General features: G+C 37.8%; 1 protein-coding gene across 1 annotated transcript; it reads right to left on the bottom strand.

Annotated features, from left to right (window-relative positions):
• Positions 1-15,541: 15,541 nt before the first annotated feature.
• On the bottom strand, positions 15,542-49,142 carry psmd8 (proteasome 26S subunit, non-ATPase 8). Its single transcript, XM_039770777.1, has 7 exons — positions 48,975-49,142; positions 48,615-48,687; positions 43,673-43,775; positions 43,407-43,572; positions 36,168-36,268; positions 17,718-17,826; positions 15,542-16,847 (listed from the first exon to the last, which is right to left on the bottom strand). Exons 1-7 carry the CDS (start codon positions 49,119-49,121, stop codon positions 16,710-16,712), a joined length of 837 nt encoding a protein of 278 aa, XP_039626711.1. The 5' UTR covers positions 49,122-49,142; the 3' UTR covers positions 15,542-16,709.
• Positions 49,143-72,089: the final 22,947 nt, after the last annotated feature.

Raw genomic sequence — 72,089 nt, 5'->3', positions numbered from 1 at the left:
GTGTAAAACTGTTTGCAAAGGGGTATCCCATGGGATCATTAAAACATTCCTTTACAACTGAGGTTAAAACACAATGAAGTGAGCAGTCTTTAAAAAATGAGTTTTCGGTTACGACGCACGACCGCGTGCAGCATAGCAAAGTGTTGTACACGCTATATACAGCAATTAGCATCCGCAACAAACATGCGTCTTCTTAGATGCTCCTGCACTTTGTACACACCCCCCTCCCACCTCGCTACGCCGCACAGCTGATTGTGTGTTGGTTCGTTCCGTGCATTGTTACAATGTTGCTTTTCTTGCTGATTTATTACATTACCGCTTTTGCAAATGTTAAATTTTCTCCCTGTGCTTAAAAATTATTAAAAAACCGGCCTGATTATGCGGCGTATGGTACGCCGCAGGTTGGCTAGTACTACATAATTGCAGAATTCTGTCCATGGTAAAGATGAACCTCTTAACAACATTTAGCCAAACCAAGAACACTCTCTATTAGGCAGACCTATCATTAACCAAAGTCTACAATCAAGAGAAGACTTCATGAAAGTAAAGACAGAGAGCAAACCACTGATAATCTCAAGCATAAAAAGGACATATTAGACATTGCCAGAAAACATTCTTTTAAACCCTGTCCAGTTCTGTAATGATTTTCTTTGGACAGAGGAAACTAAGATCAATATTTACCAGAATGTTGGAAAGGGAAGAGTATGGAAAAGATAAAAAATGGTTCATGATCTGATGAATAGCACAACATCTGTGAAACATGGTGGAGGCAGTTTTATTGCATAATCATGCATGGCTGCCTGTGGAAGTCATTCGCTGGTGTTTATTGATGATATGACTGCTGGCAGAAGTAGCAGGATGATTTCTTAAGTGTACAGGGTGATAATGTCTGCTCAGATTCAGCCCAATGCTGCAAAACTGATAGGACGATGCTTCACAGTACAGATGGACAATGAGCCAAAACAAACTGAGAAAGCAAACCAAGTGCTTTTCAACACAAAGAAGGGAATATTCTTCAATGGCCAAGTCAACCAACTGACCTTAACCCATTTAGACATGCATTTCACTTGCTGAGGACAAAACTGAAGGAGGAAAGTCCAACAAATATCCAGCAACTGAAGACAGTGTTCCTTTTCGCGGGCAAAAGCTCCCTAGTTGGGATAAGTTCTTTTGTAATTGTGTCGTTTTAAGTAACCGAAAAATATATAGATATGATATTAACTCTTTCCGGGTTGAGGTCGACTTTTGTCAAAAGAAGGAGTTGACGATGGTAATCAACTGTAAACTGTGACAAAGCCAACCATTACGTTGGACTATCGTTGCTTGAAGGAAAGTTAGATTCATTGGTTTGACCGAGATTCCCTGCACTCACGTGAGCAAAACTGGCACTGACATCTGGGGAGATCAAATCGAACGCGAAAAGCAAAATACTCCATGGACGACATCTTGCCTATTATTTCTGCACTGGACTATGACTTGTCGGACTCTGATTTTGATACAAGTGATCGAAAACGAATGTGAGGTTCCAGCTTCATCTGATCGCTCCCCAGCTAGTCGTGGTACTGACAGTGTTCGCCAGGTAGGTAGTAGCCACTTAACAATGACAAGAGTTGGAATCCAGATTGTAATGCACTGCAACCGTGACAGCCGCTGCTATTGTCCCAGCCATGTGAAGACAGCCTGGCAGCAAGCCTACCGCTCCTTCTTGGCAAACTGGCTGCCACAGCATTCAGCAACAGACGTTTTATGTTGATTTCTGTGTGAAAGCATAATTTTTTGGAAAAAATATTCAGCCCTCAAAGCGTTAAAAGGCGATATCCTTCCTAGTGATACGGCGGTAAAAATCACGTAAGAGAAAATAACTTAGCTTTCTTTACTGACGATTTACACGGCATTACAGACGGGAAGCCTATAGCAAGACAATACCAAGGTGGGATCGTGATCTATACAGTCTGCCATTTTTTGTCACTGCACTGGAAGGCTTTTCAGGACAGATGACATTATCACCCATCCGTCGGTCGGCTTCAAATTGTTTGGCTGATGCCCAAGTCTTTTATACTGGTTCCTCCACGTGCAGGACCCCATGTCAGCAAATAGTCCATTTCCAAACAAGGAATGAAGATTTTGTGCTGACTATACATTCCTCCAGCTGTCCTTGTCTATCTTGTCCTATACTTGGCCCAGCACTTCTAAATGCTGAGAGCCCCTTTGTGCTAACTTTGGCCTGGCCTGTACATGTGAGTGGATTTATAAAATAATTTTTGTACACAGCACAGTGACATTAAACTTATATTCTTATTATAGACAGCTGCAGTAAAAGGCCTAGCAAAGCGTCACTAGGGTGGAAACCCAGCACTTGGAGATGGCCATGGTTTCCATTGATTGTGAAGGATTTTCAACCAAGGATTGAAAATGGTCATTATATCTATGGTTATGTTAGTGTGTCCAAATACTTCTTGAGCCCCTAAAAATAGTGGACCATGTATAAAAATGTCTGTCTTTTCTAAACAGGTCATACAACATTTTTGTTTTGAATTAAAGTTGAAAGTCTATACTTCAATCTTGATTGTTTTGTTTCAAATCCATTGTGATGGTGTACAGAGACAAAATTATGAAAACTGTTTCACTGTCCAAATACTTATGGAACTAACTGCACTGTATGTTTGGGTGAGCACTCATTGTCACCTGGACCTGACAATTTATGACATGGTGGGTGAGTCACAAACTTGTTTCACTGGGTATTTCAGACTACATGACTAACTTCAACTGCCCTTGACTCGCTAACATCATGCAAAAGGAGTCGAATTATGTAAAAGGAAAATTGTATAATGTGACAGGGTTTTTAGTCAAATGGGGGGAGAGTCATTTGCAGGCAAGCTGTTGGTACTCTAGGTTACTTCTGCTGTAAGGTAACCATAAAAGTAAAAGAAAAAAAATAACTGATCTAGAAATTAATGTAAGAGGAAAGGAATTATGTAGGAATTATGTAATAGTCTCTCATTTAGCACAGAGTGAACAAATATGGTACTTATTACATATGTTTAAACATACAAAATGTCACTGCTACCTTCTCCTCACATTATACAGTTTCAATTTTGCTGTAACACATCATCTCTCTGCAAAGCTCCAGACCTCCTCTCCATCATATCCAAAGTTACCAACAATTTCACCTTTAAACTTCAACAGAGAGTTTTACTCTCTTTAAAAATGTACTGTTTAAAAAACTTGATCTAAACTTATTCATAGGCCCATCATTTAAAAACAGGACATAAATCCATGCCATTTTTACATAACCTGATTTGGAATCTGCTGGCTAAGAAAGCCATTGACCTGCAGGCTTATTCAGGCTGTTTTTAACTGTTGTGCATGATATTGTAAATTTCTGTTAAAAGGCTTGTACGACACAACCTATGTTGCACTGTAAGGCAACGATGTGCTTGAAACTGCCTGCTTCTTAGGACACCCTGACTTTATTTGTACCAGCACATTTAATTTAGAGATAAAAATATATAGTATTTTAACTTTTTATTTTGTTCTCATTTCAGAAGACTAATTCTAGAAACCAGAAATTTACCCAAAACTTTTAATGATTAACTATTTTGGCACCTTTGGATTTTACTTAACAACATGGGAATGTTTAAAGAATGTGCCATGTATCTGCATGCTGATTGGTGTAACTGAAATGCTTTCTGTCTATTACGTAAATTAACCAAATTGATAAGGGAAGCTATTCTGTTAATCCCTTCAGTCTTGCCATGGAGAACCCAGCTACTCACGTGGAGAGGTTCCACCACCTCTTGAAAACAAATGATGTCCATATTGAATTTCTTTTGTAATTATGACTCAAGTGAAAGGAAAGGTCTACAGTATGCTAATGAGACCAGCTATGTTATATGGGTTGGAGATGGTGGCACATACCAAAAAATAGGAGACAGAGCTGGATGTGGCACAGTTAAAGATGTTAAGATTTGTATTGGGTGTGACAAGGATGGACAGGATTAGGAACATCAGAGGGTCTGCTCACGTTGGACAGTTGGGAGACAAAGTCAGAGAGGCGAGATTGTATTGGTTTGGACATGTGCAGAGGAGAGATGCTGAGTATGTTGGGAGAAGGATGCTAAGCATAGAGCTGCCAGGGAAGAGGAAAAGAGGAAGGCCGAAGAGGAGGTTTATGGATGTGATGAGAGAGGACATGCAGGTGATGGGTGAAACAGAACAAGATGTAGAGGACAGGAAGATATGGAAGAAGATGATCCGCTGTGGCAACCCCTAAACAGGAGCAGCTGAAAGAAGAAGTCTCCTTTATTTACTGAGAATGTTCCCTAACAGCAGCCTCTTGCTAAATCATTTAAATTATTTTTTATCATTATTAAATTATTCTTAACACTCAATAATTCCAGAATGACAAAGCAAAATCAGGCTTTTAAAAATAATTGCAAATTTATTAAAAAATAAAAAAAATCTGATATCTCACATTAACAAGTATTCAGACTGTATACTACAGCACTTGGAATATGGCTCAGCAGCATTTCATTCTAATGATCAAAATTGGATCAACATTTGGCCAGAGTGGTGGCTCTGAGCTTAAGGATCTGTACTGGTATCTAGTTGGTTGCTGGTTCAAATCCCATTACTACCAGAAGGAATCCGACTCTGTTGGTCCCTTGAGCAAGGCTCTTAACCTGAAAATTGCTCCAGGGGTGCTGTACAATGGCTGACCCTGCGCTCTGACCCCGAAAAAGTCATATGAAATGACAATTTCACCTCGGGAATTAACAAAGTATACTAAAATAAGATGTTCCTAAACATTGATGTTCTTCCAGTGCTTAATGCATTTAATTGGGCATAATCAGGAAACACACAAACCAACCTATAGATGGTCCCACATCTGACAATGTGCATTAGAGCAAAAACCAAGCCATAAGGTCAAAGGAATTGCCTGCAGAGCTTAGAGGCAGGATTGTGCCAAGGCACAGATTTGAGGAAGGCTATGAAAACATTCCGTAACATTGAAGGTTCCCAAGTGTACAGTGGCCTCAATTTATTCTTAAGTGGAAGCTTCCTAGAGCTGGCTACCTTCTTTTGGAAGAAGCACCATGGTAAGACAGGTGACCAAGAACCAGATGGTTACTGTGGCTGACCTCCAGGAAACCTGTTTGGAGATAGGAGGTACTTCCTGAAGGTTAACTTCAACTGCAACACTTCACTATTCTGGGATTTATGGCAGAATGGGCAGATGAAGAAGCCAAAATTGAACTGCTTGGCCTCAGTTGTAAGTATGATGTTTGGAGGAAATTGGGGGCTGCACATCACCTGCTCAGTACCATTTCTGTGGTGAAGCATGGTGGTGGCAGCATCATTCTGTTGAGTTGTTTTTCAGAAGCAGGAATTGGGAGACTGGATAGGGGTATGGTAAAGCTAAACAAAGCAAGGCACAGAGATATCCTTAAGAAAAGCTTGCTCCAGAGTGCTCTGAGCTGAATGTTCTCCTTCCAAGAAGATAATAACCCTAAGCACAAAGCAAAGACAACAGAGGAGTGGTGTAATGTCAACTTTGTGAACATTCTGGCATTACCCAGCTAAAGCTGAAATTTGAACCCAATCAAACATCTCAGGAGAGACATGAAAATAGCCATGTCATGCAGCCTGACAAAACTCAAGATGTTCTGCAGACAAGAAAGGCAGATAATCCCAAAAAGCAGGTTTATGAAGCTTGTTGCATCAGACCCAAGAATCAGAATCAAAATAACTTTATTGTTAGTATGTGAAACATACCAGAGTTGACATTGATTATTTGCAAAACATGGATGTATTCAAGACATGAATACAAGACATTACCAATTCAAACAACACAAATACAATCCATCATTAACCTAACACAATTCAAAAATGCTACACAAATGCAACTCAATAATGAGAAAAACTATACAAAAATACAGATTGAAATAGTACAATCTGAGCAAATATGAAATATTTCCAAATATACAACACAGTAACCAATTATATTTTTCAAAAACAGTTAGGAGTAACCCCTAAGTAAATTTGTTTAGGATCTGCATACTCTGAGGAAAGAAGCTGTGGAGATAGTGTGTTGTATGGGTCACAATACACCTGTACCTCCTCTGTGATGGCAATTAAATGAACAGATAGCTGCTGGGGTGTGTGGAGTCAGCTGCAGTCTTTCCTGTTCTTTTTCGCTCTGCCAATGAAGAGATCTTTTAATGTTGGGAAACAACAGCCAATGATTTTCTCTGCTGAACAAATCACAAGTCTTATAAATGAGAGGAAGACAAAGGAAACCAAACGATGATAGAGGCGGTCACAATACTCTCAATGATGGCTGAGTAAAAGTTTAAAAATATCCACCTAGATATGCTAAGCTTCTTAAGCTGGCGAAGGAAGAACAATCACTGCCGGGCTTTCTTGATGATGGAGGTAATGTGCTTGTCCCATTTTAATGTATTAGTGAAAGTGGTCCCCAGATATTTGAACGCTGGACCATAGACACACAGTTTGGCCATAATTTGCAAAGGTGGACAGATTGTAACTTGCTGGCAGAAGCCAATCCTCATTTCCACTGTCTTAACAGCATTGAGCTCCAAGCTGTTACAAGAACACAATTCCATAAGATGGCCCACCTCCCCTTGATAGGAAGACACATCATTGTTGGAAATAAGACTCACTACAGTTGCATTATCTACAAACGTTAGGATTTTTACAGATTTGTCCATGGATCTACAGTCATTTGTATAAAATGAAAACAAGAGGGTTGAAATAACACAACCTTGGGGGGAGCCTATGCTAATTGACATTGGATCCAAAAGACGGAGGCCTAGTCTCACACCCTCATAATCCACTGGAAGACACCACAGGGTACTCCTAACCAGATTACTTTACTCTGAAGCAACTCCAGAACAATGATATTGAAGGCTGAGCAAAAATCCACAAACAAAACCCTCACATAGGTGGTAGGCAAGTCCAGGTGCTGAGGAATGTGGTGGGTAAATTAACTGCATCCTCCACTGAACGATTTGCCCTATATGCAAACTGAAGTGGATCAAGAAGAAGGTCAGTGATGGACTTTAGGTAGGAAAGCATGAGATGTTCAAATACTTTGTTTAGCAGCAAGGTCAGGGAAACTGGCCTATAGTCATTAAGTTCAGAGATTTTATCCTTCTTGGGAACGGGAATGATAGTGGACACTTTAATGAAGTTCAGAACTTTGTCCAGATGCAGGGAAGTGTTGAATATGTCAGTAAAGACAGGTGCTAAAGTATTTGCACAACATCTAAGAATACCAGTTGAGACTCCATCAGGGCCAGCTGCTTTCCTAATATTCTGCTTCCGAATAAGTTTTTGTTTCTTCTCTTGCTTTACAGAAAGTATAGGCTGGACTGAAAAGGATTGACTGGGAAGAAGGGAAATTGAAGAAGGCGAATCGACCACATTGAAAGGCAGTTCAGACTTGATAGGTCATACTACTTGTATCAGTAAAGGATACACTATTCGTGAGCACCTGCTATGTTTCACCCAGGGGTTGTATTCAAATTCCTTTTTAGGTCTGTTTTGTTCATATTTGATTCTTTTGTGTCAATATTGTTATTTATGTTTATTATTTGCATTATCCGCTGTTTTCATTAGTTTTCTATATAATTTTCTTTCTTTGTATCCATGCTTATGATACCATGTTCCTTGTATATTGCGGGTGGTTCCCCCAGAGGCGGTCCCCCTAGGGCTGAGGGAAAACACAGTTCCTTGCAGTACATTGTATACACTGGTGTTGGTGAGTTCTCTTTGATTATTACTGTGTTTTTGCAGTTTACTGGATTTTGAACTCTCTCTAGTTTTCTGTATTTGCGACTTGTTTGTCATTGGATTGCCTGTTTTTCAATGTAACTCCTTTTGTGGCTTGGGGCTTCTTTTGCTACAAAACATTTTTGTGAATTAAATCTTCTATTCTTCATTTGCCCTTTCTGTTGGACTTGCCAAAGGTTGACAGTGGCCCTTCCTCTTGTGTGTTTTGTTTTTTTTTTTTGCAACAGTTTTGGGAACTTTAAAATATGTGGGCCAATGACCCATTTTGAAGGCCTATTCCCTAGCTAGACTTTTTGGGATTTTGTTTAGAGGAACTCCCACAGGTCTCAACAGCACCAAGTGAATCTGAGAAATTATGTAGACTTGCCAAATCCTCACAAGTGTTTTCCCACAATCCCACCGAGCTATTCACATGCAGACCACAGTCAACTGCATTTTCACTTCCTGCTGAATACAGATCAATTTAGAAGCAGCTACGGATTATTCCTGTGATTAGGTTGGCTGTACAGAGTTTATTGAATAACTGAATAAGGAGACATAAGTGTTACTTTGTGCTTCCGTCACCATGTTCCAGCCTGAATGCGTGGCCTGGGGCCTCATGTATAACGCCGTGCGTAGAACTCGCACTATAACATGGCGTAAGCACAAAAGCCGAAATGTGCTTACCACAGAAAAATCCAGATGCAGGAATCTGTGCGTACTCCAACTTCCACGTTCTTCTGCTACATAAATCCCGATCAGCGTGAAAACTAACAATCGTGCGCGCGCATTATGTAACGCCCCAAATCCTCCCAGAATTACGCCTATTTGAATATGCAAATCAATATAAATCGCCCTTAAGCGCAGCCTTCTGTGAAAAGACAACGGGAAAAGCACGGGGAAAATATAAGAATTTCAGTGAATACCAAGTGGAGGCAAAGGAAAAACACTATTTGTTCAAATAAACCGTGGTATAATCAACAAAAGGAAGTTGATCGAGTGACATAGCGTGTTGGAGAAACTTGAAAGCTCACATTCACAAATCGCACAGTGCCGGAAATAAAAAAGAAGTCACATATCAAAGTCGCCGTGAAAAGCCGAGTTGTAAGCCCACTGTCTGAGTGTCATATGAAAGCTTATTAGGGTACAAAGAAAAAAGGCACACAGTGAGGAAAAAGCACGAAATGTCAACTTCAATCTCGACATTTCCACTTTAATCACGTAGTTTATTTTGTCATTAAAGTAGAACATCATAAACTTCATCTTAAAATCGTTTAATTAACCAGTTTCTCAAATCACATCGTAATTAAAGTAGCACGTTAAATGCTTTGTTTTGTATTTGATCTTCTATGTGCTCTGTGTGTGTGAATCACTACTTGCTTTTAAACCGCTCTCTTCCTCCAACTGGACACAGAATCAATTACATTCGTAATATTACAGTTCTCTGAATAACTAAAATACTGAGATGTATACGTGATATCATTTTCATGATGATAGGAGTTAAAGCACGTTATTAAACATGTGTTTCACTTCGATGAAATAATTTATTGCAGCAGTACAATCAGGGGCGGCTCTAGGCTTGTGGTTGCACTGGGCAGAGGAAGAATCGGTGGCCGCTTCGCCCGGCCGCCAGTAAGGGAGCTTATGCACAGTGGATGGCTGCATAGCCGCCTCGTGCTCATGACACAAGCATTTAACTTTTGCCGAAACTTGTCGCTGTGTTTTTAGCTGTGTTATTTTCTCTTTGTTTTATATTCAATATATATTGGCGTAGCCGTCACTGCAGTCAGTGCTTTTCTTTCCCCAAGTAACCGATCGCCACACAATCAGCTCTGTAATAGACGTTAAGCCATCTTTAAGCTTAGCGCCGATTCTTCAAAACGTTTAAAGAACATTGAAATGTCTTCGTAGTACATGTTTAATTATTCTATCCTTAACGACACTCCCAGTGAAGAATATAGATTATTTAAATGAAGTTAAAGTTTTATCTGTATAATTTAACAAACATATTTTGCTGAATTTCACCTTATAAATGATATCGTTTGTTTCTGAACCGCGAGGTCCGTACAGGAAAGGCTTTAAAACATTTTGCAGTGGCTGAGACAGCGTGTCCTTGAAGCTGTATACCGATAATTCCCTTTCCGATCAGCTGCTGCTGTGATTCACACTCAGATACAGTGATATAAATACTCTGAGTGGTGCAGTGAGAGAAATATTGAAAAAGATGATCCGCTGTGGCAACTCCTAACAAGAGGAGCTGAAAGAAGAAGAAGAAGAAGTAGTGAGAGTAACAACGCTAAAGCAGTTATGGTATTTGGAATACTATGGCTGTTCCCTCTACCATTATATTGTTACAAGTTAATTACAATCAGATGCATTACACTAATAAACAATATGCGGTTAGTTTCGGTGTATTTATAAAGCCGCGTCAGGAAAATAAAGGTGTAACCACACAGGAACAGTAGCACTGCTTTGACGCTGGGTGCCGCCAGTCTTCAAAACCGAGCGGAGAACTTGCGTACGACAAGGTATGAGGTACCGTGGAAAAGTGCGTGGATTTACGCCAAGTGTAGGTTTTATACATCGCGATTTGAACATGGAAAAGTTCTTACGCAACATTTCCGTTTATACATGAGGCCCCTGGTGATGAATGCAATGGCTTTTCACAAAGGCAGATAAACAGTACATGTATCTACTAAAATTTGAAACTAAAAAAAAAAAGAAGTAAACAAATTACTCAGTGAAATAATGGAAAAGCTAAAAGAGATAAAGTTTAAATCTGAACAATATATTCTAAGTCGGAGACTTGTAGTTTGTCTAATTCGGGTTGCCATCAGGGAATAGTAGTGTTTCTTCCAAATGAAGAAGCGTACCTGCGAGAAATAAAAGATTTCAGGCCGTGGGGGGGATTTGTGAGCGAAGCCCCCTAGTCATTGATGCAACAAGTTTTTCACACCTGGATTTGGGCCGAAGGTTTACCTTCCAACAAGACAATGATCCTAAGCACACAGCTAAAATAACGAAGGAGTGGCTTCACAACAACTCTGTGACTATTTTTGAATGGCCCAGCTAGAGCCCCGACTTAAACCCAATTGAGCATCTCTGGAGAGACCGAACAATGGCTGTCCACCAACGTTTACCATCCAACCTGACAGAACTGGAGTGTATCTGCAAGGAGGAATGGCAGAGGATCCCCAAATCCAGGTGTGAAAAACTTGTTGCATCTTTCCCAAGACGACTCATGGTTGTATTAGCTCAAAAGGGTGCTTCTACTAAATACTGAGCAAAGGGTCGGAATACTTCGGACCATGTGATTTCAGTTTCTTTTTTAATAAATCTGCAACAATTTCAAAAATTCTTTTGTCTGTCAATATGGGGTGCTGTGTGTACATTAATGAGGAAAAAAATTAAATGATTTTAGCAAATGGCTGCAATATAACAGAGAAAAATTGAAGGGGGTCTGAATACTTTCCGTACCCACTGTATATCATCTCTCCTTTACTTTTTGCTATTCTGTGACCAATTAGCAAAAACTGCTGTAGTCCAATGAGACCAAATTGTGGTCAGAATGTAAAATGTTAAATCTGGCAACATATCTTACCATATGTACCCCATTCTTACAGTAAAACAAAGTGACAGCACCATCCTGTTTTTATTTTTTTGGATAGTGTAAAATACAGCAAATTATTCAAAACACCTGCAACCCTCAGCCAGCAATCTGAAAATGGGGAAACATGCCAATGACCCAGAGCACACTAAAGTAACCATACGGTAAGGGTTATTGTCTTTTAGTATGAGCCCCAACTTGAATCATATCAAAAAATCTTCGAAATTATCTGAACAGAGGATTCCATCAGTGGTCACCGGGCAGTTTTGACTGAGCTTGTCCAATTCTATATGAAGGAATTGACAAATATTCTTCTCTCTTGGAGTTCAAATTTTGTAGAGGGGTATCCACACAAAGTCAAGGAAGTAATTCATGCAAAAGTGTTTCCAACAAGTATGAATTCAGCTGGTGTTCTAAATTTCTATGCAGTTATGTTAGGTGTGACATACAGAAATATTTATATAGTTTAAGGATTTCAACATTAAAAACTTAGGTCAGATAAAGATAAATTGCAATATACTGCGGAATTAAAACAATATTTAATATACTTGTTTAGAGAGAAGAAAAAAAATAAATAAAATCACAATATCATGGAATCTCAGCAAATTCCTACTGCCAATGCAACTTTTATTTTAAGTAACCTTACCAAAACTGTTAATCCTTCTTTAGAAGATTTAATTTTAGTATCCTCCAGAGGGCACTAAGTGCATCTGAGATATAAATATACAACTGAAAATATACAAGGGGTGACACTTGTGCAAACTAAATTTCATTTTAAATATTACTATATTATTACACTAAGGTTTCTGATTTTTCCAATTCTGGTAACACTGAATATTAGCAGTGCCGACATCTGTATTGTGTGTCTGTGTTGCATAAGTTTACGCTACATATGTTAAATCAGAAATGCACCTCAACTCTGAAATGTTAATAGGTAGGAAGGCAACTAAATTCTCAAGATTTTAAGGACTAATGGTTATACACCTTATTTGCAGGGTAAACATTTTAAAACCTCAACATATCAGTAAATTATATTATCAAAAAAAACATATAGAAGCAATTAGGGAGTCTCACAGTTGATGTTCACTTTCCTGATAACAGATTACACTTCATGAAGAGTTCTAATTGAGATTGCAATATTGCTGTAATGCTTAAAAGGAATAGTCTACACTAAAACAATTTTTTTGTATGCTACTCACCCCATGTAGATATAGCGATGGCAGAAAAAGAAATTGTTTTCATTCAGAATGGAGATAAACTTTTCTTATATAATAGGGGGCGCATGGCGAACAATACTGAACAGCAGCAGAAAAGATCTGCATGAAAAATCTCAAGCATTCAAAACACAATTGCTTCTGATTTCTAAGCAAACTTAGTACATGCAATACATAAGACAAGCTAAACACAATATAGATTTTTAAAATAACTTGATTTATTGAAAGAAAAAAAGATCAACACTTATTAATCATGTGAAAAAGTAACTTCTGCCTTAGTCACTCAGTCAACCAATGAATCAAATTTAAATAATGGGCTAATTACTATAGACATACACAAGCTTGTTTGCTGTCAGCCCTTTTGAATCTAAAATTACCTAAATGGAACCATTCCAGCAATGTGAGTTGGGCTAAAAGGTCTCAAGCAACAGACCATGCCTTGATCAAAAAGGAATTCCAGAAGTCCTGAGAAAATTACTGAAATATTTCAAATCAGGAAACTGAAAAAGCGGTCTCTAAAACCTGGGGACTCCAATAAACTGTAAGAACTATCTTCTCAAACTTGGAGCAATGGCAAATCTGCCCAAGAGTGGATAGGATAGCAGAATTACTAAGAGTGCATAACAAGCTCATCCAGGAAGCCACAGAAGAGCCCAGACAAACATTTAAGGACCTGCAAGACTCTTTCAACTCAGTTAATATCAGCATTTACGATTTCATTACTAGAAAGACATTGGGCAAAAATGGAGTCTGTGGGGAAGTTGCACGAGAAGCAGCACTGCTAAGCAAGAGGAATATAGAGGCTTGTCTAACATTTGCCAAACTATAATGTCTGGATTACCCCCCCCAGTGATCCGATGAAGCTCAGGTGCAAATGTGTTGGGCAGCAGGAAAATGGTCCAAAGCACAACAGTAAGCTCGCCTCTGAATGGCTGACCTTGGGACCCATTCAAATGCGTGATGGGATCCTAATTGGCAATTCTTAGTCAAAAACTCTCCAATGTGGCTTAGTGCGGACTATTCTGTTTGTGTCACCTTTTGCAGCAGCATGTATTAAGTTTATGGGGCAATTCCCTTTTCACATAAGTGACATAGGAAATGTTTTCCTCAAATAAATCAAATGATCTTTTTAAAAAAAATATGTATATTGAGTTTCCGGAGGGTTTTTTTTTGGTACTATACTAAAAATGCTTGGAGATCAATCAAGTGTAATGAATAAGAACGCACTGAGGAAATCAGTAAGCGGCAAATACTTTTTCATGGCACTGTATTAGCATTAGTAAACCTTAACTCAAAATCAGTGTTTTGCCCACTGAAAACAGTTGCAAGACCTCCTATTAACCATCATCAAGAAAATGATAAAAGCACAAGAACCGAGGCAACAAAATGGTTTCAACAGTGACAACAATTACTGGCTGTATAATGTGAGCTGCTTTTCCTGGCTGGAAAAAGTATGCACTGTGATAGAAGACTGGAATGGTTTAAGACATACACAAAGACATAACCATGCAGGCTATGTGATATAAAATATTTCTTAAAATTCAATTAAAAAAAGCAGTCAACAGAAAGCCTAACATTCTCAATCTCATTCAATTTGACTCACAGAATCTTCATAAATGAAGCTTGATTTATAATTTGTTTTTCTATTACCATTTAATACTATATCTGTAAATCCTTACACTTTTGGTCTTCTGAAATGACGATATTAAACTGCTTTTCCTTCAGAGAAATTATGGCGATTCAATGGTTAGTCCTTGCGTCAATTCTCAGGGTAGACACTGCCTACATGTTTGCACACACAATTTGTCTGTGGGGTTGCTTAAGGTAGTATTATGTCCTCCTACATACATGTTATGCCAATTTTCAGCTGTACACTTTCACAGTATGATCTAGTGTGGGTGTGTTATCAAGTGTGCTTGGTGATGGACTAGATTCCAAATCAGGAACTGCTCCTGTCTTGGTGAACCACTAGTGGAAGGGCTGTTTTAGAAAGAAAGTTTAGTTGAATCAGTTTGCCTATTTCAGGTGCAGCAGCATGTTGAGATAGGTTAAAATAGCAAACTAAGCAATTACATAGTGTGCCTTAATATCCACTAATATAGAGTGACTGTAAGACCAATCAGAATCAGAAATTGAAAGTTTTAGACTAGAGGAGGTTAGATGTGCATCTGTTAATTTGATAAAAATTAAAGTTGCTTAATGTTTTGCAAATGGTGGGTTGTATCAATGCTACTCAGACACTTTTTTATTCTTTATTTCGCCTTATTCAATTGATTGTATTAGGAATTTGTTAGTTTTCACATACCCCTTGGGGTCAGAGCGCAGGGTCAGCCATTGTACAGTGCCCCTGGAGCAATTACAGGTTAAGGGTCTTGCTCAAGGGCCCAGCAGAGTAGGATCTCTTTTGGCTGTGACAGGGATTCGAATTGGCAACCTTTGCCATACCAGCACAGATCCTTAAAACTCAGAGCCACCACTCTGCCCCTAGTTTGCATGCAATGAGAATAATGTTAACATTGTAATGTTAACGTTTTAAGTCAGGATGCAATATAGGTTGCTTTGTTCAAGCATGGGAATATACAGTAAAACACCCTGTCATCGTTCTTTCGAGGATCCTTTAAAACAGAATATGTTCAGTTACCTGCTACACAAAACATTTTGTGAAAACCTTATGTTTACATGGTCTCCTATTTAGGCCACATAAGTAATCCAAACAAAATGTTTAAACTGCAGAAAAGAACCTCCTCCTAAAGGTTTTATTGTAGTATAGCCACTTACGGAGGGTGTCCAATGGTGTCCGTGGTGGCTGCAGGCTTTAATTCTAACCATTTTCTTAATTAGTGACCAATTTCTGCAGCTAATTAACTTTTGCCTTATATTTGTATTTGACTTGCTATTTAAAAAGACAGGCCTCTTAATTTTTTTCCTTAATTAGCAGTGAAACAATAATGACACAAAGTAAGCCAATACATGACCAGCTAACCTATCTATCATACAATATCTTAAAAGATAGGTGAAAGTAGCAATAATGTTGATCTACTCAGGTCTGTAAAACATTTCAATGGTTCTTTTAGAAAAAATAAAAACTGTTTTGGAAATGTCTGCTGTAGCCCAAAGCAAGCCATGGAGGTAAACAGGTTTAATTAACATCCAGAATCATCTAATTAAAAAACTGGTTGGAGAGAAATCGTATGGAGTTAGCTGGTCATCTGTTGGCTCACTTCAAATCTCATTTTTGTTTGGCTGCCATTTAAGGAAAAAAAAAACCATCCATTCGGAGGATGGAGTCTTTAAAAACATGGCAATTAAAATGAAGGGAATAGAAGTCAATTAACAGCAGACATTGGTCCATGATGATGAAAGTGGCAGAAAGCAAAAATCAGCAGCCACTGTGGCCCTCCTGGATTGGAGGTTGACACAACTGCCCTAAACTGATGTGTATAACCAACCTTACTTGGGCAATAAAAGATTTACTAAACATTAACAAAATATTTCAGGATGCAATTACAGTGAAATTTGTTCCAATATCAGTAGACAAGGAAAAGTGGGATAACATCCCTTTATCAAGACAAAGTCACTCCAGCTTCTTAGATATTAACTGAAGCACCAACCTGGAGAAGGAAGCAGGCTTGCATCTTTTGAAAAGTGCATGTCCTTACACACCTTTAATACTACCTGGAGTATGCAAATATACCAGAAGTATGGTACACTGGTTATACAAGGCTTATGAAAGTTGAAGCTGGAATGACCAGGCTCCATTTCCATGACAAACACAATGTGATCACAACCATAAAAACCTCAGCCAATAAAAGAGTGTGAAACATACATCTTCCTATTTTTCATTTTTTCCACAATTTATTCCATAGAACAGGATCCATTTACAAACTTGGGTCAGTAGGTTTAGTATGAAATGCCCACAAAAGGGCAGGAGGTGCATGTAATGAAAAACTGAGGGTTGATTTGGGGGGTGGGGGAACAACAAAAGAGACAGCTGCTTGCAATAATTACATTGTAATTAAAGTCCTCTGATACGGCTTCCATAGTAGGACAGAGTTTAAATAGATATGAGCGAAGTTCACTGAAGGAGGAGGTTGCTAGACAATCATCTCCAGTTGACGTGCATATTCAATGACCTGGCGGGCCAACTCTGTAGATGGAATAGTGGACTCCTCTGGTTTTTGCTGCTGACAGCCAAATGTGTATTGGTTATTAGAGTTTAAATGCCAGCCACGCTGTGGAAGAAAACAAAATAAGCAGTCAAATACAAGGTGACAGAGAAATGAAAGAGAACCCTGCAACCAGAGGAGCAGACATACACTTCACTTGACCCATTTGGCTGGGAAACTTGGTGTTCAAAGTTTGTTAGCTTCCGTTATAAAAAGAAGATTAGATTAACTATTAATCCCATGGGGAAATTAAAATGCATACAGCAGCCCAAACACTCACAAGACTAATAATACATCCAATCAATCAATAGATAAGTAAATAAACTTAAACATCATCAGGTGGAAGCATTGAATTGCCTGATAGCAGTGGGCAGAGAAGACGCCCAGAGGAACTTAGTACACAGTGGTGGAATTACTGTTTTTAGCATTTTTAGCCACAGGCATCTCCCGGAAGGAATTTTTTAATGCTGGCTTACAATTTTGCAATCAACTTCCTTTTCACAACATCTTCCACTGTGTCCAAGGCTCACACTTTGATGGAGCAGACTTTCTTGGCAAGTCTGTTCAGGCATTATGCTTCTTCTGTGCCTAGGATGCTTCCCCAAAAAAGACTGCAGTGTAGAACACCACAATGGCTACTATGGACTGGTAGAACACTTCTAGCACATACCAAAACACTCGAGCCTCCATAGCAAGTATAGTCTGCTCTTCTATAGTACCACTATTTTGTCAGACAAGCTTATTGCCTATGTGAACTCCCCAGGTACTTGTAGCTCTGTACCACTTCCACATTCTCCCCTGAATGATTACTGGTCTCAGAGGCTTCCTGGCAAATTGGAAGTCCACCACCAGTTCTTTAACATATGATGGCTGACAAAAATTGCAGGTCAGTTAAGACTTTTTGCATTACAGAAAATAAAATTAAAAAAAGCATACCTTTTTTGCATAATCTGTCATCTTCTTAGAAGTGAAGAAGAGGACTCTTGTTGCTTCACTGAAGAGTACCTGTTCATATGCCTTCTCAAAACAGCCAGCAATCTCATCTCTGCACCAAAACATAAGCACAATTGAAAATAGAAGTAAAACGACACTTGGAACTTTCCTATCTGCTTGTATTATGCAAAATACCAGTTCACCCTTTAAGAGTTGTACCACATTTAAAATGTAATTTTTCTTACTTTTTATTTTAAAATTATTGTAATACTCTGCGGAACCTGAACAACACTATCACATGAACAAATAACAGATTTTAACATTTAAAAGTAAATGTTTTCACTTCAAAATCTTATACGTTTGCTAAAATTTTCCCAAAGAAATATTTATTTTCATATAAGGAACACAACTATAGCAATAAGGAAGTTTACGTGCTGTTTTCACCATGAATTAATGCTTCATTCAGACAAAACAGTTTAGAATAGAAACATATTGATGAGAACAGGTCATTCAGCCCAACATCAAGTTTTGAAAATCCCTGAAGTCCTAATGTCTTCCACAGTACTGGAAATGTATTTCATGCTTATGGATTTTCAATGTGAAGAAATACTTTCTAAAACTTGGGAAAACATACCCTTAATTAGCTTAAACTGCGTCCCCATTTTCTTACTGAACTCATTTTAAACAATGTGGATAAACTGTACTAATTCCTTTCAGAATTTTAAAAAACTTCAGCCTTGTCTCCTCAATTTCAGTACTCAACTGAAAAAAGTTTAACTTCTTTAATCTTTAAGTCCAAGAATCAGCCTAGCTATACTTCGCTGAACCTCCTCTGGCTTTTTTTTTTTTTTAGGCCTATGACCAAAACTTCACATTACTCCAGCTGAGGCCTTAACATTACATTACAAAGCTTAAAGCATAATGTGCTTTGACTTGCGCAGAAGCAATTAAGAAGGCTAATAGAGCTGTAGTGTACTCCACACATTCTGCTATATAAATATATCTGGATATAGAAACTAGCAAGCCCATAATATATTCAATAGGGTTAGTACACTTCAGTACATTTCAGATTCAAACAGAAAAATCCACGATTACTTCACACTCCAGTTTTGAATATCCACAGCAGAATAGCATGAACCTAATCTCTAAGAAACGGTTTTAAAAATTGTGGTCCAAGCACGTTCTGTCTGTACATCTGTCCGCTTTTCACGAGAGAATTACTTAACGAATTTAGATCTGGTTGTTTTCTATAATTCACTTGAACTTTCCAGTTGATTTTGCGACTTCTCTCATTAGGCTAAGTACAGGTAGTCCCCAGGTTATGGACATCCGACCTACGACTTATGAATGGGGCAGCAGGTGCAACGCATGCGCCTCATTAACTGCCACTCCGTCATCTTCGGCCTATGAATGCCGCAAGCGGTTTCGCTACACGCCCACCACCCACACACGGCTGCCCCACTCATTCTCGACGGGAGGCTGGTGATGCTGCAAGTGGCGACTCGGTTGTGGCAGAACGGAGGCCATTGAGTGTGAATGGGGCGGCAGGGGGTAGCACTGTAGTGTGCCTCGGATGGCTGCCTGTTAAATGGGGGCGGTGGTGGGCGATTCACTACACGCCTTTCGCTGCACCGTGTTCATTCTGGGTGGGCAGACGCTGCAGGTAGCATACTGTAGAGGAGGTGACCGAGGGGAGGTGGGCTGGTGATGAACCGCTCCTCGCCGCCCCCATTCATTCTCAATAGCAAGCCTGCTTGTACTGTCATGCACATAGCAGGAAGTTGTATCTTGTCGGCACATCAGACGTGTTGACGAGAGGTGCCTTCCTGCTGCAACAGCATGTAAAGTGCGGCAGAGCACTTGGTTATAGTCAGTCAACTATAGCATTTATTAAAATAATGTACCTGTTCCGACTTGCTTACAAATTCAACAAACCTACAGTCCCTATTTCATATGTAACCCGGGGACTGCCTGTACCATAGTTTGCTCGCTGTACCAATGTATGTATGCGTATCCAAGAGAGCGACTGTGGACCGAGAGCAGGGGGGAGGGGCCTTCCTCATTCACTCGCCAGCCTCTGTTCGAGTTGGTATACGTCACACCACGTGTTGGAGTGCACCTTGCCTCTGCTTAGCTAGCAATACCTGCTTGTTCAACAGACATCATCTGCAGATATGTGTGAGAGAGAGAGAGAAACACACACGTGTTGTAGTGGGTAGCTGCTGATTGCCAGAAATATCACGGCCATGTGCTTTTCTCCCCACATGGGGAATGCTTACCTGTCACAGCTGAACACAAATCAGATATAGTGCCAACGTCCAATTTTTTTTTTTTAAGTTTGTCCCGTTTCACTACTACGTGGGCGAAGCTACGGGGTACAGCTAGTAAGTTCATACAAGCATTAAAGTAGTCAAACATGAGGCCAATTTTAAATTGGTGAATACTTACATTGAAGGTCCAGCTGTTTGCTCAAAGTAACAGTGTAATAACTCACTATTTATGCAATTCTAGGCAGCGCCAATACATTAAAAAATAGAATGATTTATGGACAATGAATGCGCCTTTATACATGTGATGTGCACAGAGCCAGCTTGTGCCAAAATTGAGGAATGCAAGCAAAAGAAAAATCATGAAAAAAAGGATATTCTGTTCAAACACCATTTACAAAAGGCAGCACATTTGAAGTACACATAAAATACAGAAACCTTACTGTGTTGGGGTGCTAACAACCTCATATCTAAGTAAAAAATCATCATCAATAATTTTGGCAAATTTTAGAAAACTTATAAATAGTATGAGGTATACCTTGGTGGGGGCACTCACACACACTGTATGAAGTTCTATGATCTCAGTATCAGGAAACGTTTCCTGCAAAGGTTACCCATGTCTGTCATGGCTTGTACGAATAATGCTTGTTTATCACTTCACTTAAGAAGATTTCAGGCTTGAATCCTGTTGCTGATGGCTAATCCAGTGGCATTTGATCAGCTCACTGGTGTGGCGAGTAGATGCAACAATAGACCTGCAATAGGACCAGGACTTTTTTTTTTTTTTTTTAAATTTCACTTCAAGAAAGTCACAGAATATGATCAAGCTGATAAAATTTGCATAACTTAAATAACTTCAAATTCAATTTTGAGAAGGAAAAAACCTAACAGAACAAGAATTGCCGATTTCCTTGATCTTTCCCAGTTCTCAATGTTTACTTACTTTCATATGGTTTTTCATAAGTAGACTCACCCATATTTTCAATGCCAAACTTTCATACAAGAATGGCTCTTGGTCATATGCTTAATCATTTTGTCTTGTTGAAGCCAGCATTTTCCAACCATTTCAAGTTAAACATGCATTTTCCTGGCATTTAAGCTACTCGATAAATCAGTGACACAGCTAATACATACAATGCAATTTACCTTGCTAACTATTTACCCCCTAAAGCCAACTCAACAATAATAATCTGATGTACAACCTAACAATAACTACATATCTAGCATGAGCTTGGACGTCACAACACAAACTGATATTAATGCACAAGGTCAGTAAACTGGATATTAATGCGAGATGTGGGTGTATTAGCAAAAGAAAAAAAAAATTCAGATGGTTAATCTCATGATGTGATTACTTGAATTCAATTATTATTTTCCACTATAGTACCTTCCCCCCACCAAACTTTTCAGTACTTCACTGCAGCTTGTTAATTTTTATGAATCCTCAGGTTTTCCAGGGCCCTTATGAACCCTGTTTCAAGTTTAAGACTGTGCATTAAAATCTAACATTTTTACTTCCCTAATGCAATATCCTTTATTTACTTAAATTTAATCTGATAAAGCCAGCATTCTGTCCAAACCTCCCTCTGTAATGATTCAGCTGATCCAAGATTTGCCATTCCACTTGATTTGATTTCATCTATTTATGTTTCTACTAAGGTCACACCCATAATTTTTAAAAACAGCAGCTGCCCCAATATTGACTCATATGGGATACAAATTTTAACATCACCAAATTTAAATAATGTTCCACACACCAAAACTATTTGATTAATGTATTTTAGCTAATTTTGCACCAATCTAAACACTATGTCCAAAATTTCAACTTCTTTAAACTTTATGCTCATGCAGGACCTCAAATACCTTCTGAAAAATCAACAAACAAGTGTTATATGCACCTTTCTGATCACATGCTTTTGTTGCTTCCTCACAGAATTCCAGTACGTTAGCAAAACATGACATCCTCTATCTGAACCCAGTAGCACGCCTGTTCTTGCAATGTGATGCTCAACCTTTTCCTTAATAATTCATTCCATTAATTTACCTGCGATGCACATTAAGCTTATTGGCCCATAGTTACTTGGACCTTTTTTACACAATTGAATATTTTCTAGTCTTTAGAAACATCACGGGTACAGTGACTTTTAAGGAATATTTGTCAAGGGTTTATATATGCACTAAACTGACTCCTCCTTAAGCTCTAGATAATTGCTGATCTTGGCGATTTGTGAAATTTCAGCCTGTCTAAGCAGTACCTCGCCCTCTAAAATTTCCAAATGACTAAATGCCTCCTTAGTAGCTTCTATTACTGCTGGGAGGTTATCTACTACTTCACATATGTAAACTTTAAAATAATGCAAGTTTAGAGTATTCACTATGTCACTTTATATTTTAATTCACCATTAGTGTCCCTGATACACAATGAGATTCTTTCTGTAGTTTAATCATAATGGATTGGTCAAGGAGGAGAAAGTGTAATCTTCTTTGCGGCAATATTCTTCTTAAACTTAGGTTTTAGCATCTCCGATATTCTTTTTAATGGTTGTTCTCAAAGTCCTACTGTTCGTCCTTATACTCGCTCGGCTGTAAGGATGGCCCATGTAGTACTGGAGTAATAAGGGAGGTATATACAGTTCTGGGTGTGGAAGACTGGAAGATATTTTATTGCTTTGTCCTTGCAATACCTACATGTGTTTGCAGATCTGTACAAGACTTATGGTCTATAATAACAAAACAGTATTATGGAATTTGTAAAACTGTTATGAACAATCAAAATTCCTAACAGCAGTTTATCAGTTTAGAGTTCTTAAAACTAGAATTACCAGAGCCTACGAGAAAACTCTTAAATCCGTCCCATCTTAAATCCGTTCGCACCTCCACCAGCGTCCTTTGTCCTGTAAATGTGCCGATTAAGACAAGCAGCCGGCTATTCCATCCCCCACCGTGTACATTTATAGTACTGTACTTGTAAAAGTTATTTTTCCCCACTTTTATTCTCACACGATACATACTACCACCCTAGGGATCTGTTCGTTTTTATTTGAAACTGGGAAAACCTGTAGATGCGAGTAGTGTTTTGAGGCAATGGAACTGGACATTCTCTGATATGGAGGGATCTCACCTTCACTTTATTTTGTAATTTCAGTTTTATGGAGTGTTTCTGCTCTTGCAGAATTAGTATGCACCTTTCGGTGTACGATGTCAAAAAACCAGACATAGGTATATGTGACATTTTGAAGAAATCCTTTTATGACCCGAATAGTACCAATCACAAAACGTCATTGCACTAATGCGATATTATTTGAAAATAAACAGCCCCGGGTGTGAATTTACACTGGTACTTAAGAGTCAGATTAGGAGAGACAGATAGGCAGGCGGGAGGGTATGGGGGTGTATGTTAGAACGTGATCGTCATTGAGAAAATATTGGTCTCTTTCTTTTCCTCCGTGCTACGTAGACATCGTGCACCAGAAGGAATGAGCTTATTCAGTGCAGCAGGATCAACACATAAATACTGCGCAAGGCATGCTTGGGGCCACTGTGAAAAGAAGTGTGTTCATGGCTCATATTGCATAGGAACTTCATCGTTGCATCTTACAAGAAAAGGCGATGGAAAAAGCAGCACAGAGAGAAAAAAAAAAAATAGTGACGGCGAGATCCCTCCAGATCAGAGGATGTTTTGTTCCATTCCCTTAACACACTAATCACATCTACAGTTTTTCCCAGTTTCAAATAAAAACAGCATCAGATCCCTAGTAATAGAAGTACAGTACCATAAATGTACATGGTCTGTTACAGACACAAACCAAGTGTGTGTACTGTATAATAATAATAAGAGCAGCGCACTACTGAAAACGCAAATAGTGGGATCGAACCGGTGGCCCCTTGATTACAAGTCAGCAAATCTTAACGCTATGCCACAGAAGCTGTTGTATCGTTCTTGAACCTTTTGTAAAAGTGTTTGATCTTTGGACTTCAGGCTTCACACATTCTATAGTTTATGACTACATGTAAAATTTATTACTAAAATATGAAAAAGTTTGTTTTAACAATGTGTTTACACAGTTTACTGTAGAAATGGAACACATGAAACGCACGAGTTCCAAATAACGATCTATTATTTCCCAGGAGTAACCAGAACTCCAGCAGTTCACTCACTCCCAGATTATCAAACAAGGCATGAGCTGGGAAAACTTAGTTAACGTTCTGCGATGGTGGGGGATGGAATAGCCAGCTGCTGGCCTTAAATCGTCACATTTACAAGACAAGACGCTGGCAGAGAGGTGCAAAGAGATTTAAGGTGGGCAAGATTTACGAGTTCTCTTGTAGGATCTGGTAATTCTAGTGTTAAATAGTTTCTTCATACCGGGACTAGGCAAACTGATACATTTATAAAAGAAGACAATTTAGGGGAAATTGGACAGTTTTAGTCTTTTGTCAGCAAATTATGGAGTACAATTTCCAAATACACAATTTGAATAGCTTAGCATGTATTCTTTCCACTTCTTGAATAACACTGGCATTTTGCATTGAGTACATGCAAGTTTAAATACTGAACCTTATTCATCAGTGTAACTAAGCATGTATCTAGCATGATAAAGCACTTGTGTTGTACTATGATGCAGCACATTTTCACCACTGAACAACCTGGTCCTTATGCACTCCAACTGAAGCCAAATATTTTTTAAAAACTCATCAAAACAGAATCACAAGCACCTAATTCCTACTTCATGAGGGTAAGCACATCTTTAAAATAGCAAAGCACATCTGCTAAAAACATTCACATAAGCGGCCAAGGGCAGTTAAAACATCAGCTTAAAAAGATACGGCCAAAGTAATATACTTGAGCCAAAAATGCATAGTATTAGTGGGGATAAAACAGTATTTGCTTACTTTTTGGTTATTTACACTCTAATAATAAAACTAATTTTAAAAGGGATTTGAATGGATCAAGATGAAACAAAAAAAAAATCTCATACCACAGACAGTAAAAATGTTGTGTAACTAACGTTTGAATGTCTGTCTGTTAAACACACACTTCAGGCAAAACAGTTACGACACTCCAATGTATTTTACACTGTAGCACTGTATTGAAGCATTTCAGTCTCAGCCATCTGTTAAGAACTGCTTAAATGACAGCAAATAGGTCTATCATAATCAAAAACCAGACAGCCATACAAATAAAAACTGTACTGGTCCATTGCTTTAGATGACTAGCCATTTTCTATCGTAGAGTCTAGGCTTCCTTAATTTGAATTCATCACTTGAACACAATATACTCTGCCAAGATTTGTGTTTTTCCAGGAAGCACAAAAAGATGTACACTGCTTCATAATCTCATAAGAACCTCTATATATATTTTTACAACTGACATCTGAAAGTCTGATTTTGAGCTTAATCAGTGGGTGTATATGTATATAAAACAAACATGTTTTCACATGCACAAAAATTCTGTTTCTCACAACTGCTACTCTCACCGTAGTAACTAAAAATGGTTGAAAACTATAAAATTCATTAAAGTGCCATTTTACTTACGCAGTACCCAAATTATATCCAAAGCAATGTACATAGTGCTTTTAGCCAACACCCATATATATATTTAAATTAGTGGTGATGGTCAAGTGGTTGGCATGAAGGACTTTTGATCAAATGGTTGAAGGTTCAAAAAATTGATTAATTGATATTGAACTTGTGTCAAAATTACTTCAATGTGACACTTAACCAGCTCTGGTCAAGTGATTAGTGTGTTGGACATTCAATCAAATGGTCAAAGGTTTGAGACCAATGTCATTTTTTTCATCATTTATATACAAAAGATGGCAAAATATTTTTCAGTTATTTAGCAATATTGGCACAGTGGATAAAGTGCTGGGCTTTTCTAAGAAAACCTAAAGTTTTGATTCTCCAATAGACAAGCGCACGTGTAAGGTTTCAAGGTGGTTAGAATTTTCTGAAATGAACATGGATGAATGTTACATTTCAGTTTAAAATTGTAGGTTCGATTCCACTCTGTCACTATTGTCATTTCTGCCAAATCACCTTCCCACCCAAGCCATGGTTTTTATAATGTGCCAAGGACTGTGCAGCATTAGGTTGGCTAAAAATGTATTAAAAAAAGATTAAGTGACATGATTTTATTTAAAAATGGATTAAAATGAAGTCAATCCTTAAAATGATTCAGGAACAAAAAAAAAAAACTTTAGAAAATTTCTCCAATTATAACCATTATCCTATAACCATTATCCTATAAACTTTAATCAACTTTTATATATGATGTGATTTTTTTTTTTAAAAACAGTTAAGCTGGTTAGAAATTTAACTAATAAATCTACGCATTTTGACTGAATTAAATGAATTCTTTCATGGTCACCCCACAATTTTATTTTTAGTCACTTACGACCAACAAAATCTTAGAAGAAAAGTGTGTTACTTTTGTGCATTTTTTGAATAAAATCATATCACTTAATCTTATATAATTTTAACACATATAAAACACATACATATACACACACACACCAAGCGGCCCGCTTCTCTTCTCCCGTCGGAATCTGTTTGCGTTAAAACTGATTAAGTCAGTGTTTGTGTTACAATTACTTAGTATGTCTTCTTTAAATTTTTCACTTAAGCTGGCACTTAAGTCTTCTATCTGCCTCAAGAATGATTTAAGAGGTTGGGGAAGTGACAGCAAAGGTGGTAGGGATGAGAACAGCGCCCGTACACATGCGCCACACAGCTGCCTTGCCGAGATTTGATTCAACAATAAAATAAAAATAAAAAGAGGAATAACCTTAAAGGTCAATCACCCTGATATCGGATAGTAGATGTCACGTAATATATGTGTACCAACTTTCAGGGAATAGGTCAAATAGTTTGAGAACTACAGGCGATTTAACATCCTGGACAGACAAAACAGACAGCTAAAGATTATAGACACACAAGGCCAAATTTTTTTTGGCCATCTGTGCTCTAATACCAGGTAAATCACTAATTACCTTCATACAAAAGAGTAACTCAATCTCTGTCACAGAGAAACACATTTTATCCAGAAATGTACAAGAGTTCAACAAAGTCTTAAGGAAATATTTTGCCTGGTGGCCAATGTGTTCCAATTGCTTGGTTATCCTTAACGGCATTTACACAGAGACACCTAAAATGAATTTAGCAGAATTCCCTCAAGAATATAGGTTATTCTTCTATTCCTCCTGCTCAGTCTTTGAAACCAGCTACTTTATCCCACATTGCCTGGATTTATGATTTCAAAAGCAGTAACCCTGATGCTGGTCTTACTGTTTTTTTCCAATTCTGTTGAGAAAAACATTAACATTCCACATTTTCTAGATGTGTACCAATAATGTTCACTATACATTCCACTTTATTCTCCATCTCCTATTTGCTCTCTATTTCATGCTCCATCACTTTCTTCTTAATGATTTCTCTTACCATAAGGCTACGCCCACATGTCTGCTTTTTTAAAATAAAAGTGAAGTAATTAGTCTCTTGTTTTCATCTTTCATTCAGACTAACCCAGCATTTGAAACCCCTGAAAACTAGTTTTTCCCCCAGAGTAAAATATTTCTGAAAACACCAGCTCAGCATGCAGTGTTGATTGGTGAAAACACGGACTATAATTCGGGGTTGAGTTTTTACCATCTTATCTAGGCTATACTTGTGGCGGAGGCATTGTGTATTTTAGGGAAAACTTAGTAGAAGCTGAAATTTCAGCAAGGCATGTATGTATTATACTATATAAATATACAGTGTATTAAGTCTATACACAGTGTTTGTAATGATGGCCAAGAAAATGTATAATATTGTTTATATAGAGGAGACAGCAAACTCCTGTTAAAATATGCTTTAACGGAGGCCAATGCTGCACAACACCAAACCAACATAAAAATGTCCATGGTCAAAATCTTGTTACTTGTGTCACATATCAGGAAGACTTACTATATTCCAAATACAAGCATTTTTGTCAAAATATTGTTAAACCACTACTAAAATCATCCTGACCTGCAGAAGTGTATTCAAATAGGATCAAGTCTTTAAAATGAACACACCCCCTACCTAAATTCACTGATTATTAAGCAACATTTCCCTGCTTCTACATTTCTCATCAGAAACTTAAAACTGTATAAGTAAATTTACTTTCTGCTTGTTAGATCACCTCTGATATACACAAATATATTGACACTTTCTACCCGATAACGTTTTCACTTTAGACCTCTAATATCACATTCTGCAATACTGAGCTGACGTAAACCTTCATTGTAGCTAATGAAAGAGGGGCATATTGGTCAAACTCAAAGTTTCGTTCTTATTTGAGGGTACTCGTCTTTTGTTCACCAGATTTTCTGGAATTGGTTTATTTAAAAATATTTTTGCAAAAATTGTGCACACAACTGGATACCTGACATTTGGATTATGCAGCACAAGTAACTTGACATTTTCTTCATGGAGGTTTTGATATCATTTGTTAACAGTTTAGCATTGAACCCATTAAGTCCACTGTGTCAGGCAGAAACTTTCTAAAAATTCATTCTACATGAAAAAATAAAACCAAATTTTTTTCTAAGCCATTACTACAAAAACTTGGGGCAAGTAACAGAAAATATTTTAGGGGGAGTATCCCTTTAAGTCACACCAGTTAGTATATACTATAAAGTATATAAGGATTTAGTGCAGTCATTCTCAACATTTAACTGGAGGGGGCCTTCTGTGGCCACAGGTATTTATCCCAAACCACCACTTCACTTAACTGGACACCTACCATAAAAAAGCAAGTCATTATTTCCCAGTTTATTATTTACTTTTATTGTTGAACCTCCACCCTGAAATTGCAAAGTTTATATATTTTTTTTTGTTCTTTATTTCGCATTATACAATTTCTTGTATTAGGAATTTCTGAGCTTTCGCATACCCCTTGGGGTCAGAGCGCAGGGTCAGCCATTGTACAGCGCCCCTGGAGCAATTACAGGTTAAGGGTTTTGCTTAAGGGCCCAGCAGAGTAGGATCTCTTTTGGCAGTGACAGATTCGAACCGCCAACCTTCTGGATACCAGCACAGATCATTAGCCTCAGAGCCATATTGTTACTGTACAAAGCAGGAATTTGGGTTAGATGGGTAAGAATTAATTATTTTTCCTTTTAACTATATATTTTTAATGTTCTGGTTATTCAGACAATTATTTAATAAGCCCACAAGTGGGTTTAGACTTCAGAATTATTTGTGCTGGTGTCTGCTCAACATCAATTGTCTGTATTATGATAAAATTAAGAAAGAATACTAAAAAAAAAAATGAAATTAAAACCAAGTATTTTAAGTTATAGAACACAACAAATGTCTTATTTTCCTATTTCTGTAAGTCTCACACTACTGCACATTCCTAAATAAAAAATAAATGGGGAGAAAACAGGTCAGCCAATTCATGACATTAAAGGTAAAAATGACTAATTGAGACCCTGAGGACTGAACACTAAGAACCAATGATTTAGTGCATTTAGTTAATTTCTGCATCATAAAGACACTCTCATTACTCAAGACTGTTGATTTTACAGAAGTGATTTATTTGGCCAACACCTTTATCCAAGTCTGCTTACAACATTTTACATGTAACGGTTACATTTTTTTTGTTTATTCCAATTGAAGTACAAGCAACAGAAGTGACTTGCTCATGGTCATACACTGTCAGCAGCGGGATTTCAAACCTCAACCTCAGAGTCTGAAGACCAAAGTCTCAACTACTACACCACACTGCCTGCCTTTGTAGCTTGAGGTTACAAAAAGTCGTCTGTGTGTAACACTGTTGACTAAACAAAGATTTGAATAACCATTTTACTAATTCTTTTATTGATCTTATCTTAAGTAAATGCAACGTGGGTGAAAGTACAGTTATGGTATTAAATGCACTAGTTTGAAAAATGAAATACAATAAAACAGGCTGCCATTTTGCACATGTGGAATAGCCGACAGCGGTCTGTGCGTAAAGTATAAATACATCCTGAGATAGATATATTTTCTATTAATGGTTTAAAATATTAAAAAGTAGGCAAGTGCATAGATATCAATGCCCATCAAAACCGCTCTCAAAGATTGTACATAAGAGAGCTAAATCCTGTCCCAATGTACATGGTGTGCTCAAAAAGTTTCAATTTATGAAATCGTTCAGACTGAGAACAAACATTTAAAGAAGAATGTCACCACTGTGAAGCAATATATAATTAATATATTTCACTGTCAAGTATTAGTTTCAATACAGTGTAAACATTTCTGTATTTGGTGTATGTACTTAATGAATAAAGTTGCAACCAGCACCTTATTATTCACAATATTTTTTTATATTACAATTAGCATATTTGGTGTCAATATTGCATACTTAAGTGGGAGTTTTGGCAGTGATTGAAAGCCCTGGAGGAGGACCGAGGACCACATATGCACTTTGGGTATAATAATTCAAAGTGGCTCCCCCTTGCCTAGGAGTTACATATACATAGGAAACAACTAGGTCACTTAGGTTGACCAGTACAGGGTTCAGTGTCCATTCCTACCTTCTTTGGAGTTATGCTAGCACCATCAGTCATGATACATTAACTTGGGAATGAGAAATCCAACACCTCCTGTATTTCTCGCTCTTCCTCCCTGGCCACTGGATGCAAGGTACATAGTGTACCTTGAGTGTATAACTTACTTTAGCATCCATTAACCTTCTTTCTTACCTTATCAGAGGTCACACCACATATTACCTTGTCTCTTTCCCCTTGACAAAACTCTTCCCCTTATTTACTGTTCTATCAACCCTTAAACAGCTGGAACTGGCTATAGTCGGTCCCTGATGCAATTTGCCAGCATGCTGCAACCGGCTGGAGTCGGTTTCCAGTGCAATTTGGAAGCACACCAAAGCAGTGTATATGCAGCGACATACATTTGTTAAACTCCGCAACCAGCTAAAGTTGTTTCTCAGTGCAATTTGCCAGCACGCCGCAGCCGCGTATGTTTGCCGATGTATATTCATTGAACTCCGCAACCTGGTATATTTGCTTCACAGAGTAATTTTGCCAGCACGCCGGTGCTGATCAGTCAGTGCCGTATATTAGTTGAGCAGCCACCTCACGACCACTGCCGGCCCCGGCAGAACTGCGGCACCACTGTCTCTGGGATTCAGCCGCTGCACTAGACAAGCCTGCAATCAGCGTTGACCTATGTGTGTTTGTGTGCAGCCAGTTCAAGCACAGTTGGCTCGGTGATTTACTGAAATTCATCAATGGCGTCAGGTACACCTTGAACAAATTGTTGCAGTAGTTTTATTTATTTTTTAATATAGTTTTCACAGTTTATTTGCAGTGTGCAAAATGATCAGTGTTGCAGCAATTGTGATTCTCTTTGCATAAAAAAAAAAACACATGTTCCATTAAAATTTCACATTTTCTTTGTGAATTGTGACGTTTTACTTAAAAAGTGCAGCTAAAAAGTAATTGGTGTCCAGGGGTGCATTAACCCCCAAGTATGTGGCAGTTTAAGGGATAACTTGGGCATGGATACCAGCTTTTAGGCCGCAGTACTGCTACTTCCAAAACAATTCCTAACCAAATAACAGATAACTCAAAAGTCCTACTCTAGCCTCCATGGTGCACCACACAATTGCTAACCTCTCTGGTGTGCCTTGCCATCGTACCACATCACATACAACCTTTTAATAGCTGTGAAGTCACGATCATATTGAAGATATTTGGGGGGTTGGAGATATTTGGTCCGATTCATTTTCTCAGTGAAGGTCAGATCACATCAAAAGTATGGGGGGTTGGGGTTGCTGAATTGAGAGGAATGGTTTACTTCTGGTACCAAAAAAATCCTGAAATGCTGGTACCATACCACTTCAAAATGTGTGTTTTTCTGTACTTTTCCAGTATTAGTATACCATGCAACCTTATTGCCTATATATTATTATTATTACAGTTTTACTCGGGCAGATCTCCAAGGAAAAAAAGAGGCGAGGAGCTTGGCAAACATTTACTCGAGCTGGTTAAAAAGTAAAGATGTCAGTTTTGGAAAGTTCAAGTCCTTTGAGTATCTTGCCGTTATCCATGGAGATTCTCAAGTTCTAGTATTATCCATGTATAGACATCCTAAATTCAACACGTCTTTTTGAGGAATTCTCTAACTTAATGTCAATTTTAATTACGAACTATGACACACTCCTAATAGTTGCCGACTTTAATTTTCATATAGATAATCAGTGAGACCTAGAAGTAAAAGAATTTATGAACCTCCTGGGCTCTTGATTTGAGACAGCTCGTTAATCAGCCTACACATAAAGCAGGTCATACGTTAAACTTAGTGATTACTAAAGAACTAAAAGGTGATATAAAGCAGATCATTGATATTGGTCTATCAAACCATTTTCTTTTACTTTTTAATATAGAAATGATAACACACACCCATGAGAAGCATATTGTTAAAAAACGCTTCTTTGACTCAGCAGCAGTTTTAAAACTTACAAACATTCTAAGCAATCAGACCGTTTATAGTGCCAACTATAACAGCGAGGATAATGTAAGGTGGAAAGATTTAATACTAAAGCGAGAGCTGCTGTTGACATAGTTGCACCTGAAAAGACAGTTAAAAAATCGTCTAGCATTATTATACCATGGAAGACCCAAAGAGTGTCGGATTTAAAGAGAACATGCCGTAGAGCCGACCGTAAATGGAGGAAGACTACACTAAATATCCACTATGAAATATTAAAAGTTAAAACAAAATACAAAAACACTGTCCGTCTTGAGAGGCGCTGCTATTTCTCTAAGATTATAAATAACAATGCTAGTAATCCCAGAGTCTTATTCTCTACGATTGATCATCTGCTAAACCCAGGTAACTCAAAGGAATGCCTCCTAAGTACTTCCAGTAAAACCTGTGAGGCTATTGCTGTATTTTTCAACCAAAAAATTTGAAATAACATAGTATATCTCCCCAACACTAAGGATCCTCCTAAACCCCAGCATTCCGTTATAAACAAATTACTCTTTCACTAGGATAGATTTAATCCGATTTACAAAAAATCTCTTAAAACCCTCCACCTGTGTCCTTGACCCAATACCAACAAATTATTTCAAAGTACTGTAGTATAGGGGGTGCTAATTGATAATGTTCTTGACATAGTAAATAGTCATTAGATACGGGGGTCTTCCCAGACTGTCTTAAGACTGCTGTAGTTAAACCCCTACTTAAGAAACAATCTTGACCCCTCGGCTCTTGAAAATTTTAGACCCATCTCTAACCTGCCTTTAAGTAAAATTCTGGAGAAGGCAGTCATTATGCAGCTAAATGACCACCTAAATAAACATGCTATTCTTGATAAATTTCAGTTGGGTTTTAGAACAAATCACAGCACAGAAACTGCACTCGTTAAAGTAGCAAGTAGTAAATGATTTGCGGGTGAATGCAGACAGAGGCCATTTATCTGTTCTCATCCTCTTAGATCCGAGTGCTGCATTGACACCATTGATCATAATATTCTTAGAAATCACCTTAGTCAATGGGTGGGCCTCTCTGACAGTGTCTTAAATTGGTTTGAATCCTACCTGGCAGGGAGAAATTTTTGTTGATTGTGGTAATTACAACTCAGACACATGATATCCAATATGGTGTTCCACAAGGCTCTATCCTGGGTCTGCTTTTATTCTCAATCTACATGCTTCCATTAGGTCAGATTATCTCCGAGCACAACGTGAGCTACCACAGCTATTCTGATGACACACAGCTGTATTTATCAATAACAACAACAATTTATTTATAAAGCACATTTTCATACAAAAAGTAGCTCAAAGTGCTTTACATAATGAAGAATAGAAAAATAAAAGACACAGTAAGAAAATAAAATAAGTCAACATTAATTAACATAGAATAAGAGTAAGGTCCAATGGCTAGGGTGGACAAAAAAAAAAACTCCAGACGGCTGGAATTCTAGACCATTAGGCTGCCCGGTCCCCTCTGGCATCTGATGACCCCGATTCTCAATTCACTAACACAATGTCTGACTTGTATCTCAAAATGGATGAATAGTAACTTTCTCAAGTTAAATAAAGAGAAAACTCAAATCTTAGTGATTGGCAATAACGGATACAATAAGGCTATTAGAAATAAACTGGATACATTAGGATTAAAAGTCAAGACGGAGGTAAAAAGCTTAGGGGCAATTGTTGACTAATCTGAATTTTAAATCGCATATTAAATCACATCACTAGGACAGCATTTTTTCACTTAAGAAACATAAGTAAAGTTAGACCTCATATCACTGAAAGATGGCGAGAAATTAGTTCACGCGTTTGTTTTCAGTCGACTAGATTATTGTAACACACTCCTCTCAGGACTACCCAAAAAAGACAAATCATTTGCAACTAGTGCAGAATGCAGCTGCTAGAATCCTAACTAGGAAAAGAAAATCCGAGCACATTTCACCAGTTTTAATGTCACTACACTGGTTACATGTGTCATTCAGGATTGACTTTAAAATTCTGCTTATGGTTTATAAAGCCTTAAATAATCTCGCCCCATCTTATATATCGGAATGTCTGACACCTTATATTCCAAATCGGAACCTCAGATCCTCAAATGAGTATCTCCTTAGAATTCCAAGAACAAAACTTAAGTGGTGAAGCGGCCTTCTGCTGTTAGGCACCTAAAATCTGGAATAGCCTGCCAATAGGAGTTTGCCAGGCTAATACAGTAGAGCACTTTAAAACACTACTAAAAACACATTACTTTAGCATGGCCTTTTCATAACTTCACTTTAACTTAATCCTGATACTCTGTATGTTCAATTCATCATAACTATTCATGGTGGCTCTAAAATCCGTACTGACCCCTACTCTCTCTTCCGTTTCTTTTTCTGGTTTCTTTGTGGTGGCGGTCAGCGCCACCACAACCTACTCAAAGCATCATGATGCTCCAACAATGATGGACGGATTAAAAGCCAGAAGTGTACATGACCATCATCATCATCAAGTCCTTCCACGAGAACCCTAAATCCAAAGTGGACCGTTTCATTTATGTTAGGTAGAATGCCCAAAGGGGACTGGGCAGTCCAATGGTCTGGAATCCCTACAGATTTTATTTTTTTCTCCAGCTGTCTGGAGTTTTTTTTGTTTTTTCTGTCCACCCTGGCCATTGGACCTTACTCTTATTCTATGTTAATTAATGTTGACTTATTTTATTTTCTTACGGTGTCTTATTTTTCTATTCTTCATTATGTAAAGCACTTTGAGCTACTTTTTGTATGAAAATGTGCTATATAAATAAATGTTGTTGTTATGCGTCAAAGATAAAGAAAACATGGTCTGCTTATCTTTTTTCAATAACGTCACCAAATTTTAATCAAATAAGCCAACGCATTTAAGATTTAGGGGCATTTTGTTTTTCTATTTTAGTATTTTTTTTTTTTAAACTGTTAAATATTGAAATTTCAGGGAATAGATTTGGCAAAGGTGGAGTACTTTAAATACTTGGAATCAACAGAACAGAGTAATGGGAGTGTGGAAGAGAAGTGAAGAAGACAGTGCAGGCAGGGTGGAGAAGAGTGTCATGAGTGACTTGCGAGAGACTGGTGTCGGCAAGAGTGAAAGGGAAGGTCTACAGGACGGTAGTGAGACCAGCTATGGTATATGGGTTGGAAATGGTGGCCCCGACCAGAATGCAGAGCTGGAGGATATGGCGAGGATGGATAGGATTAGAAATAAGTATATTAAAAGGGTTAGCTTAGGTTGGACGGTTTGGAGACAAAGCCGGAGAAGCATGATTGCACTGAAGGCCTACGAGTAGGTTTATGGATGTAGTGAGAGGGGTCATGCAGGTGGTGGTTGTAACAGAGCAAGATACAGAGAATGAGAGCAGACAAACATATTGATATATCAAAAAGTCATTTTTTTGCTGATACCTACAATCCTAGACATTTTCAGCCCAACTTCAGATACTTAAACAAGAAAGTGTTTATGTGGATAAGTGAATGAGTTGAGACAGTGAGTAAATGAATGAGTCAAATTTTGCATTATATAAATAGATTTTTATACTCAAATACTTCTACAATTTCAATAAGAAGTTTAACAAAAGAGCTGCCTCTAAAACAGAGTACTGTATACTAAATACATACAGCAATGGTTTTTATTAGTTCTTCATACCATGTTACCTGTCCACTTACCGGATTGTGTCAAGAAGAATGTCAATAAAAAAGGTGTAACTTTCAGCAGGAATGTTCCCTTTTGCTAGGAAGACTTTGTTGTAACTTCCCTCCATCAGATACTGGAAAGAGATTAAAACCAACTGAAATGAGTCTGTAGCATATATACTAAAATTAATGACATGTATGTGTTATTGAATTTAACTATACAGTATTTTAAATATTCAGCCTATAGTTATATCTGCATGCAATTATCTATAAATGGGCTATTGAAACTCAAAAATGTTGCACAAAACAATCAGTTGGATGTTTAATGTACAAAACGTTACCAATTAAGTTGATTTCAAAACACTGCTATACTATAGTAAGATTTAATTTGGATGAGAGAGTTTTATCTGAACATACAAAAAGGGGCACATTTACAGTTCAGAAACCACAACATTGAAAATTTCTAAATGCTAAAGAAGAAAAAAACAAAATGACTCTGCATCTGTAATTTTAATATATTGATGAAATAAAACACCATTTTCCCTTTAACTAGACCTTACGTCCACAGCCTCCTTTTTTCTCTCTCTATTTTAAATGCTGCAGAAGAGTTAAAACAACTTTAAGACAGGGTAACATTAAACTTATGTTCCTTGTTGGCAGAGCTGGCTCACACGATGAAAGGCTACATTCAACAGCAATTAAATAGGTTACAAGATTAAAAAACATGGGATTGATTGATTTTTATAGAAAACAATACTGAGAAAAATCATGTTTATCTGTTATCTCAATAACTCACTCAGGTAATTGTTTTTGTTTTTTTTTTTCCAGCGACAAATGCATGGCTCAGCCGTTTAACATACCCCCTTAATTCCACTTTCAATGCACTTCTCCTTTTCATCTGTGCCCTTTAGTATGTAATTAGCTATTTAACTGAAAGAATTCTGCTAGAGCATTGATTTGACCTTTAAGTAGCAATCTTCATTCAAGATTCAAAACATTTAATTCCGTTAGTCTGCCAGAAGACATGCTCTTTCAGCTTCATGAGCTGCTAGGTCTTTTTGTTATAGACATGTGATCAGAATAACTGCCTATACTGTAGAGGCTAGAGTCTGAACATTATGTATCTTGATTTGTATTAAATAAGTTTTATAAAAATTAAACACACTTTTTTTTTTTAACTTAAAAAAAGTTTCTGCATATTGCCTTTGATAGACAATGTTGTAACAACCCTTAAACTGCCACATACTTGGGGGATAATGCACCCCTGGACTGCAAATCATTGTGAATTGTAATGTTTACTTCTAAAGTGTAGCAAAGAAAATGTGAAATTTTAATGGAACACTTTTTTCATGCAATGAGCTTCACAATTACCAAAACACTGATCATTTTACATTGCAAATGAACTGTAAAATTTAAAAAACTACTGCAACAATTTATGTTCAAGGTGCAACTGACGCCATTGATAAAATTCAGCAAATCACCAAACCAACTGCGCTTGAACTGGCTGCACGCAAGCACACAGAGGTAAGTGCCGATGCTTGCAGGCTAGTCTAGTGCAGCGGCGGAATCCCAGAGACAGTGATGCTGCAGTTCTGCCAGTGGTCATGAGCTGGCTGCTCAACGAACATACAGCACTGACTGATTCTCTCTGGCGTGCTGGCAAATTGCTCTTTGAAGCAACTATAGCCAGGTGCAGCATTCAATGAATATACAGTCCCCAAATATACTCAGCTCCGGCATGCTGGCAAATTGCACTGGGAAACAACTTTAGCCAGATGTGGAGTTAAATGAATGTATGTCGCCAAATATGCTCGGCTCTTTCCAGAGTGATCAGCTTTTGAACACACTGCAAATGTGATCGACACCAGCATCACTTTTGTATTCATCAGAATCACTATTTCACTGTGTGTTTCAATTTCACTGCCTGAAGACCACTTTACTTCATCATAACTATTCGTATCACTGTCAAGAGTGTGCAACACCTCAGCTGCTGAAAAACCATTTCTTACAAGACTCGACTACAAAGGCTAGGAGAAGACAGGTCTTCGTTGCCTGGATAACACTCGGGTATGTCGCTGCTCGGCACGAACACTGTTGGCACATTTATAGCCCAGGTCTAACGCTTACGCAAGACGTATCTATACAGTTGCCCGAGTGATGCTCAGGACTAATGCTAAGGGTGTTTAAATATAAATTAATGATTTATAATGATTATTAATCAAATTTCTGAAGAACTTCATGGAAAGTCTTGGTCCTTGTGGAGCATTCTTCACTTAAATGAGCTTGGGGTCTCTGGACTATTAACCTAAGTACCACATACATCCCTTGGGGACAAATAAAATATCTATGCTAATAAATTAATTCAAGATTAGTTGAAAATGCTCATGTCTATTATCACATTTGCCTTCCACTTGATAATGCCAGGACAGACCTTGACCCTTTAGACCAAATATTGGATTAAAAAACAAGATTGAAATTTAGCCTTAAATTGATAAGAGATTCTAAATTTTATACTTATAAATAAAAAATACTGCATCTTGACAACACTCTTTTGGTCAGTCTTACCTCAGATGCATAACATTTGCTTACTAGATGGCAGTAAAATAATTGAAATGGAATCTCCAGAATGTCCATAAGGCATTATAAAGCTACATTCAATTTTTTGTCTTGGGTTTGTATTGGCCTGTATTTCTATTACTAGCTGTTTTCTGACTTGAAGGATACAACGCAAACTCCTCAGTGTAAACTCTTGGAACACTGCTACACTTTCTATCTGAAACGCTACACTTTCTATCTGAAATTTCAGTTTAATCTAACAAAAAATCAAGACAGTCTGTCAGAACTTCCTGGACTTTAATATTCTTGGTTACGAGAATATTAAACAGTTGACTTGAGCCACCTTCAGGGTCAGCTCAGTGGTTGCTTTGTATCCAGTGTTGCTGGAACAGGCACTAACTCCCCTCAAAAACCTAGATAAGCAGAAAACAGATTTTCTGATGAGGCCCATTTACAGTTGTGATTTACTGTATTTCATTCAGATAGGAGCATAAGGGACATATCCAATAAATTCAAGACTCAATTAACGCCGACTGCCTTGATAGTTTCCACAATTTTAAGCTTATGCACTTAAAAGAAATTTCTTGTGAATGTCAAGTTGAATACAAGGCTTGAGCGCTGAACTTTAACACAGTAGTCTCAGCAACTAAATGATTAACAAGAATTTCTACATTGAAAATTTTTTGGCGGGAATGAGTTTTGCACTCCAAACCTTCCATCCCTCAAGGCCATCCACGATATGTAACAAAAGGGGTTTTCACTACAGTTTGTAAATGTATGGCTACTTTTACTCAGGTTCAGTTTATTACCAACTCACAAAAACCAACTATGGTAATCACCAGGGTACATAATGGGTGGATCACCCGTTTTTAAATTAACTCATGAGTAAAGTTTCACAGTTGCTGAGGTCCAATAGTATGTATGGTACATTTTTTTTTTTTTGCAAAAAAAATAAGACAAAAAGGACATTATCAAGGAGCACACAGACGTGGAAAGGTACAAGACCACCTGAAAAAGCACTGAATATTCCTCAGAGCTCACTTCAGTGCATCAAATGGAAGTGGAAAAAAGGGGAGGGGGAAAAAAAATAAGCTACAATGTTAGGTTACCATACTAAACTTAGAAGCTGAATAAGAATGACACGTGTGTTTGTGGAGATATTTACATATTGTTGATTTTAGGTATCGAATTAAAATGTAATTTTTTTGGAACAATGCAGTAAAATGATTGAGAAATAGAAATTCCTAGTCAAATTTATCAAAATTCCAAGTAGTGATAATTTACATGAAAACAGGGTTGGGGGGATACTTTGTCAAGGCACTATTTCCCTTGATCCTAGGCTTGGCATTGTTACACAAGTCTGGAAATTGCAGTGACTGAGCAATAAATGAGCTAATTTACATTTATTCTGAAAATTAAAACTAATGTAACTACTGGACAGGACTGTAGGCCAAAAACAAGGTGTTTTGTTTAAGTAGTAATGAAAGTACTCTGGGCAGTTAAATGGATAGTTTGTACAACTCTTGAAGTAGAAACTTTCAAGGAAGGTTTCTGAATTATACACAAACTGACTCTTGCTGCTTTATAATTTTTTCAGATTAATTTTTCTATATTTCAACCAGTGCTAGGCGATATGACGATATATATCGTGGGGACGATAGACACTTTTCTATCGTCCTATTTCTCTTCTATCGTTTCTAACCTAATTTTATCAATTACTAAAGAAAATATTGCATTAAATAGGCTATGACAAATGAATGATAATGTCTTGTCGCTATGCAATGCATACTCTACCCTTTATATAAGTGATAATCAAAAATAAAAATGAACTTTTTCGCAAAGAAACTCCATCTTGTGGTTTTGTGACAGTTCAGTTAAATGTCACTTCAAAATAAAGTTGCAAAAAAAAGTATGCAATGATATTTTTGTCAAACTTTTAAGAGAATAACTGGAAACGTACTTTATTGTGGGTGGTTTATCGTGATATATATCGTTATTGTGATATAAAATAATCCATATCGTGATATATGATTTTTCCATATCGCCCAGCACTAATTTCAACCATGTCACTAACTCAAGGACTCTGTTATACACGTATTAGTCGGAAAATATCTGCAACAGAGCAAATGCAACACTAGATAACTTCTGCTTAATTAATTTTCTATTATAAAAAACAAATGAAACAAGCTACAACCAACATTAAATTATGTAATCTTGGATCTACTCAATTTAACAAAAGAGAATTATTTATGACTTGATTTCATGCAATGGACTACAGCCACGTTCAGGAATGTTTCCAGTCTTGTGCTGATGATCATGAACTAAAATGTGCAAGTAAAGAAAACATATTTGGAAGGAAGCACAAGCCAGGCTCATGTAACATTTGTTTAAAGGTTTACAGACACTGTTGCAAAGGAAAACTGAAATGAGGATCAGTCAACATTAAAATTTAAGAAACACGGGGGCTATGCCCCCTGCTCGCTTCGCTTCCAAATGGCCTGGGCTATGCGCCCAACTTCTTCACGACTCTGCTACTCGTGTTGTGAAGGGGCGCTGAACGCACCCAAAGGAGACGTGGTTACTCCTCTTTTAAAGGGTGAAACAATGGGAAACTTTTTATTATAACCTCCTCTTTGCTTGATCAGCTGCTGGCTTCTGCTGCGCCACGTGATCTTTTAACATTTAAAAGCCTGTACAGCTGCGGTCTTTTTGTCTCACTGCCTTGTCTTCTTCCCCACACATCCTCTGCTCCCGTTCGGGGTCCCGCTCCAGAGGTGCGTTCCTATGAAGAGGAAGATTTTTCTAGTCTTAGAGACACGGAACCGTCCCCTCCGACTACACATGGAGTTCGATTCACCTCTGAAAGACACTTATTTGAAGTGCTTGAATAAAGTGTGTCTCTAAAATCTCCTGTGTATCTGTGACCTTTATGTGGATTTCACTTTAACCAAACAAATCTTTTTATTCTCGCGGATACACCTCTTCACTGGGAAGAAACACTGCTTTTTACTGATGGCAACAGGAATTAGATGATCTACAAGTCTCCAATTTAAAGCCAAAAACTGAACAATGTATTACGGCCCTGGGCGTAGTTAAATCTCTTGGCACAAAGTCTTGTGGAATGTGAAAGTGTCTCTCCGAGAAAGTCTTGTCCCAAGATTTCCCTCTATTATTTAAAAAAAAAAAAAATCCTGGAGAGAAACAGTAGGATGACAATACGTGATCTTCATGTTAAGATCACGGAAGAAACTTAAACGACCCGCGAGACTAAAGAGAGTGACATTGGCCACAGAGCGTCTTACGGGGACCTTAAACATGAGACTTTGTGCCAAGAGATTGACCCAGGACCATCTCACGATCACGTAGAACATGATTCTGGCACGACATGTCCTACTTACAAATAAGAGCAAGGGCAGCCAGCAACACACACACTCGTGTTTTGGCTTTGAGCACACACAGATCAAGGGTTCTCACTGCATACAAGGACAATGTTATAAATGAAACAGACGGCTAAGCGAAGAAGAAAACAGCGCTGTGAAAAGATGCAAAAGCATTGGAAAGACAAAAAAAAAAAAAAAACGAATAAGAATAATCTGGTGCAAATTCAGAAAATAAGTAATTCATTATCAGTCTGAAACAAGTGGAATTTAAAAAAAAAAAAAAAAAAAAGGTGCACGTCCAATCGGGACATTTGCGCTATACACATGCAGAGCAGGTTAGAGATTATGAAAGCAGTGGAATTCAGAAGGCTCAAAAAAAAAAAAAAAAAAAAAAAAGGTGGCACAATATACATATGGAGAAAGTTAAAGAATATGAAAGTATGAAAATTAGAAAGTATCAAAAGAAAGAAAGTAATGACCGCAGGAGCGCAAACAAATGGAAATTACTTGAAAAAGGGAAAACAATCACTATGGGACCAGGTGTCAAAAGAAAAAAAAAAAAATTAAGATAGAGAGGTAAGAAATAAGATAGTACAAAAAGTAAAACATCATAAAAAGGTTAAAAAACAAGGGGGCCAAACACATGCAGAGCAAGATACAGAATATGAAACGCAGAAAAAAAAAAGTGTCAAAAAAAAGTAAACACCGCATTAGCGCAAAGAAAAATTACTACTCTGAGAAATAATGAAAAGGCGAATAGAGATCGAATATATGGATATAGGTGATATGTCAGAAGTATGTAAATATTGTAAGGCTCTGAAGTTTACGTCGAGAATTTCAAAAATGGAGTTTACCTCACATGCATTTATTGGTTACTTTGCAAAAAAAATTAACTGCTGATGTAGATTGTTTTGTCTGTGCAGAAATTACAAACAGAGAAAGCGATCCTGAATTATGGTACAAAGTCATTAAACATGTCTCACTGACCTCATTAAAAAGGATTCAACACATTGGGACTCAAAAGATTCCAAATATTGTTTTTACAGAAGTTTCTGAAATAAGTTTTTTTATATAATAGAGAGATTTCAGTGTCATTAAAAACAACCTCTTTCTTGACACTAATTGGATTTGACCAGGCTCACTGAAACATACAGATCAAACTACAAGCCAAACGATGTAAAGAAACTAAGCAAGACACCTAGATAACGGTTTGCAAATTTTACAATGCAGAAAATTACTCAAACAGCAGCACATAATAAATGAGAGCAGAACAGTTACCAAAAAAAGGCTAGGAAAAACACGCTCAAAAACAATATTCAAATATATTTTCTTGCACCTGTTCCAGTGATACAGGATGTTTGATGTAAACATTTGTCTGAATATCCTTGGCACTAAGACGTTCAAGCTCAGTGTGGAACTCTGCCACACGATTTTGAGACAGTAGGAAGAGAAGGTTAAGTCCCAGCAGTTGATGCTTATAGGCAGATTCTGGCAGTTCCTCTCTGAAACAGAACAAGGAATGTATATTTTTAATAGTATTTCTTGAGATTACCAAATATGTAAATTTCCTGTAAACTTGAAAACTACTTGGGCTTCACTCACTTATAATCAAAATAGTAGCACTTCAGTTGGGCCATGTAGCGTTCAAATGAGGGGATGTCTTTCTTTAAGATGCTCCATTGTGCCCCAATCTCCAGAACATCTCCTACAAAAGATGCAAAATGCAGAGTTAGAGGCAAAGTAGGTGTTGGACATTTTTTTGTGCATTTACATTAAAAAGGAATAAAAACAAATGTAGGAATACAACACAGCTTTAAAATGATATATATAAAATGCCAAAGAAATATCAGGGATATTGTATTTTGGTATACATTTGAATGATTAAACCAACAAATGGAGCAGTTTTTAAAAATTTGAAAGTTAATTTTTTGGAACAAGAGCCCCACAAGACCTAAGCGAAATTTGAATTTAGGTAACATTTCAAAAATGTGTCAAAGGTTTGTATAAATATTGCTTACAGCAAACCAGGACATAACTTATACATACCAACCACTAAATATATGTCTGAAATCAATGTTACAAAATCAATTTCAGGAAAATTCAACTTAATTCAGTTTAGTTTATTCTTGTATAGCTCTCTCCACTTAGTTCAAGTGCAGAGTGCTGTAACACATTCACATGTAAATGCAATTACAAACTTTGTGTGCATACATTAAGTAAACAGATTGAAATAAATGGAACTTAACATTAACTGTTAAAAATGGATTATGGGGGACTTAAACCTCTTTAAAAGGACAAATCTCACCAAAAGCACAGGTTTGGTTGTGGGGCACATACTGTGATAAAATGCTGTCACCTAAAGCTATAAACTCCAATATTTTATTAGTAACTAGCAAAATACAATAATTATTTGTTAAGGATCTCTTTGTATACCACATTGTCAGTTCAGCCCTCAGGTTGTAATATGGCCAAGCTGTGCACTGAGCTTACTCTTGAGCATGCAATGTACAGTTGGCCATGTGAAAAATAATCTTGTCAGAAATCTCACAGCTTGGATTGCTGCTGTCATAATCGGTTTGAGTTTCATGGTTTCTTTCAATTACGACAGTATTTGCAGGACTTGTGTTGAAGTGACATTCGGCATCTGTCAAGCGTTGTAAGCATACAACTGGCTTCATCGACAACTTCACATCCTTACAAATTCCTTCATTCATGAATTCCTTCATTCACCTTACAAATTGTAACCTTAGATCTTCAAATGAGTGTCTGCTAAGAATTCCAAGAGCCAAACTTAAAAGTAGTGGTAAGGCAGCCTTCTGCTGTTATGCACCTAAAATCTGGAATAGCTTACCAATAAGAATTCGCCAGGCTAATACAGCAAAGCACTTTAAAACACATTGCTGAAAACACATTAATTTAACATGGCTTTCTCATAGCTTCCTTTTAGTTTAATCCTGATGCTCTGTATAATTCAATTATTATTACTCATGGTGGCTCCAAAATCCATACTAATCCCTACTTTCTCTTCTGTTCTTTTTTCCAGTTTTCTGTGGTGGCGAGCTGCACCACCACCACATCATCAAAGTCCCGTGATGTCCCTATATTGATGGATTAAAGGCCAGAAGTCCACATGGCCGCCAGCAAATACTTCCGTGAGAACCCTGAATACAATGAGGACTGACTGAGGTCATTTACGTTAGGTAGAAAGCCTAGAGGGTGGTCTCGTGGCCTGGAACCCCTGCAGATTTTTTTTTCTCCAGCCTGGTGGAGTTTTTTTTTTTGTCCTCGCTGGCCAACGGACCTTACTTTTATTCTATGTCAGTGTTCCCTAATTTTAATTCTTTAGTCATTTTTCTCTTCATCATGTAAAGCTCTTTGAGCTACATCATTTGTAAGAAAATGTTCTATATAAATAAATGTTGTTATTGTTGTTGAAAGAAGGTTTAACTTAGTTGGTGCAGTTGTGAAACATTACATTCAACATTGAATTAGGGGAAAGACTGAATGTAAAGTTTGTGAACAAGTCAGTAGAGTTTGGTGAAGTGTCACGGGGGAGGGAGATGTTCGATGCAACAGGAGTTGGGTCTGTCATACAGGTACATGGGAAAAAGTGAATGCTAATGTACAGTATATCACAACCTCCTTCAGCATCATGCAGTTCCTAGCCTGCAAACATCACCCAGCCATTAATTTTTACAAATGACAATGAAGGAAAATATTTAGAAGCAGAGAGTACTGAAGTGATGAGACAGCTCACAGTCCTGGTTTGACCCAGTTTGAAAATATGTGGAAGATAATGGGTGACAAAGTTATGGCAAAGAAACCCGCGGCAATTACGGAATTTTGGAAGAAGGTGGAAGAAAATGAAGCCAGAACAGTCCCAAAAAAAAAAAAAAATCGGTCAAGACTTGGACACAGAAGTGGCAAAGTCATTGAAAGCAGGGGCCTCTACACTTGCTACAAAATTTTGAAAGGTGTAATCAAAAAGTGCTGACAAAACAAATGTAAGTTCTCTATTCAGATCATTGAAGATTTCCAAAATTAAATTTTTTTTTTTTTTTTTTAATGACTTTTGCGCTTTGGTTTTTTTTAAATCATTCTAGCAGAACAGTAACCATACCTACAGCTACAAAAGACAAAGTTTTGAGCAATAACAGTCACAAATATGACATAAAGGTCAAAATGACCTTATACATCATTGAAAAGGTCTGTAAATCAGCTGTCCACTGCTGCAATCTATATAAAGCATTAGTTAATATATACCTATTTATTTATTAGTTGTTTCCATGTATAAATTGATCTGTTACAATTTATTGATATTTAACTACTTGCATCAATAGTAAAGGGACCAACAGATCAAGAAGCGATGGATCAGGAAGCCCATTCTCTTGCAGCATTTTAGACAAGATGCCACAGGCAAAGAGTCAGAATTACCTATCCATTATTGAAAGATACACCATTTAGAAGTTCACTGGACCATTACCATCATCGAGAATTTTTTGGAATTCACACTATGTCTTACTGAATTTAATAGGGAACAGTAGCAGCTAGTAACATATGATAATGCAATAATCTTAACTATAACTAATGTGCTCCAAAAATAAGATTAGAAATACAGTCCCACCAAAGTTATGAGACAGAAACATCCAATTCCACATTTTGTATTAAAACTACAGTATACTGTAAAATATGTATGTGTAGTGCTTTGACAGATGACAAAAGTGAGAAAAAAAAAGTAACCCAAAGCTATAAAAATGGAAACCACTCTCAAAGAAAAATAAAGAAAAATTCAGGGATGAAAACAATAGTGCGTGTAATTTGTGTAATAGTCCACTTGTGTGCTGTAGAGGCTTTAAAGAACAGTTAATAAAAATTAAATTGATAGCAGCAAGCAACCAAGGACTATTGATTTTAACTTTTAGAACACAATCACTGAATCACCAACAGGATGCAAATCGGCAAGACTGGGACAAATACGAAACAAACAGAAACAAAGTACCCTTTAAATGATATGTTAAAGGTGAAATACAAATTAATCAAATCTTTACCAAGATTGGAATGTTCAATCACATGCTAATCAAGCCATTATTAGTTCCCTACATAACCAAAACTCCAGAATTTAAACACAGCCTTCTGATGCTATATGGCACATAAGCAATAACAACTGCACCATTTAAATTCTGGACTACACATCATCGGATTATAATAAGAATGTAGAACAGTTAGTTCTGTGTCCATTACCAGCTGCTGCTCAAGGGACATTTTCAGCTTTTGGCAGTACCAAACATCTTTGCCTATGAAAATTGGCACATGAACAGCTTAAAGTATATGCATGTAATTGATAATGCCAATGTGCAAATTTTATTTTATTTGTAATCAAGGGGTCAACATGGAAATCACTTCCTTCTTGGACACTTTTCATGCAAACCAATGTTATGTGTGATTATTCAAATTTTACTTACAACTGTTCTTACAAAATATCAATTTGATAAAGAATTCTTAAAAATAAAAATTAAATATGCTTTGGCATCCTACCATTGATGACATTTTTCCTTTTAAACTTTCTCCAAATTTTAACAGCCCCTCCAGTAAGCAAGTTTCAATAATTCCATTTTTTCATCCTTTTTCCAAACCTACTTAACAAGATCATGCAGAAGCTAAAGCCTATCACTGGTATCTGAATAATGCCCTGACAGGACATCTCTACCCATTGCAAGGTAAACACATACAAAGCACAATTTAGCATCGTCAGTCCAACTAAACTGCAGATATTTGCGCTGCGGGGAACTGAAGAACTTGGTGGAAATCCATGCAGACACTGGGAGAACATGCAAACTCCACACTATAAGTAACTAGGTTCAAATTTTTTAGTTTTGATTACAACCAATATTAACCAAGTCATACATTTTTGCTAACAGTCCAAATCAGTTTCACGCCAAGTCAAAACCTTTCCTGGCAGCACTAGATACAAGGCAGAGAATGATGTCCTTTCCATTGGCATAGTCAAGTTTACATTCCCAGCCGTTATTAGCTGGCCAAATTAGAATAACCACACATGTCTTGAGAACATAAAAGACCTTAAACAAGAATACTCTGTGGCTAGCTTAAAAACACAAACAGATGGGAACAACTCACAAACTTTCTGACTGGACCAGGTAGTGAACCCATGAAGGAACTATGTCTCATATAGTTTCAATTTTAAATAACAAAATTCTCACATTTTAATTTATATTGCGCTTTTAGACGGATCACTTGTCAAAGATATACATAAATTGGAAATGGGTTGCCCATATTAAGAATTTTAATTAACGCTGATATATTTAAAAAAAAAAATCGTATCAGATTAAATTTAAACTTCATAAATTAGCCATATCGTAAACTGAAATAACGCATCAAAATTGGATATATGTCCTTATCACCGATGAAAAATGGTCGCCCGGTACGGAAAGTGGGGGCGGGTTGGGTGTTAGAAACAAAAAACAGAAAAACAAACGAGGGATAAAAAAAACAGAACACTTATTTGACACAAAAGGATGGCACTTACTGGCTAAGATCATCTGCTGCTTGGTCAACTTCGTTTCAGTAGTGGGGAGGAAGTTCAGCTCCAAGAGGGAAATCTAGATATGAAAGTTAAATGTAATACCAATGGTCGTTTAAACAACTGAAATTAACAAATTATTTTTTCATGAACAGCAACGTAGCTCAAACTAAAAGAACTACATCCCACCTACAAAACAGTGGTAAAAAAAAACACGATTGCTCCTCAGTCCTTTCTACAATTTCCACATACGACCATCCATACAAACGGACGTGACTAAGCTCGGCCCGGTGCAAGAAATTGCAAATGCAGGACTGTGACATGAATAACACCCGAGAAATCATATAAACCGTCAAAGACACCTACCTTGAGTTTTGATAGAATGTCCCCACATTTGTTCAAGTTGGGGCTTTTCTTATTCCACTCTAATTTAAGCTGTTCATACAGCCCAACAGCTTCCTTCAGCGCCGCCGCCATGCTGAGTCTGCAACAGTACGGAGCCGGGCGCGTCATCCTCTTACCAAGCCGCTTTCTCGCAGGGACACGCCCCATTTCTGTTTGAGGTGGGACGAATACTGAAGGCTTGCGTTGAGTAGACAGTAGCAGTTGTTAACTGGCTGTGGATCTGAAGGACAAGGAGAGTGAGCCAATAAACTCAAAGGAAGGTAACAATGACAAAGTAATTTCTCGTTCGACAATGCAGTACGTTTTGTAATGTATGCAAAGCAACTGTGAGTATTACGTACTTTGTTAGACTAACCACCCACCACAGAAAGTAAAGAATGTCATGTTCAACTGATACCCATTCATTGTAAAATTTTGCAGTTTTAAATTGAAATGTTCTTTTTATACGTTTGATTAAAATAAGGTTACACATGTTGTGAATGTCGTTGTAAATAGGGATGATGTGTTTACTTTCATAAATCTATCTATCTATCTATCTATCTATCTATCTATCTATCGAAGTTCTTCCCAAACTCGATCCTGGGGACCCACTGTGGCTGCAGGTTTTTGTTTCAAACAGCTTCTGTTTTTAATTGGACTCCTGGGCTAATTAAGTGAACTGTTATTTCCCAAGTTATGTGTTTTGGGAACAATATAGATAATAAAAAACTAAAGTTGGCAAAAAATAAATAAATATATCAAGCAGTTATATGGAAACAATGTATTTTTTTCTGTTTAACAATATTTTCATCTTGATTTTCATTCTACTTTTCCAGGTGTTATAATTGTTTAATCAATTACTTTTTAATTAGAGGGTCTAACGTTAAAGTAGTTGCAGCCTTCATTGTTGTTTGCCTGGGTGTCTGCTTTGCTTGTTTTTAATTGCCATAAGATACAATGAAGGAGGAAAATTGCACAGAGAAAGGGCAAAATACTGTATAATGAAATCAACAAAAGAGAGTTTAAAAATTTAAATCTATAGCAAAAGCAGAAATATTTCTAAATGTCTTATAAATGAAAAAATCATGCTGGTGTGCTTTTCTGAATGTAGAATAAAAGAAAAATTAAACCTTCTTGGCAGCTGTGGCACCACTGATTGAGGGTGTGAGGGTGAGGTGAGGACTTTGCTCTGGGGAGTTAGGAAAGCTCTCTACGTGTGAAAATAAAAAAGCATTGTGTGTTGCACCTGTGTCTACACCTGTCTGTGTAGGGTTAGGGTGGCTGTTCGTGCCCTTGGGGTCCACAATATATATAAATATGAATTTATATCATTTACAATAAAGCTTCTATTTAATTACTTAACTTAAAATACAGAATTGAGTCCTAAGATTTCATTAGTAAGGGTTTTTCTTCATAATCAAATGAAATTGCTTTCATAACACCTTGATAACGGTGGCAGGGAGATGCCGATCTCAGCAGCATTGTGTATAAAGGCAGGTACCAGCCTTGGATGGAGCAAAAATCCACCATAAGGCTCATCTGCACATGTACTAATCACATTGAAAAGTGATTGCTTATTTGGACTAAGTTGTTGGTATTTGTAAAACTAGCCAAGAATTTGTGACAAGGGTTAGTCTAGAAGTAAATAGAACTGGGATATTTAGATAGTATTTAAAACAGTAAACTTATTTTAGAAGCATTCTTGGCAGTAAATATGTCATATTTTACTTTTTTATATACTGTCACAAGTTCTTTTAGATTAAATCTCTAAAATGTGTTTCTCCCTGTACCCATCACACTGTGTACAGGTGTTTTTAGGTATTCTGGTTTCCTCTCAGATCCCAAAAAGGTGCACGATATGATGACTGCTACCTCCAAATATAATTAGTTCTTGCTTTGGATTCAATACTATCAGGGCTTTCATTTACTCTCCACATTCCTAAAATTGGATTTCTGTATGCAGGTTTAGAAAATAGAGGCATATATTCTTGCTTACAAATTTGCAAGAAAATTAATTTTGTTTACTGGTATCCATCTATTGCATATACAGTGTAATCTGCTGTGTGTTTTCTCATCTTTGTAAAATGCATTAATGTAATGGTTTGTTAGTTAATGAGAATGTGACCTTACTCTTATACCTCCATACTTAAAATAAGGTCAAATAGACCAAAAGTATGTAGAAAATAAAAAAGTGAGTGAAAATACCACAGCCTTTCTGAGCATTTCTAAACAGATATTGAAAAACCCAACCTGTCTCATGGAGTGGCATGTCCGTTTGTCATCCTCAAGAGTAGCACCAACCACTCTTTTCCTCACAGCCCCCTTCCTCTCTTGCTTTTGTCTCTGGTCCTTCCTTCTGATAGTACAGTTTTTCCCCAACTTTTCTCCCATATCTAGACTCAACTCTGACAAGAGGCAGCGTTAAACCCTTTTCAAGGTCACTTCTAGTCTTAGGGATGAATTTGTTTTGGCTCTAAGAAGTCCAGCATACAACTCCTCTAGGTGTTCCTGGTGCACCTGCTCCCATGAAAGGCATGAAAAGTTGCCTATAAAAGACAGGCTTCCAAGGTAGCCTCTTAGATACTAATTTCCCATATGAAGTGACACAATCTCCCTTCTTCATGTCAGGGACCATCTGTCCTCTCCTCCGTAATCCTGACCTTGAATGGGCAACCAGGGTCCAGCATCCTCAGCTGGTGGCCACATTTTCCGACCCAGTCATTTGGTTGCCACAGCCCTGGTAACCTCTTGCAGGCCTAAAACCTGTTAACAATACTTTATATTTAACAGATCAAGGCAATGGACATGTTTTGACAAACAAATAGGCTCAATAACAGATTTCTTATCAGTGGCACAGATACACCAAATGTTATGATCTTTACATGTTTTTTTTATTTTTCAGAAACTTGGGTAACTTTTTAGAAATTTGTATATAAAATATAAAAATGTATTAATATTACTATATTAGATGGGTTTTGTATTAGTTATTTACATATTCTTTGAAATAAATGTTAAAAAGTAGAATGATTATGCTGATATTTATAAATGAGAACTTTTGGTTAAGAGAAAGTTGACCCTTGCTGTGTTTGGACAAGATTCAGTTCACTCCGCTTCGTTTGCCATCTCCTTACCCTAGTAAGAATTGCGTTGTTAAGGATGGGGAGGCCAGGATTGTCCAGTTCTGTTTGATGCTAACATGACTTTCATACTTTTGCAAAATAAACACAATTCAAATATTTGTCTAGATCTTTTTAAATTTCATTTTATTGTAGTTGTAGTGGTAGCAATAGTAGTAGTAATAGTAGTAATTTGGTCACATTGCAATTCTTACTTGCATATCTGACCAATGTGCTTAGATAGATAGTTAATACTTTGTCCCAAGGGATACATATAGGTTTTTAGAGAAGCTCAATAAATAAATTACCCCTAGTTAAAAATTATGTTACCGTTAATAGGGTGGAATCATAAATTACTTGGCAAAACTATCACTCAGTCTGAAATGCGATAAAAACATAACTGCACTTTACAAAAAAGCTCGGCAGCATATATATTTTCTCTGTCACAAAGTTTAGCCTGTCCTTCCTTCAAGCTTTGCCATTACCTCCATGTTGTCAGTAGTGTGCCCCATTACTGATCCTGCTTGTTAATTCAGTTCAGGTTTATTTTGAACCCAGCACACAGCAACTTATAAAATCACACTGGCCATCACAGACTTGTAGAATTTATAAGGGAAGTCACTGCCCAGATTAAAGGAGCACCTTCTCTTAAGAAAAACGTTCCACTGTATTATGGGACTAGTCCAGCCTGTCATTGATATGGATTTCCAAGTACTTATAGCAGTTCATATCCACCCCTAACTTTGTTTTGTGCAAGTCTAAGTGAGGGTATATTCTGCCTGAAGGCGGGAAGAAGATCAGGAGTTGAAATGTAATCAAAACCAGAAACAAGCCTTAAACAAAAAGACAAATTCTAGTACAGCAAAGCCTAATCGTTAATCAGAAGGCCAAGTCAGAGGGAAGGCTAAAAATTAGAAATTGAGAGAAGTTCACACAACATTTGTTAATAGTTTTTTTTTTTATCTAAATCTTAGCTACAAATGAATTGTCATGACGATATTTAAGGGGTTGTGCTGATGATGTAGGACCCTGTAAACACTGAGACCATTTTCCTTAGGTACCAGGAGCAGCATACAGGTACGGCAATGATAACACAGTTATGTCCAAATAAAAAATAAAAGATTGTGGCACCTTGAAATAAATATTCACTATGATGCAAAAGTATCTGCATAGAAATGTACCCAAAATTAGGAAACTCATATTGCCACATACACTTTTGCTTTAAAAAATTATTTCTAAGAGAACTAAATTCTCAAGATGAATCATTCTTCAGGACCATAACCCCACCAGTGAAGCAGATATTCCACTTTAGAACATTGGTATCTAGAATCCAGTATGCGTTGAACATCCACTTGTACAGGGATAGGTGGAGAAACTTTTCTACTGTAAGGACTGGAAAATACAGATTTTTAATCTAAGCACATGAAAGACTGGGTTTGTTTTTAAACAAATGGGAAGACTCAGCTTATAGGAAACACATCCCACCTACTTGAGGACCACGTAGCGCTCTATATAACAGGGAGTTACCTTCAACCCAGCTCAAAAACTCTGGAACTGCTTGTCTCTTGCAATCAGCAAATCAATTGGCAGTGGTTTTTACCCTCTGCAGGTCCTCCTAAAAAGCCAAACTAGAAATACTTGAAGAAATGGAGGTAATGTCATTTAAATTAGATTTGAACCCATTCGTACTTTCCAAAGGAGATATTCCTATGGAAGAGTGATATCATGCATATCTGGCTAGTCAGATATTAATTCAGCCATCATGAAAGGTTTTTCCAGTACACTTTGAAAATTTTCCCAAGTCTTTGTTGTTCCACTCTATTTGCCCATTTGCTTGAGGGTGATAATCTGAAGTTAGATTTAGAGTACACTCTAATTTATCTCAGAATAACTGCTAGAATTTAGAAACAAACTGGGGACCTCTGTCTGAAATTATTCACAAAGGAAAATCATGGAGCTTAACAAACTCTTTCAAAAATATGTCTGCCACCTCTTTAGCTTTTGGATGCCTGAGTACTCTTGGAAAAGTGATTAACTATGAATAATATAGTGGTAAAATTCTGTAAGGATGGAAGATCAGTAATAAAGTCCACACTGATACATTCCCAGAGTCTATTGGTAGCTGAGATGGATTGTAACAATCCTATTAGAAGACCTGAAGCAGACTTAGACTTGGCAAAGACTTAACAATCCATTACATATTCATGCATGTCTCAATAGATGTTTTTTAATCAAAATTACATTTGCTCTGATTCTAAAGTTTGTTTTATGCCTAGATGAGCAAATATTGTATTCAAATGTACCTATTATAATACATCCTTTCTGAATTCTTCAGAAAGATTTGATGATGAGCAGCATACCAGTAACATGAATCATAACATAGTGGCCCCCATATGCAAAATCAAATAGCCTTGTTGCATTGTGAAATAAATAATGACTATGATCAGGAACATTATGCTGCAAAGGTAACTGCAGATAAATGTAACCAACATAAATAAACCTACATTCCCATGTATACCTTTGCTTAGAAAAATTATTTCTAAGAAAACTGAATTCTTAAGGTGAAAATCTCATAACAAGGGGGGTGTGTGTTAGTGGGCCCCATGATATATTTTTTGCTTCCTTATTGCACTAAGTGCTCTTAGGATAGGTTATTCCTTCCTGCAACTCAGAACTGGATTAAGAGGGTTTGAGAATCCTATTTTATGTATTGTAATGGATTAGAGAAATCTCTTTCTGAGATAATAAGGGCTACTAAGCACAAGCTAGCCTTGGACTAGCGAACAGCACTGAAAAGAGAAAGCCAGCTAGGAAACAAAAAGAAAGAAAATATAATACATCATGTGTGGGTTTACAAACACCATCCAGAGTGCCTTCTGAGGAATGTATGCCTGAAATAAAAAAGATAATAAAAAGCAGAATCCAATAGAGGAAACATTTTGTCCTACCAAGAAAAAATGAGGCAAAGGCTTGGTGATGTACAGTATTTGTGATCTTCTATGGGGAAAAAACACATTTCACGTATTTACTGTTTTTTAGAGCATTTAGCTGGAACATTTATCCAGAAGTAACTTCCATTTTGCAATGGTTAAGCTATTGATATAGTTGATATATGTATTTTCTGACAGGTTAACTGACTTACTTAGTGAAACACTTTCAGAACTGGTGAGTGAACCAGCAGCCTTGGGAGTTTATAGTACAGCATATCAGCATAATGGTAATCTCCTAATTTTGTTATTTCTGTTGCGAGGTATGTCCCAGGGAAGAAGAAGAAAAATAATACAGATTAGGGGCACTTTACAAGCGAAAATAAGGGCTCAGCAATATCCCAGGGCACGTATTTGTGGAGGAAACTTCACTGGTATGAGTACTTCAATTTACGTCACTGCAGACGGAAGGCATTTTCTGCCTAAATGGAGGAATTCATGGATTAACTTGTGCTTGTACAGTATCTGTCTGGTACGATTGCATTAAGTACGTTCAACAAACAAATTATTCAGTAGACGTGTTTGAAGAAACACAAATGGGTGATTCTTATACCCTCAGTAAAATGCCTTTAGAATGCCTCACTGTGACTGTGAATGTGACTGTGCTAGTGCTAGGCTGCCTAATGCGGATTGGGAATGAATTCCAAAGTGTAGGAGTATAACAGCTGAAAGCTTCAGCCTGAGATGCTCTATACCTGTATTTTGGAACCACAGAAAGATGAGCTTCAGTGGAGGGAAGAGCTTCATTTAACACATAATGATTTATCTTTAGCCAAATCTTCAGTAATTCTGGTGTTTATTGAAGGAAGGTTGTTGTTGTATGTTGTAATATTATGTTTATTTATTTATTGAGCTTCTGTAAAAACTACACTACCCTCTTGGGGCAAAAAGTACTATATCTATCTGCAGATGAAAGCAGTACTGTACTGTTTTTTTAATTTGCCCACCCCTTAGTATTTGAAATAAGGGTCATGGACCTGAATTGTCAATTGTACATGCCTACAATCTCTTTAGATATAAAAATCTATTTTTTGTAATGTGAAATATTTATAGAATATAATATAGATTCAACTGAGGCAAGCAAATCAGATTTTATTGTGTGGTTGCCTTTGCCTCATTTTCAGAATCTACATTTCAAGTATGTAATTGTTGGGAGACAGAAACCATTCCAAAAATATCAGGTAGAATGAAGCTACCAGCCTTGAATGGAATGCCAGTCCACCACGAGGAAGAAGTTATATAAGAAACCACTCACAAATGACTCACAAATTTGGCTTTATCACAAATTAGATAAAGGTTATTTCATTATTATTTTCTTGTTTCCTTTGAAAAGAATTCAGTGCATATCTTACCTATAACTGTAACACAGAGATAAAAAAAAAATTTTAAAAGCAGATGCTAACGTACACTCACCAGTTCCATGCAGATGCAGGATTAAATTGTTGGACAGCCTTGAAGGGCTTTTGAATCTACTGGAAGCTACCAAATACAACCCTCCCTAGGCAACAAGTAACAAAAGATTCAAATTCTGAAAAAAATAATTATAGTTGTCTAATAGTATATTTATATGAATAATATTACATTATGAAATAATATAATTCATAAATGTATAATTTGTAATTAAAGTTAAAAAATATTAATTTGCAAATTACCATCTGCCTTGGCTATAACAGCCTAGCACATGCTGCAGTATATATTAAATTTCAAAAATTTGGGAATTTTGGTGTTGCAATTTCACTAAAATAACAAAGCTTAACACATTTAATAAACCAGCAAATCCTCCCCCTTTTTTAAAGTAGTCACTTCCATTTCCTGCTTCATCTACTTTGTAGAATTCACTATAGTTGGTACTTTTATTGTCACAGTACAGTGATGGCTACAAAACTGGATTTTGTTTCTCCGTTATGTCCCTTACATAAAGTGAAAAAGTAAAATTGCACTCCTATGATACACCAGGACAGGATAAGTGGCAGATACAATACATTGGATTATGAAAAATAAATAAATAATAAAATATTAAATTTTTAAATTAAATATTAAATTTTTAAATTAAATATTAAATGTTTAAAGAAGCCCTTTGTCTGTATAAATGTAAAGTAGTAACATTTTGTTTCACTTCACTGCTTATTCATGTGTTTTATCCATGGCTTATACTCTTTCATATTTGTAGTGACAGGATTTAGACAGGCATTGGTAAATAATAAATAGAAAGAGTAATTACCACTATGAATATGTAGTACTAGGGTGTTGTACAGTGTTAGCCATTATGGATGTGATGGGAAGCAAAATGACACCTTTTATTGGCTAACTAAAAAGATTATAATATGCTAGCTTTGGAGGCAACTCAGGCCCTTTCTTCAGGAAAAAACATCTTGGAGCAAAACCTATTGGTGGCTTTTTATTGTTCAACCGTCACAGTATGGTACACTGGAAGCATGACAACAGACAAGAAGGTTCTCCAGAGAGTCATAAACACAGCATAAAAAATCACAAGCTGTTGTCTGCCCTCACTGGAAAATACCACCATCTCCTGCTATCTAACCACCGCCACAAACATTATTAAGGATTCCTCACACCCTAGTCACCACCTGTTTGAACTGTTGCCTTCTGGTCAGCGTTATAGATCTTAGAAAGTACAGACTGATAGATTCTGAAACAGTTTCTTTCCAATGGCCATAAATACATTGAATAGTCAATAAGTCAGTCATTGTCCAGCCTGCTATATCCTAACACAGGGTCAGCAAATGAAGGCGGTTTAAATATATATATATATATATTTTAGTCAGTGCTGGGAAATAGAACATATTGCTGCTGCTCTTGTGCGGCTACTTCATAGTGGAATGAGATTATTTTACTGTATGACTACTGGCTCTATTGTTGTTTTATCTCATTTGTTTTTCACTATATTTTTACATATAATATTACAACATTTTTTCATTGCTTGTATTATGTATTTTCAATAAAGTCTTTCAATTCAATAATAAAGTAACGAGAACCAAGACTGAAAGACTGAGAAACATAGAACGAATAAGCATAAAGCTTGATAAAAGGCATGCTTATTTAACAATGAATAATCCACAGCTATACTTTCAGAAGAATCACCTTCTCACTTATGGCCATGTGAAGCGACTCATAAATTGACCGTTACTGAAACTAGCAGTAGCCAATGTTCCCTCTAAGCTAAGCGCGTGAGCGCTCACACGAATTGAGAGCGTCGCTCATACTTCCCGCACGATCGGTCATTCCGACGGCGTCTCTCGTACTTATCGCACGATCGCTCACTCCGACCGCCGGAGTCCAAAGCCGAAGGTCTTATTCTTTTAGGCCGCCACCTAAGAAACGTAATTGCGTTATAAAAATTGTTTGAAACTTGTTTCTGTTTGTCTCAGCGAGTCAGCGTATGTGATTAACTTTGGTGAAAATTGTTTGAAACTTGTTTCTGTTTGTTTGGCTCTGCGTATGTGATTATCATTGTTTGAACATAGGTTCGAAGTTCGAAAGTTTTATTTATTTCCAACTCGTGTTTAAAGCCTTTCTTTACACACATATTTTGATTTACATAGAATTAGGCGCATCAGTTTATATTAGGAGTTTAAAATCAAGAGCCGTGTCTAAGCGTCAGGCAGACAATTGTTCAGGAAATGCGCGTAAAAAGCGATGTTTGGAATTCAAGAAAGAATGGTTGGCAGGATTTTCAGTAGATGCAGACTTGCCACATGGCTCTGGACAATACGTGCAGCTGCGTGAAATTTTCCAAAGTACGTGGTGTTATATGCAAAATTTGCGTGAAAGCTGGAGCCAGCAGTGAATGGACGGCAGGAAAAACATGGGCCGACTGGAAAGTTGATCATCTAAAAAAACATTTAGGTCAAAAATCACATGTGGATTGTGTCACAAAACTTAAAAATCAAAGCAGAGGGATTTTAAAAAGCATGCTAACTGAATCAAAAGAAGATCGTGAAACCAGGAAAGAGACCACACAGCGAAAACAAGCAATCCCGGATGAGGTAAAGATTTTCATAGATAACGTTTTGCTAGCTATTAGAATAAATTCTTCAATGCTGTTAGTTCAGGATATTCATGATCACGTCGGAAAATATGTCAAAATCCCAGAGAGTTGGCGAAGTAAGAACTATGCCTTTGAGTTTAGTGAGTGTATAAACTCAGCTATCAAAATTGAAATGTATACCGAAATAAGGAAAGCAGCTTATCATACCTTGATAGTTGATGAGTCAACTGACATTTCCGTTTCGAAGATGTTAATTTTATACATAAAGTGCAGGAGTGAAAATGAATCCGTCTATAAAACTGCGTTTGCAGGAATCTTGAAGTTAATAGCATGCGATAGTTCATCAATCTTTCAAGCTATTCAGAACTTTTATTTTGAAAATGGGTTTGATTTAAACAAGATGGTTATGTTTACTTCTAAAAAGTAAAAACAGAGATGTTAATTGTTGGAGGGAATGACGCTGAACACAGCAATATTTTGTCATCATTTAACTCAGTTGGAATCCCAATTAATTTTACTGAATCAGCCCACAATCTAGGAGTTATCTTTGATTCTAGCATGTCATATGAAGCACATATTACAAAGTTGTCCAAAACATGTTTCTTCCATCTTAAAAAATGTTAGGAAATTAAGGCGCTTTCTAAATAAACAGGATTCTGAGAAATTAATTCATGCATTTATCTCTAGTAGGATTGACTACTGCAATGCGGTGTTCACTGGCTGTTCAAACTGTTCTTTATACAGCCTCCAGTTAATCCAAAATGCAGCTACAAGAATTATTACAAGAACAAGACAATATGAACACATAACTCCAGTTCTTAAATCTTTACACTGGCTCCTGGTTAAGTTTAGGGCAGATTTCAAAATCCTCCTTTTAAAATATAAAGCATTAAATGGCCAAGGTCCAGTTTACTTGTCTGAACTTATCATGACTTACAAACCTGAGTGCACATTAAGATCTCAAGATGCCGGTCTGCTTATGATTCCAAGGATTAATAAAATAACAGTGGGAGGTCGAGCTTTTAGTTACAGGGCCCCTAAACTGTGGAATGGTCTTCCTGCTTCTATAAGAGTTGCCCCTTCGGTCCCAGCCTTTAAATCTCGGCTGAAGACTCACTACTTCAGTTTAGCATATCCTGACTAGAGCTGCTGATTAACTGTACATACTGCATCTCTGTTGTTAGTCATTAGCACTAAAACATAAGTAACATGATAGTTATAATTGAATACTAACCCATACCTATTCTGTTTCTGTTCTCGGTACTCAAATGTGGCAATTGGTGCCACGGCCCACCTGCCAAGTTGTTTGCCTGCCTATGGTAAAGTCATCCCTGATGGAGGATCACAGGAATCCTGGGAAAGAGGGGTCCTTTCATCGGATTGGCTGGCCGAGCAACGTTTCAGCCGTAGAATGGCCAAATGGGGGAGGCAGCTTGATGGATGAGGTCTCCAGGACTCTAAAAATATCCAAATCTTATTATGTGATATCATCTACTGTTAAATTCTGCTCCGTACCTCTAAAATTTTTATTTTTATGCTGTATTAAGGATTTGTTCTGTTCTGTGTATTGTATTGTATTGACCCCCTTCTTTTGACACCCACTGCACGCCCAACCTACCTGGAAAGGGGTCTCTCTTTGAACTGCCTTTCCCAAGGTTTCTTCAATTTTTCCCTTCAAGGTTTTTTGGGAGTTTTTCCTTGTCTTCTCAGAGAGTCAAGGCTGGGGGGCTGTCAAGAGGCAGGGCCTGTTTAAGCCCATTGCGGCACTTCCTGTGTGATTTTGGGCTATAGAAAAATAAACTGTATTGTATTGTATTGTACTTCTGACGGAGCCTGGGTCATGCTGGGTAAAAGAAAAGGTGTAGCTGCAGTATTGCGACAGTCAATTCCACATTTATCAGAGCAACATTGTATAGCCCATCGTGAGGATTTGGGTATAGATGATGCATGGAAGAATATACCCTTGATGAGAGATAGAAACTTTACTAAGGACTGTTTACAAAATGTTCTGCAGATCATCTGTTAAGAAGGCAAAGTTTGAAGAACTAGCTAAAGCTGCTGATGCAGATGTGATTGCATTTAGACCACTGAATGAGGTTAGGTGGCTATCCAGACATTTCGCAATAAATGCTTTGGTAAAGAATTATGATGTTTTGCTGCAATATTGACAAGAAAAAGTGGAGGAAGACAGTGATCCTGTTCACAAATATTGCTTGGAGAAGTTACGTAATCCAGAACACCATGTAGCAATTGGAATACTTAATGATGTTCTAGCAGAATTAACTAAAATTCTACAAAGAAGTGTGCTTTCAACTGTTGAAGCCTTTCAGTTTACAAAAGCAAAAATTAAGAAATTGCAATCACAGTATCTGGGAGAGAATAAGCATTTCCTTGAAGAAACAAGCATTCTAATTTCTTCATTTCAAGTCCCAGTGAACACAACATCAATAATAAAATTTATCCAGCAGATGTGTGACCATATGGACAGCCGATTTCCAGATGATAAATTAAAGGATTGGTCAATATTTGAAAAAGACTCTTTCTGTGCCACTGCAAATCAGGAGGAGTATTCATTTGGACATGAGCAGATGAAAAGCCTTGCAGCCAGATACTGTCTTCTCCTACAGAAAGATGAAGATATTCTTAAAAGTGATCTTTGTAAACCGTATTCAGAATTCAAAATTCTTATTAATGAGAAGTTAAAATATGGAGCATTAAAGACATTTTCAGATATTCTTAAATTCACTCAACAACAGGATCACTTAAATGAACTCTTCTTAATCGGATATTTGCGGCACATTCCAGGCCTCAAGTGCAGACTGTGAAAGAGGGTTTAGCCTGATGAACAGTATAAAGACTAAAGCCAGAAACCGTTTAGAAGTTGAACATTTGGAACATTTAATTAGAATTAAACTCTTCTTGAATTCTGGAAAGGCTGTAGACATAGATAAAGTTTATAACATCTGGAAAGCAGAAAAAAGCAAAAGAGAGACTATTTGAATTTGACTGAGGAACTAATTTAGTAAGTTAAACTTAGTACATTTACTTAATATAAATATTTTGCTTATGTAAACCTGCTTCTTCACTTTTTAAGTATTTTTCAAATGTCAATACAACTGTCACTGTTCTGAAATAAACCCCAGAACTGCTACGCGAAAATTGGTGCTCATAAATTTTTGGCTTAAACAAAATGTCGCTCATAAACAATGTTTTTTGCTCACTATATGCTACTCCTTAAAGGGAACATTGGCAGTAGCTACTGTATAAGTCGCGGCGGCCTCTCTTCCAGTTTTCTGTTCATGTTTCACTGTGCCATGCCAAGTTCCTCTCTGTGATCTGTTATATTCTTCAAGGTTCTATTTATCTTATATCCTGGGAGTCTCTGCCTGCCTTCTTGAACCTTCCCTAGCTTGTAAAGTGTAATGTGAACCTTCCAGGGATTCATGGAATGCTGAGCTCAGCGTACCTGTGTGACATTTCACTGTCAGTTGCCCATCCAATGCAGTTTACCTTCAGTGTAATATGCTGGCAACTACAATACAGTTTGCACCCATGACCACCTGTGAATTGATACTGTGGTATTGCTTGGGATTCTCATATGCATGTCCATACACACTTGTGGTAATGATCTTTATGTGTATGTTGATTGCCTGGATGCAGTTTGCTTTGATATTAACTCATGTGAAGTAATGGGGAAATGTATGAATCTACATATTACATCACACGTTGTAAGGGTGATCAAAGTTTGGGGCAAAATTCGAGAAATGATTGGTTGTGACATACCAAAATAAAAATATTGCAAAGCTGTGTTTATCCTGTGGCCAAAATGTTAACAGCACTTTCATTTTGGCTGACAGTGTATGGCTTCTACTGTATGTAACAAACAAGTTATTGTTTTTCCACATTTCCAAAAACAATTAGCTTTTCACAGGATGTGCTTGCTGATATCTGCCTGAATGTCATCTTCTGGCAGCTCCTAGTGAGTTAGGACAGCTCATTGAAGTTAGGAGTAGTCTTCTAAATTAGAAAAACTGACAAAATACTTCTACTCCTACACCTAAGAGTAGGACCAAATATGAGTCACATAATTTTGAGCCAGTAAGAACTCCTATTCCTACTCAGAGACACTTGATAAATATGGGCACAGAATAAGGTCACCAACATACACATATTTTTTTATAAATCTACCTACAGTATACAGAGCAGAATCGCAGGGCAGCTGGCACCTATCCTAGTAATAATGTTTGGGCAGGGTGCCAGTCCATTGCAGGGTGAACAAACTCACACAGGCCAATTTAGTAACACCAATTCACCTAACCTACGTTTCTTTGGAGTGTGGAAGAAAACCAGAGCATCCCATGGAAACTCAAGCAGACATGGGGAGAGCAGTTCACACAGGGTGCACCCAGTATGAAAACCCCAATCTCCTTGTAACGAGGCAGCAGCACTACCATCGTGTCACTATTCTGCCCATTGTAATAAAGAAACAAAGACAGATAAAGGTTTGGGGTTTCCGGCCCTGTATACTGTAAGGAAATAATCAAAATATTGAGCTTGTACACAATCGTTATGCTCTGACAGGTGGTCATCACATCACACAGTCACAGTTGCAGGGGGGGAACTTAAATAAGGAGGGACCGGAAATTGAATGATATGCTGGAAGGGAACCGTGGTGGTGTGTGGGAGAAATGACGTCATCATGACGGAACCAGGAAGGGATGAAATGCGGAAGTAGCTAGCGTTGCTTTGCAGACATGTGGGATTTTATGGTGCCGTTGACTCTGTCTTTCTATGGGAACAAAAGAAAGAAAGGTTAGTGCCTCGCCTCGATCCTCTGGCCTGATTTGGTATGCGGCTCGTCGGGTCTTTTCGTGGCTCCCTATCCACACGTGCGTGACAGGACCCCCCCTCCCCTCAGCCCAGACCCATCGGGGCGGGCGGCCCAAACCGAGAGGTCGTGGACCCGGGAGAGAGCGTCAGCATTGGCTTGCAAGTTGTCGCGACGATAAGTGACAGTAAACTTGTACGACTGTAAGTCCAAAAACCACCTGGTGACTCGGGGATTCGACTCCTTGTGCACAGCCATCCAGTGAAGGGCAGCATGGTCGGTCACCAGAGTGAACTCCCGTCCCAACAGGTAGTACCTCAGGTGTGTCACTGTCCACTTGATCACCAAGGCCTCTCGTTCCACTGCAGCATATCTGGTCTCCCGGTCCAACAGTTTCCGGCTCAGGTAACACACGGGGTGTTCGGCACCGTCGATGCTCTGGCTTAACACGGCGCCTAGACCTGTGTCCGAAGCATCGGTCTTGAGGATAAATGGGAGGGAAAAGTCAGGTGTTCTTAGTATCGGTGCCGTGGTCAGGGCCGTCTTTAGGTCACTGAATGCCTGTTCCGTTAGGTGGTCCCATGCCACATGTACCAGGGCCCTCTTCCTCGTTAAGTTTGTCAAGGGTGCGGCTCTCTCTGAGAAACGGGGTACAAACTGGCAGTAGTAACCAGCTAACCCCAGGAAGGCTTGCACCTGTTTCTTGGTTATCGTACGGGGCCATTCCAGGATGTCTTTGATTTTGGAGCATTGCGGTTTCACCAGTCCCCCGCCCACTAAGTAGCCTAAATATTTGGCCTCATGAAACCCAAAATAGCATTTGCGGGGATAGATACGGAGGCCGGCTTTCGCTAGTGTTAAGAGGACGGCGTAAACGTGCAAGATATGTTCCTCCCAGGTGCCGGAGTAGATGACAACATCATCCAGGTAGGCGGCACAATAGGACTGGTAGGCCCTTAGCACTCTATCCACCAGACGCTGGAAGGTCACGAGGGCTCCGTGCAGACCAAAAGGAAGGACCTTATATTGCCAATGTCCGCTAGGGGTGCTGAAAGCGTTTTTTTCTTTAGCGGATGCCGTTAAGGGAACTTGCCAGTACCCTTTAGTCATGTCAAGAGTAGTCCAGTAATGAGCCGTACCCAAGCACTCAATGAGTTTGTCTACTCGGGGCATAGGACAGGCATCAAATTTGGAGACCTGATTAAGATGTCTAAAGTCATTACAGAATCTCCACAAGCCATCGGGCTTAGAAACGAGGACGATGGGACTGGACCAGGGGCTGTGGCTTTCTTTGATAATATCCATATCGAGCATTCTTTGCACCTCCAGCTCCACCTCGGCCCGTTTTGCTTCTGGGAGGCGATAAGGGCGTTCCCTGACCACCACCCCCGGGTCTGTCACAATGTCGTGCTCAATCCACGAGGTGCGCCCCGGTGTCTCACTGACTACCACTTGCTCTACTATCTGTCGACCCTGGTTGATGTCAGGCCTCAGCCATCACCCCATTTTGCCCCAGAATTCGAAACCCTGGGCTCGGGCCGGGATATCGGGGTTGTATCGCCAGTGCCTCCACTCACTTGCCTGCTGGTCCGACGTGATGCCGTAGCGGCTCAGGATCTCAGCCATTAGGAGGTCATACTAGACGGCTTCCTCGACGGGGAGGTCGTGATAGGCCCTCTGTGCGATGCCCTTCAGTTACGGCACTATGATAGAGGCCCACTCCGTGTGGCCGTCCTCTCGAATGTCGACAGGTAGCCTTTGATGTCATCTGCTTCATTGAGAGGCACAAGTGGAGGTGGATGAGGCCGAGTGGGCTCCGGCCTGGCTACTTCAGCTGCCTTGGTCTCCGCCAGCTCCTGTTTGGTGGCGGTCAGCTCCACTTGCAGGTTTTGAAGCTGAGTCGCCAGGTTAGTCAAAACAGCGTTTAGGTCCTGTCCTTCCGACATTTCTCGGACAATTGGATCCTGTCGGCTACGCCACTGTAATAAAGAAACAAAGACAGATAAAGGTTTGGGGTTTCCGGCCCCGTATACTGTAAGGAAATAATCAAAAAATTGAGCTTGTACACAATCGTTATACTCTGACAGGTGGTCATCACATCACTTAGTCACAGTTGCAGGAGGGAACTTAAATAAGGAGGGACCGGAAATTGAATGATATGCTGGAAGGGAACCGTGGTGGTGTGTGGGAGAAATGACGTCATTGTGACAGAACCAGGAAGGGATGAAATGCGGAAGTGGCTAGCGTTGCTTTCCAGGCGTCCGGGATTTTATGGCACCGTTGACTCTGTCTTTCTATGGGAACAAAAGAAAGAAAGGTTAGTGCCTCGCCTTGATCCTCTGGCCTGTTGTGGTACGCGGCTCGTTGGGTCTTTCCGCAGCTCCCCATGCATGCGTGCGTGACACCATGTATACAAACAACGTTACCTAAAGTTAAACTTCTGTTTGTGAGGGACATGTGGGAAAGTCAGGAGAAATATAAAAGAAGAAAATCATTTGAAGACAGAGAAACGTTAATGTCCAGAAAGGATGAATACAATTTGGCAACATACGTCTAGTGTTGAAAAATAGAGGCACAGTCCTAGAACATATGGAGAAAAATACCTTAAGCATTGGAGGATTAAAGCAGATAGAAAGGGCTTGGAGATACAGGTCTAAAATGGTTGTAAGTTGAAATGTAAAGTCTGTACAACTTCGAATTGTGTATGTTGCTGCTTGGAATTTTTTAAACTGGAGGAGATATTTCTTAAATTGGTATTACATGGGTGGGCCTGTGACATTTTTTTTTGTCAAATAGAACATAAAGGAACTGTTTTGTATGAAGATTTGTATGAAGATTTGCATAAAGCAGAATATAAAGTGGAAACAGGCCTTCTAAGAAAGGAAAAGGATCTCAAAGGTGTAATGAAAAGATAGGGGGAAGAAAGAAAAGGAAGTCTTCCATGCCCTACAACTGAAAGCAAAAAGAAAAAGAAGGAAGAAAGGACTAGATAATTTAGATTTCAGGGACAGCAATATCTGGAGCCCTTAGTAATTTAACAGGTCATCCAGGAAAGCATTACCCAGGTTTGCACATTTTGGAAAACTGATGAAATGGCCACCAATATTAAAAAAAAATAATTGCCTTTAAAAGCATGTAATCATTTATAAAACAGGATCCCAGTTTGTTCTTATATGTTGCCATGAATGTCTAAAACTTGCTTTTAACCTTGACCCATACTGCATTCTTCTCATTATTGCTGAGAGATTCTTTTTCTGATGTACAGTGCATCCAGAAAGTATTCACAGCACATCACTTTTTCCACATTTTGTTATGTTACAGCCTTATTGAGGATGAAAATTTAGTCAAACAATAAAAATTTGATAACTTCTGAATTAAAATAACATTTACAGTGCATTTGGAAAGTATTCACAGCACATCACTTTTTCCGCATTTTGTTATGTTACAGCCTTATTCCAAAATGGATTAAATTAATTTTTTCCTCAGAATTCTACACACAACACCCCATAATGACAACGTGAAAAAGTTTACTTGAGATTTTTGCAAATTTATTAAAAATAAAAAAATTGAGAAAACACATGTACATAAGTATTCACAAAATTTGCCATGAAGCTCAAAATTGAGCTCAGGTGCATCCTGTTTCCCCTGATCATCCTTGTGATGTTTCTGCAGCTTAGTTGGAGTCCACCTGTGGTAAATTCAGTTGATTGGACATGATTTGGGAAAGCACACATTTGTCTATATAAGGTCACACAGATGACAGTTCATGTCAGAGCACAAACCAAGCATGAAGTCAAAGGAATTGTCTGTAGACCTCCGAGACAGGATTGTCTCGAGGCACAAATCTGGGGAAGGTTACAGAAAAATTTCTGCTACTTTGAAGGTCCCAATGAGCACAGTGGCCTCCATCATCTGTAAGTGGAAGAAGTTCGAAACCACCAGGAGTCTTCCTAGAGCTGGTTGGCCATCTAAACTAAGCGATCAAGGGAGAAGGGCCTTAGTCAGGGAGGTGACCAAGAACCCGATGGTCACTCTGTCAGAGCTCCAGAGGTCCTCTGTGGAGAGAGGAGAACCTTCCAGAAGGACAACCATCTCTGCAGCAATCCACCAATCAGGCCTGTATGATAGAGTGGCCAGACGAAGCCACTCCTTAGTAAAAGGCACATGGCAGCCCGCCGGGAGTTTGCCAAAAGGCACCTGAAGGACTCTCAGACCATGAGAAACAAAATTCTCTGGTCTGATGAGACACCGCTCATCACCAGGCCAATACCATCCCTACAGTGAAGCATGGTGGTGGCAGCATCATGCTGTGGGATGTTTTTCAGTGGCAGGAACTTGGAGACTAGTCAGAATAAAGGGAAAGATGACTGCAGCAATGTACAGAGACATCCTGAATGAAAACCTGCTCCAGAGTTCTCTTGACCTCAGACTGGGGCAGGACAACGACCCTAAGCACACAGCCAAGATATCAAAGGAGTAGCTTCAGGACAACTCTGTGAATGTCCTTGAGTGGCCCAGCCAGAGTCCAGACTTGAATCCGATTGAACATTTCTGGAGAGATCTTAAAATGGCTGTGCACCGACCCTTCCCATCCAACCTGATGGAACTTGAGAGGTGCTGCAAAGAGGAATGGGCGAAACTGGCCAAGGATAGGTGTGCCAAGCTTGTGGCATCATATTCAAAAATTCTTGAGGCTGTAATGGCTGCCAAAGGTACATCGACAAAGTATTGAGCAAAGGCTGTGAATACTTATGTACATGTGATTTCTCAGTTTTTTTTTATTTTAAATAAATTTGCAAAAACCTCAAGTAAACTTTTTCCACGTTGTCATTATAGGGTGTTGTGTGTAGAATTCTGAGGAAAAAAGTGAATTTAATCCACTTTGGAATAAGGCTGTAACATAACAAAATGCGGAAAAAGTGATGTGCTGTGAATACTTTCCAAATGCACTGTAAATGTTATTTTAATTCAGAAGTTATCAAATTTTTATTGTTTGACTAAATTTTCATCCTCAGTTTTCAATATAACATCACAGGATTTTATCTATGTCCGACAGCTATTGCTCTCACTTGTGTATTTTGCCAAATATTACAATAACATCATAACTCAGACTTCCATTTGCGGTGATCTGATAAAATCATCCTGATTATCTGACTGCTGTTCAGTATCATAGCCACTGTTATACACCTGTTTTTGTTGTGTTGTTATAAATTTCTCCTAATGTTTGCAACAACTGTATAATTATTTTAAGCTGCTTTTTGTTCTTTTTCTTTTGCCATTTATACTTTTGTGCCACGTGGTGTTATTTCTGCTTTGGTTAAGGTTGTTTAACTGAACAAAGAAAAAAAATAAACATTACTGTGATTGACTAAAAATTAGATTTTCATTACTGTTACAACCATCTCACTGAAAAAATATTTCAGAAATATTGAATAAATGTGGATTTCTATAAACTGTACATTGTAAATTGGACCTCTGAATAAGTGTGTATGATCTGACAATGCAGACTTTTCCTTAATTCATGTTTTGTTTGTATGCATGAGGTGCTTTAGGTTGCACTGGTGTTATGTTGGGAATGGTGCAAAGATGAGACATAGCAGCTTGCAACTCTTAAATATATGGGCTCAAAAAGTCATGGATAAATATTTCATACTGTGTTGAATATAGCAAGTACTTTGGTGATTTATTGTACATTACTGCATTTTATTCAAAGTAATTTTATGTTTAGTTTTAATTACACTTGTTAATGTGTACAGTGAAATATAAATGAGCAGTACACTACATTATGTGCATAGAAAATGTTTTCTATAATATATGATACATAAGTACTAGCACATAGTGTAGTATTCAGCAACGTGATTCTGAGCAAGGTTACCATAAAAAATTCTAAAGTTAAAAAAAAATGACAATAGGTCAGGTCAGGTCAGGTTGGGGAGCATGCACTGGTACAGTGTGTTGCCACAGCCACCACACCACACCACATCATTCTCTGCTTGTCTCTTGGTCAATTTGTTTTTAATAGCCAAAAATACATTTTGCAGGAGGTAAGCACAATGAACAAGGTTCCATTCATTGTATCCATTATATTCAAAAACAATATTTCCTCAATAAAAACAATTTAGTCTATAGTTGTATCTGGTATGGTCATTGTTGCGTACTTCTCTCAATTAAAAGCGTAATTAAAAGCAGTCAATCATAATATATATACCAAAGGAAAAACATTCAATTGTCTTAAAATATTCAAACTATTGGCACATAACATTTGCTGTTATGAAAATAATTGCAAACTAAATATCAGCCTTTCTCCCCATGGAGAAAATGAGGAGTGGAAGGGTATTGGTCAGTAAGAACCCTGAAACCAATCCCATTAATATTACAAAATGATAAGAGCTTGATGTTATAACTGTCCTACAGAGAACATAAATACATCCAATAGTGACAAACAAAACAAAAGAGAAGAGAAAGCAAAGTGGTGTGGAAGTTATTCGTTAAAGAGCCATGTTCTGCGGAGGTTCCTGCAGAGATTAGGAAAATTTGAAAATGATTTTGACCCCTCATCCTTGGGCTAGAATCTGGGTAGGCACTGCTTTTGCACCCTTTCATAGAATAATGGATGACAATATAAGATCAGTGTCCTCCAGAGAACATCTCTTAGTCAGCATAGAAATCAAGGAAAAGAATCCACAATCTGGACTGGTAAATTCCTAATTATTTTTAGAAATGAGATCAAAATAAACTAAAACAGTTAAGATATGTAGATATTCAATCAAAATTCTACTTCACATTTAAAATATTCAAATTACTTTTGAACTAGGAGTGATGGAAAAAGAAATCAACATCTCACATTGTATCAAATGCCTTATAATTTAAATTCTATTTGTATTTAAATGCTTTAAGGGTAGTTAGTGCATCACACCATTGTATACAATGCTTTAAAGAAAATATTTTAATATAGCTAAGCTTTATAATAGTGATTTCTTTTACCCATATCATCCTGTTAAGGCTAGTTGTTCATGCACACTTTTTTGGTGATATCCTCCCAAGATGTTACTTGCATATTTTCCAGGATGGGGATTCTGTAGAAAAAAGCATAGTCTTCATTTTTGTTAGTTAACCCTCTGTATGTACAGCAAATCTTAATAATCTTAATAAGGAACAGTACCTAGACTGGAAGCCAGAGATAATCACTGGCTTTCTTAATATTTTAAAGAATATATTATCTTAACCCTAAAATTAGTAAAAGAAGTTTCATCCATTTGAGTATGGCCATTAATCAAAGGAAAAGGGCATTCACATTTATACTATATCTGAAAAACTTTTATAGGGCCTAATTATATTAATTTAAGTTTAAATTCAAAACAAATATATTTATGCACACCTTAATCAATTGCCTCAGAATTTCAAACAACACCACATATTTTCACACATTGTCTTTAACCAAACGTATTCCCAGATTCACTTAAATTCCTACAAATGCACTTCAGTCACAGAGATCTATTTCACCTACTGCAGGACATACTCAGAATTACTTTAACAGTCTTTAACACATTTAATCTTACTCAAGTGTTATTATTATTAATATTATTAGGGCTGAAATGATTCCTTGAGTAATTTGATTACTAAAATTCATCGAAGCAAATAAAATACATATACAGTACATGCTTCGTTTAACCCATATAAACTCCATCTCAGCGGGCTCAGCGTGTTTCCATGGATGATTATTAATATTGAACATGATTATCACAGACATGCGACCTCTGTCCATGGTGGAGAATGAAGGCTTTCAGAAGATGATTTCCACTTTCAATGCCAGGTACATGCTGCACTCAACAACCCACTTCATGAAAATGATGGAGAAAAATATGAAGAAATCAAAGGCAAGTTGAAGAACACCCTTAAGGAGACTGACAGCATTGCACTCACAACTGACATTTGGTTGAGCGTTGCTACAGAGGTATATCTGGGGGTGACGTGTTACTTTCTTGGGGAGGATTGGGAAATGGAGTCCAGCATCCTGAAAACAATGCCCCTTAAAGAAAGACACATGGCTGCAAATATGGCGTAATGGCTTGAAGATGTTATTGCCAAATTTGACATTCCACCGTAGAAAATCAAAGCTGTTGTACACAACAAGGGTGTTAATGTTGAAGCAGCAAT

Source organism: Polypterus senegalus, chromosome 12 (genome assembly GCF_016835505.1).
Source record: "Polypterus senegalus isolate Bchr_013 chromosome 12, ASM1683550v1, whole genome shotgun sequence".
Classification (NCBI taxonomy): Eukaryota; Metazoa; Chordata; class Cladistia; order Polypteriformes; family Polypteridae; genus Polypterus; species Polypterus senegalus.
This window is presented reverse-complemented; position numbering and strand designations above follow the sequence as displayed.

Coding starts and splice junctions, on each gene's coding strand:
- psmd8 (XM_039770777.1), bottom strand. CDS start 49,121: ATGACGCGCCCGGCTCCGTACTGTTGCAGACTCAGCATGGCGGCGGCG. Junction 43,776..48,614: donor GCAGCAGATGATCTTAGCCA/GTAAGTGCCATC, acceptor CATCTTTTGTAG/GAGATGTTCTGGAGATTGGG. Junction 17,827..36,167: donor ATTCTTCTTGACACAATCCG/GTAAGTGGACAG, acceptor GTTTTGGTGCAG/AGATGAGATTGCTGGCTGTT.